Source organism: Amblyomma maculatum, chromosome 8 (genome assembly GCF_055883805.1).
Source record: "Amblyomma maculatum isolate TAMU_Amacu chromosome 8, ASM5588380v1, whole genome shotgun sequence".
NCBI lineage: Eukaryota > Metazoa > Arthropoda > Arachnida > Ixodida > Ixodidae > Amblyomma > Amblyomma maculatum.
This window is the reverse complement of record NC_139351.1, coordinates 66,142,502-66,214,590: the sequence shown is the minus strand read 5'-3', so window position 1 is coordinate 66,214,590 and position 72,089 is coordinate 66,142,502. Positions and strand designations below refer to the sequence as shown.

Here is a 72,089-nt window from a genome sequence, read left to right as displayed (position 1 = left end):
CGAATTTCGTAATAAACTGCGTGGATTACATTTTTTTTTTTTGCCGGAAAAGTGACCAGGACAGCAACCCAACAAGTGAAGTAAAATGAAATAAAATCTAATGAGACGGCTCCCCCAAAACCACCAAGCACTAACTAACCAAGTCGTCCCAACAATTGTAAGCCTCTTAAAGGTTTAGATGCTGTGTCGATTTTTCGGGATGTCTCAGCGAAGTCGTGACGGAATCTTGGGGTGTGCCAATGTTCGCTGCGGAGCTTATTCTTTTGTAATTACCTCAGCAACCACCGGAAAATGTCCTGAGAGCGAGCTGCGATCATGTTGACGTCGAAGTATATTCCATATATACGTTTGGGAGCGGCTAGTGTAGCGAATGATAGCGCAGTATAAGAGCTTCGCGAGAGCAAATATTACATGCCTGAGGAATGTCATGTCACTCACAGCCCACTTGGGACTCTTCTTTTCTTAAGCTTGAGGAAACATCGAGACCTTACACTCTGGGTCCCTCCTTCCTTCATAATCCTCTTAATCTTATCAAGCTAATGCAAAGACGTAAAACTAGTTACATAGTTTCACTTTATGAAATATCCAACAGCAGTCAACCATCCTCATGCTCGAAGTTGTGGTGTTTTCCGGCCTTTCAGGCTCGACGCCACGGCTGTTTCTATCCAGGTGACGCATTACAGATTGACTGCTGCTGCGACGTGCTGTGTCGTATCCTAAAGACATGGAGTGTAGTATATGATATGGACGTCGAGAGAGGGGGAAGGGAAGGTACTGATACTTGAATTGCATCTCTGTATTTTGCCTTCTCTTGTTTTTATCTTTGTATTATAGCACTTGTTAAAGCAATCGATTCTGGACACACTAAGTCAACGCACCTGCCTAGAAGTTTGGAACGGCACACTCTATTCTGCTTTGTGGACATAATTATCGCTGGCTGCCTGCCTCGATATAGTGTTTCCAGAGAGTAGAAGTAGAACATTACCTATTTGAATGAGTATTCATGATATCATTATATTTTCAGCCATAAGCCACTAGGAAATGACGCCACTGTATACCCAGCGCGCTGTTGTATACCTCTAGCCAAGTGCGCGCGGCTCTCCCTTCATGTTGTGGCATTTATTGAAGTTTTTGAGATGTCAGCCTGAGAGGCAGAGAAATCATTACCAAACAGTACACTTTTAAATAGTACTTGTAAATGTGATAGTTGGAACTTTGACAAAGATACATGCGCTGCTTGCGATTTACAAGCGCAAAGTTCGAAGACGGCACAACCGTTTAAGCGCCACTTAAGTGATTTAAGTAGCGTTTGAACACTTTAAATTGCGCCTAAATGTTTATGTCGCCATTTAACCTTGCCTTTGTAAATCCCAAGCAGCGCATGTATTTGTCCAAAATTCTAATCTTTAACATCCGCTCTTAAATTCTAATTGATATATTTGATCCCGATCACGCGTCCAACCCTGCTATCAAACTGGAAACCCCTTGCAGAATGTTCTGCAAACTCGCCTTTCTAGTCAGGTAGTCGGCTTGATCAGGAATGGCGTCGTCTTCAGTTCTTGGATCGGAAGTCAGTACGGCGGAGGTTGTCGTTCCGGTGCAAGTAACTGTGGGCTTCTTTGCTTTTGCGGCCGGGGTCGGAGCCACTTTCGTGGACGCGAGGTTCACATTGCGCTGGACCTGGGCAATTTATGCGCACCGTATTTACCAGAGGACCAACAGCCTTCACTTATTGGTACGTCAAAATAAAAAATTTTGATATCGCAATCCTCTAGCCATACATCCCTGTAGAGGACGTAATGAAAAAAATATATGGGTACCTCATATAAATTTACTGAAATAAGTGTGAAAATCTATATACAAAATTCTCGCTCTCAATTAGAACGAGTAATAAAAACACAAATTTGTCAAGCCGTAATTAAAAACCTTAAAAACAATTTTTCTTGTAAGCCTATCCATGACACTAAAATACCATATTTATCAATAAGCGCTGATAAAGTCGCAACGAATGAAACAATATAACGCATAATTTCCTCTTTCAAAGTCCTTAACTTCACCTGTAATTAAACATTCAGTAGGACAAAAGTTAAGGGCAGATAAGAACTCAATGCAGTTTATTAAATCTATATAGAAATCTCGGTCCCTATCAACCATTGCAAGATAAATTTATATCATGCCCCAAGATTCGACGAGAGAAAAGAGCGTATAATATTCTATAGCCCTGCAGTGAGGGACACTTAATGTGCGGTGACACAGCGTTAAGCTATATGCCGGTTGCCCTAAATGGCTCTCCTCTGCAACTCAAAAGTTCGTCAGCTAAGAAGCACGTTTCAGCAAAGGTATCGCAAAACGAATTTCTCATTGTCTCCGTACAAGATTTCGGGATAGCATTATGGGTGAACACTTAAGCTTCTTCTTTTCGGACTTAATGTGACAGCCCTAATTGCTCCCATCTACGGCTCCGCTTGCAGACACTCGTGCGTATAGATGAACGTTCCTACTGGTTTACCGCAGAAACCTTGATTGGTGCATCTAATAATACCGCACACGCCCTCATTAGAATGCACTCGTAAGGTACCAGAATGAATGCAATATCCCTTGACAAAGGTATAAAGCCCCGCGCTGACCAACGAACCTGCATGCATATGGCCTCGGGGTTGCCTGCCTAACAAAGAGCCCGAGTGCCACAATGGTTTTATTCCCTTTTGACCCTCCGATCGCACAAGACCTACCAGACACGACAGCTCCTGCAACCTTCATGTCACGTGGTCTCGAACGTCACACAAATCCGCCACCCAATCAGAGCTAGGCTTTATCACCTCCCACTGCCACCTGTACTATCCTATGGGGCTGAAACGTGGAGGCTAACCAAGAAGGTTCTACTTAAGGTGAGGACAACGCAGAGGGCTATGGAACGAAAAATGATAGGGGTAACAATAAGAGATAGGAAGCGTGCAGAGTGGGTCAGAGAAATAACTCAAGTTACTGACATTCTAGTGGAAATCAAGAAGAAGAAATGGGCATGGGCAGGACATATAGTGCGAAGAGAGGATAACCGATGGTCGCATAGGGTAACAAACGGGATTCCAAGGGAAGGAAAGCGTAGCAGGGGGCGGCAGAACATTAGGTGGGCGGATGACGTCAGAAGTTCGCTGGGGTCAAGTGGATGCAGCTGGCACAGAACCGGTTTAATTGGAGAAATGTGGGAGAGGCCTTCGCCGTGCAGTGGGCATAGTCAGGCTGATGATGATGATGATGATGACTACCACCTGCCAGAGACATGCAAGTGATTTTTCGCTCACTAAGCCGACAAGGTCCCCTTTTCTCCAAAACGATTAAAGAGATCCCGTTAATACCGGCCTTGAAATAAGGAAATGTTTAAAGCGACATTGTGCATGTGCTATGCCCAAAGGGTTCATAGACATGCCCGAAGTTTCAACGTGTGACGCCCAGACGAAACGAACCCTATTTACAAAACTTTGTTCACCCGATACAAGCTTTTCTGCTCCACGCTCGAATAAACACCAAAAAGATCGTAGAGAAAAGCTACGAAGTGCGCGATTTATGTAATAATAAAGCCAGTAAGATTGCATTTCGTGTAAAAGTCCACTAAAGCGAGCTGATCACTTAAGAGGCATTTAAAGGAATGACGGTTCCACACCACACGGCTGCTTACGGGGCTGGGTGCCCTTCCGAATTTCCCCATATTACATCGACTAGTTCAGCTGACATCATGCAGCAAGCTGGCCTGGGCCACATTAAAGAAGGCGCGCGCTCTGCTAAGAAACTGAAGCACAGCTCTATTTCTGAACAATCTTCTACTATATGGCTCGCGGCAACTTTCAAAGGTGGAGTGCGTTACCAGCCTCTAATCTGTTTATGTGTCGAGGTGGTGTACGAGTGCAGAGGGTAGATACAGATGCTGTATTTAATCGAGCGCGTCTCTTGCACTAGACAAGGTAGATCGAAAGTTCCACGGGCGGATAAGAGGCGATTCCATATCTGTCAGCACCATCATGTTTCTTGCCCCTGGTGGATATTTTAGTGGCCATGAATGTTACAGTTATATTTATCTCGTGCTGGCAAACTCACCTCGGTGGTTTCCATGGCGAGAGGCGTGGTAGCATTGCTAAGCTCCGCCGAAGGATCCGCTGCACCGAGTCCGTTGACTACGTCAGTCATACCTGAAAGCCCGGTGAAGAGGTTCCATTTGCGGTCCACGGCGACAACAAACGCGCAAACAGTCGCGAATATGCCCACTGCAGCCAGCAGTAGAACATTGCGGCGCCACACGCCACGCTTTTGGCCACCGCTGGCCGATGAGAAGGTGGCGCCTCGGTGGAGGAGGGACACAGAGTCGATGATCGCATTGGATCCTGAAAGGGACCCTGCCCGCAGGTAGGCGTCGAAGCAGCTGGACGAGACGCTGGAAAGGCTGGACGTCTCCTCTGCACAATAGTTAGCCTGGGCGGACTCGCTACTGCCGAGGGCAGGACCGGCCAATGACTGAGGCTTCTCGCTGTCCACGTTTGTGTCAGAGAAAGCCGATAGCGGATCAGGGTGTTCTGCTTCAGAACCCGCGAGAATCCTGGTCACCCTGCTATCCTGTGAGGTAGATAGGGAAGGGACGCCCTGGAAGCAGACATTCCGCTTGGCCGGCATGCCTCTGCAGAGGTGGTAGCGTCGTCTTCATCGAACCTTGCAGCGCGAGATACTCGCGTGAGGTGTACTACCTTTGGGCTTGACATTTCAGGCATGCATGCTTAAACGCAAGGTGAGCTGATGCGCTTCCATGCCAGCCGCCTTACATTACCTTTAACTTGACGGTCAGCGTGTGTAATTTTTCTTTCTCGAGTACAGACACTACGCGATATTATAGTGATGCTCAATGGTGTTGTAAAACGTGTAGGTAAAGCTGTCTTTTTCATTTTAGCAAACTTGCCTTAAGGCGTATTATATCAAGTCATCGAAATACTTTTACGGCAGCAATCGGAGTATGCCACTGCTCATATTGTTATCGGTCAAGCCCTTAGATAAGTCCTCTTCTCTTGTGGCAATTATTCCCATCTCCTATAGAATGTCTGTCCTTGATGCCCTTGTTCCTGAACAAGTCCACAGTAGGTGGCGAACATCCAAATCTGCAACCGATGTGGAAGACTTAGGTCAACTGATGCGTCCTTGCCTTCTTGGGAACCCCATCGGCACACGCCCACGACGGCGAAATGGCTACCCCAGCTACCTTTTAAAAGACATTTCCTCCAATCTGCTTAGGTTATGAGGGAGGAGGAAAGAACACGGGGACCATTCTGGTACATTCTTTGCTATTAGGCACAAATTTAATTTTATTCGCAAAGAATGCAGAACTGCTCTGTGGACCCGAGATGGCACTCTGTGAATGAACACAAGGCTCACAGTATGAGTGGTAGTGAAGACCTCCTTTATTAGACCCGAGCACGGATGATAACGTTTTATCAGAAGACACACCATAGCCTAATAAGAAGTACACATACACAAAAGAAATCAAGCACAAGACAATCCAAGAAACCAAAACAAAAATGCTCCTACGCTACCTCTCAGTGAAAAACAAAACCATGCAAAAAAAGTCTCGAATGAACAAATATCATAAATATACATAAGTGCCTCATATATGTATATATGCATTTATAACAATACCTGTCATCACAAAAAGGAAAATAGACGGTGCACTCGACATTGCAAATCGTGCAGAAATACGAACCTTATTTGCGCTAGACCAGCATATTCTTATCCCCGCTGACCAATATTCTTGTCCGGAATTCGAACCGCCAGATACTCGAATTCTGCAGCCGAGCATCTCAAACACTGAGCTACCGCGGCTAATTCTTTCATTTGTATATGCAGGTTTAGACAGGTTAAAAATCCACCATTTCACGCTGGGTTTCCTAATTGGCGCCACAACGCGCAGTCTCCGCGATCAGGCGCACCGTAGCACGGGCGCTGAAAACGGAGGTCGCCATGGTTAAACCTTCACCATCTCACCAACGGGTTTCCAGGTGATGCCACATGTGCAGCTGAAACTGCAGCTTCCCGTGCCTTCGCACTATGATCGGTTTAATACAGATATGACGCCTGCTCTATTTCTCCGCACAGCGCTTTTAAATCTGGTGAAGCTGGGCCCACGTTCTCTCTGCGACCTCTGCACCTCTGTGGTTGCTAGAGCCAGGAAGCAGCAAATAATCGCAGCAGCAAAATGTTGATCTTTGAATCATTACCAGATTGCTTAGTCCTTTAATTGGGCTGACGGGGAGGAGCAGCCAGTTAGACTGAGGAGGACCACTATCTTTGAGAACCCGCGAATAGTTTTTCACTAGACCTTCAATATTCGTACCTCTAACATTATTGGATGCATCCGAACGAAGTACCGCTGAACGCCTATGTTATGATACTTCATATGATATATATATATATATATATATATATATATATATATATGATAAGAGAAGACATCAATGACATGGACGTCAAGCTAATTTTGAGAGGCCATGGACATTGTGAGAGGCCTGCAATACATGATGCCATGATCATACCACGTAACCTGCATGGCATGAGTAAGTGCCGCTAGAACTTTAGGCACTTTGAAACTTGCTACTACATGCTCGCCAGCTTAACTACGCATGTTTACACAAACGTTATGATCTGGCATATCTCACTGACTAGCAGTGAAATTTGTAAAACTATGCAGGAATTCTGGTTACAGCTTCTCGGCGTTAACCACGACTCATGGCAATAATCCAACTCTGTGGGATGTATGCTCCTGTGAGCTATGTGCGAAGTTTCATAAATATGGGATATGTGCAGGTTTTCAAAATTAGCTCTACAGCAAAGGCCGCACTTCTCGTTTCGTGTTGCGCAGCCGCTAATTGTGTGGCCCTTCCCGCAGTTCGCCACCTACACAATGGCCGTAGCGCCGGCAGTTATGGCAACGCGATGGCTGAGTAGTCGGCGTTTGATCGTGGTATTGTAACGGACATGCCTCGTTTCTGAGTGTAGAAGTGACAGATACAGTTAAGGTACCTTGTGCATTTAGGCATGAATTCAAGCATCGGACAGGTCCCTTTACGCGGGCGATATCATCAGCAGGATCTTCTTGACTACTCCCATTCGGGGTAAAAGCACCTCTCATAGACTTCGAATTAGCCTTGTATGGCCGCTGCCCTGACCTCTCGGCGTTTCCTGTGATAAAATTGCTTGCTCTATTTTTCCGGTCTTGTGCTAGCTGTCACTATGTAATTCCCACAAATGATCCAACCGCATCAGTCCACCTAATTTTCTGCCATTTCCCGCTACGCTTACCGCGTACTAAAACCGTCTGTTATGCCTTACCCTGTCCAAAAAAAAAAAAAAAAAAAAAAAAAAACTTCTTACGTAGATTATCTAGACCTGAAAGCCGACCAGTGTAAGATTTTATGCTCGACAGACTTGGAATAAACACAGTAATTTTACTTCACACATTATTGTACTCTTGAGATGAGAGGAGCACAACTGCAGGTACAAAAATATGGCCGATTGACCATGGTTAGGCCAAAGTCAAATTAGGTCCGCCAGCACTTGCAGTTTGGTAGAGACCAAAAAAAAAAAAAGCTGGCAACAGGCGTTGCGCAATATATCCCGCTTCTCATCAGGTAAACAATGTTGCGTCCACGTCACTGGCAATTTGCACTTATAACACAAGTTATCACTTTGGTTTCGCGTCAGACCCACATATTAGCATAGGACTGTAATCTGCCTCATTATGTTAGAGATTACCTACCACAGGCATTATTGCCCGGCTAAACCAAGCCGTAGAACATGCTTACAGTATAGCATTTCTACACTGGCATCCAATCTTCCAATGTATCTGGTTGCTTTTAACTCCATCTCAAAGGCGCTGCCAATGTCCAATGTTGACAGCTTCTGTCAGTCGTCCAGGCCACGTGCTCTAGAAACATTGCCGGTCAGTCAGTGTCCTGTCACGTTACCTGGGGACTAACACCTGCCAGCGGAGCGACGGTGAGGAGCACAACTTTGGGTAACGACAACAGGGACCATACCCACCAATTCTTCACCTGAAAATATTGTTTGGCTGAGTTTCGAAAGGCCCCGATGGGATAGATTCCCATCTCACCCACCCTACTCTCCAAGTTTGGAACTCCTGCGAACGGCTTCAGACAAATACAGAGGAAATCCGGGTGCTCTTATACTACTTCAATATAAAAAAAGATAGAACCAAACAACAGATGCTTATTCGATCCTTCAGAGAGCCAAAACGAGCGTTTCCTATTTCGGCGCTTGTGGTCTGAAAGGGTTTCTTTTCTCATTTCACACAAAATATCAAGTGTCGGCTGGAGTATCGGCTCTTCTGAACTCCACCGAATATAATGAACATCATCATGAGACATTTATCCACGTCCACAATGTGCTCAACGAAAATAAGGTGGTGCATGGCATAAACCGAGAATAAGTAAGCCGGGGTGACCACCAGCCCCACCCATATCGAATATTCCTCTACCCAGTGTGCATGAACGTCGTTTGGAACATCAGAGTCTCAAATGGCGTAAATATACCTCGCCACACAAGGAGCTTACAATAGCTTATAAGCCACTGTCCGAAGCGTCACCCAAACTAAATACATCGTAACGCACATGTCAGTAGTAAAATATACCCCACTTGCTTACCCCTGCTGTAGCGGCTTTCCCACTCTTTTAAAGATATAACGGGGGAGGGGTACAAGGTCGCAGAACTTATCTCATACAGAGCACGCATAAGAGCAGTGGGAGGCAGCCCTGTTCATTGAGGCCTTGGACATACAGCTAAGGACCACCCATCTCGACGGTGAGACAGGAAAAGCCAACGCAGCCCAACACTAAGGGAGCCGACCAATTTGTTCACCACTTTTTTATTTCCGTAGCACCTTTCACTTCCGTAATTTTACCTCAGCCCACAGTTTCTAGAGCACGTGGCCTGGACGACTGACAGAAGCTGTCAACATTGGACATTGGCAGCGCCTTTGAGATGGAAGACCTAACGAAGTACATCAACGAAGAACTGTGGGAGAAGGGACAGGTCCCATCAGCTTGGAGACACGCGGATATCATCACTATACCAAAGGCTGGAAAGCCACCGGCTGTGGAGAGTCTCCGTCCTATCTCTCTCACTTCTTGCCTGGGAAAACTCTATGAAAAAGTAGTCCACCTAAGGCTCCAAAATTACATCGACGAAAACAACATCTTTCCTTCCTGCATGCTGGGCTTCCGCAAGGGACTCTGCACGCAAGATGCTTTCCTCCGGATTAGGGAAGAAGTCATCAACGCCATACCCCGAAAAGGCGAAAATTTCATTCTGGCACTAGATCTCAAAGGAGCATTCGACAACATTGGCCACCAAACCATATTGCAAGAATTAAACAATATCAACTGCGGGGAGAAAATTTTCAAATACGTGAAGGCCTTCCTCTCAGATCACACAGCCACCATAGGAATTGGAGAGATCCGATCACCAAAAGTACCCATTCCGAACAAAGGTACACCGCAGGGTTCTATAATCTCTCCAATGCTATTTAACATAGCAATGATAAATTTAGAAAAAAAACTGTTGACCCGCACTGATATGGGCTTCACTTTATACGCGGACGACATCACCATCTGGGCTACTCAGGGATCCTTGGCGCAAAAAGAAGAAGCTCTGCAAGCCGCTATAGACCTAGTCGAGGAATTTGCCGGGGAGAGTGGTCTTCAATGCTCCCCAGAAAAATCCGAACTTATCAGGCTACACAGAAGAAATTACAAGTCCCCAGGAGAAATTCAGCTCTCTCTAGGAGATCAGATAATTCAAGAGAAGGACAAGATCAGAGTTTTGGGGCTGTGGTTGCAAAGCAATTTGAGAGTGGATTATACAATCAAAAGACTCAAAACCACAGTCAACCAAATTTCCAGAATGATTAGAAGGGTGACCTGGCACCGGAAAGGGATGAGGGAGGAGGACACCCTACGCCTTGTACAGGCCCTAGTCGTTAGCAGGATTACCCTACGGGCTCCCATATCACGAAATTACATTCACTGATAAAAGGGCCATTGACACTATCATAAGAGGAGCCTATAAAACGGCCCTAAACCTCCCGCCAACAACATCAACGGAACGTCTTTGGGCACTCGGAGTGCACAACAACTTTGAGGAGCTCAAGGAGGCGGTTCTAGAGAGTCAGAAACAACGCCTAACAACAACGCAGGCGGGTAGGGAAATCCTGTCAAAACTAGGGCTATGGCAAGCACTAAGAAATTCTGAGAACAAATCACAAATTCCGACATCCACAAGAAACAACATCTATGTGAACCCTATACCCAAGCACATGCACCATGAGTTACAAAAGGGTCGAAGGAAAGCCAGAGTCAAATCATTGGAAAAACAATTGTCTAAAGACGCGGAAGTTGTCTACGTGGACATTGGGGCTTACGGCGAACCTGGCAAGTTCACAATAGCTGCAGTTGACCACAAGAAGAGGCCAATTATTCAGGCTTCGATCTATGCCAAGGATCCTGCGGAAGCGGAATCACTGGCAATAGCCATCACCATAAAAACACAAGACAACCAAAATAAGTCATCACACGTAGTGACGGACTCCCAACCAGCCTGCAGGGACTACCTGGCCGGAAAACCTCACAAAAGAGCGTGTGCAATATTACGTTCCATCTCCCAGACGCACACAATTACATGGACACCTGGACACGAAGGCCTAGAAGGAAATGAGGTAGCGAATGATCTAGCCCGAGCTCTCACAAACCGGGCGGATCCCCATCCCTACCTCACCCCTCTCCTAGGACCCTACGGCGACAGGCTGGAACACCTACGGTTAGAAAGAAGAACTTTCTCACCACCACACAAACACCTTCCTTCCTCGGACGCTATAGACTGGAGAAAAATACAAACCAACACATTCCCTAATCTTCAAATTTTAAATAAAATAATCCCAACAAAATACACGAGTTACTGTCCTTGGTGCGGTGCAAGCCCCACACTCTTTCACATCTCTTGGGAATGTCAGGACAAACCTGACCCAACGTTAATAGTGCCATGCCCGACACACGAGCAGTGGGAGGCGGCCCTGACCAGCGACAACCTGGACCAGCAAGCCTGGATTATCCAGCTAGTCCGCAAGTCAGCTGCTGCCAGCGGAGCCCTGGAATAGGGGCACCGACCACCCAGCTCCTGCGAATATTTACTGATTATATGCTCATTAAAAGTTTTTTCTTTCTCTCTCTCTCTCTCTTACCTCAGCTCACCTCAGCTCTTGCTCCTCTTCTTCGACTAGTATTGCCCACGGCACACTGGCTTGTACCAGCACTGCTGAAAATGACTTGTCCAGACTCCAGCGCATCCCAGCCGCTTAGGTTTCAGTTTTCGGATGCGCATTGAATGGTCAACAAAAGATGCTGCGAGCGTGGATCACAATCGAGTCAGGATGCGCCCCTTCGCAACTGCATATATACTCGTACGGAGTTTCGTTATACGATCCTTACTCGTGAAGTTTGCTTCTGGGAAAGATGGTGATGTCCATGCCTTCTGTTATGTTCCAGCTCGATGGCGCCTCCACTAGAGGATTGGGATATAGGGTGCAGCCAGTTCTCAAAGCAAGCAACAAAGAAAAATGTGTGTTGTATCGAGCGTCCGAGATATCACTGGTTTTCAAAGATTTTAGGTAATTTATTCGCGGGCGTATCATCCTGAAGGACACTTGTACATCTGAAGATATAGTAAAGACTTAAAAGTGCCGGAACTGCCCACCCTCAGGGAGACCTCAATCACCAAATGAGAGAAGGAAAAAGTGGGAGTGAAAAAGAAGTCACAAAGGTGACGTAGCGGAAGGCTTCACATGCGCTACATCCTACAACTACCTTTGCAGCAGTAAGGAAGCTAGGAACTCGTAAGTCGATTATGAGATTGCGTTAAACGTGTAGCTACGCGCCTTGCCTTCTGCGTGTCAATTTCGTGCGTGGCCTGCAGATATTGCTGCAAAAGAGTAATGGACGCGGTGTACGCGCCAAAAGTGGACAGAGCATTTCGGAAGTTTCGGAATAGCATTCTGCATGACGTTACGCTGGTTGTCACATATATCGGCAGTGTATGCAAACGATAGTGCGGCTATAATTGCCGCCTAGTGGCGCCATCTGGTTTTTCATATTTTTGTTAACGCGCACTAATACATCATACGGAAATAAAAAGGTCGATTCACAACTGGGCGATGCTTGACAGCATCGCGATCAAGATTGCAAACGCGATCCGGATGTTTAGGCGCATCATGAATAGGCACAGGGGACTGAGCGAGGACAACGCTATTCAAATGGTCCATGCTTTTGTACTCTGTCACATCACATACGTGGCTGCAATGCTCAACTGGAAAAAGGAACATCAGAGAAGGCTTGAGGTACACATACGCCGAGCTTTCAAGACAGCGTTGGGGCTCCCCGATAATGCCTCCACTGAACTACTCTTACAGCTGGGAGTGCACAATACCCTTGCCGAAATCATCGAGGCACAGCACACGGCACAGATTGCACGCCTATCGAGTATCAAAGCGGGCAGAGAGATTCTCGTTAAGCTCGGCCTGAACACCATAGTAGAAAAGGACAACGTCCTGCAGTTACCTAAAGTCGTGCGAGAAGCAATCAAAGTCTCCCCCTTCCCAAGAAACGTTCACCCGATCCACAATCAAGGAAGAAGGCTCGCCCGCGCCAAAGCCCTCGCTGCGGACGCGGCACAGTTCCCCGACCAGACAGCTTTCGTGGATGCAGCGTACATACCGGGAAAGCATGCCTACTCGGTAGCAGTAGTCGACGGACACGGGCGTACGCGTAACTCACTCACACGTTACACCAAGAAGCCTGAGGTAGCTGAGCAAGCAGCGATAGCACTAGCTCTAAAAGACTCGGACTTCACAACTGTATACAGCGATTCTAGAGCAGCCACTCGAGCTTTCGCCAAGGGCGGGATAGACAAGACGATGCTACGGATATTAGGCGGAAGTAACATCACCGATCACTCCATCGTGTGGTTCCCGGCACACATGGGCAGCTTAGGGGGCGGCCTGCGGAATCTCAATGAGATCGCACTCGAGGCGGCGCGAGGACTCAACGACCGCGTCCCTCCGGTTTCCCCTGCTACTCCCATATCGAGTACAGAGATCAATTATTCACGTACAACGAGCTCACTAAGCACTTTTATCTAGGCAGACGAGCATTTCCCCTCCCGGATAAGAAATTAACCCGCAGCCAATCAGTCACGTTACGCTTGCTCCAAACGAAATCATACCCCAACCCCTGGCGCATGAAGCACATCGACCCAGACTACGACGGACAACATGTGTGTGAACGGTGCAGTGACCGTGTAAACTTAAACCATATGCTGTGTGGTTGTGCATCGAGCGACGCCTACGCCAAGAACAAGGAACGTTGGGACAAAGCTTTAAAAAGTGCTTCCCTACATGATCAGCTTCGGGCTGTCCAGGAGGCCAGCGCGGCGGCGGAGAGCTTCGGGCTCTCTGTGCCGACGTGGGAGCTGCCCTCTACACCTGGCGCCTAGCCGAGTGACCTCCAGGACCCCTACTGTGGGAAATAAACTTTCATTCCCACCTTCCTCCCTTCCCTTCGGCGCGGTTCGGGTGTCCACAGAGCAAGTGTGACAGTTACTGCGCCTTTCCCTTCCTGTGAACCAATTCAATTCAAACCAAACCAAACCTCATGCATGCTGCTGTAGGGGAAAGGTGGCCAAAATAGAAGCCCGATGCGCTGTTTATGAATATCGAACGCAGTGAAAAGCTCAGTAGGAACAAATACTTCCCTCCAAAATGAGACGTCATGCTGAGAAGCGCACCACTTCGTCGTCTTCTGCTTCTCTTCCTTGTCTGCATCACACTGGCATCAATATGATTTCACCGTTCATAAGGCTCCCGAAAGCTAAACTCAGGAAGTGGCGTGTGCAACGAGGGCACACGTTAAGGCTCAATTTCAATTAACTTTTCACAACTGTGCACTTGAAAACACCCTTAACTATTGCCAACATGGCCGACTGGCACTAACTTCCGCAGCGCACGTCAGAAGTCGCTTCTACACTCCTCACAGCTTGGGGTAGTGCTGCAAGACTGCCAGGAACTACGGTGATGGAGTATAGGTCGCGCGCATATTCTTTTTTTTTTTTTTCAAATACATGACACATATACAGGGGACGCCCCAAAAAAGCGCTACGAAAATCAGCCCATATTATTTTGCACGTGGGTATCCTACACAAGAGAAATGGAAGGGGATACAAAGAAGAGAAACAGTGCAGATGTAAACCCCAGCAGCGTGATCCCACCGTTGAAAATCCAGCATTATTTTTATTCAAATCTTAAAGGCAGAGACAGTGCCAGTACATCAATCCTCAGATTAAAACGAGGTATCATTATAAGTATTTTACAGTGTCATTGATGATTAACCTTCAGTGCTGATATTTTCAGCAGTAGAAAGTGCTGCCCTTGTACCTTAAGCAGTGCGCACAGTAGCGCGAATGACGTTTGAGATATTTCGCTTATTCATCAGTAGCTTTCCAGCAAGGAGATGGCATTGAAGGAGTTATAGCGATAGTTGTCGAAATCTACACCCTATGCGTCACTTAACAAGCGTTTCCCACTGGATCTGGAAGGCTTCGGCGATGAATCCGACTTCTGACTTTCCGAACAGCGTCCATGGAGGAGTGCAGTCTTCACCATTTCCACGTGCATGAGGAAAACACGCTGACGAAGAACCGCTTCGCACGAGTCCAGCCGGTCCTTTCCGGAATTCTGAAGATTTCGGTGCTTCTCTTTCACCGCCTAATGTCGTGAATAAGTCGGAAATGAAGTGTACATGTTAGTCGAGCAGAAAATGCACTTTCGTCTGCTTCCCGCCCTGCCTCACAGGGAGACAATCAAACTTTAAATATTACTCACCCATACAGGGCTGCAGGTGCCTTCCTGAATCGCTTCAAAGGGAGGGGGGACGGGGGGGGGGGGGGACACACTCAGCTAACAATTATAGATAATTCTCACTTGCAGGGTCAGGCAGTAACAAAACGTCCTAAATCTAAAACTCTATGTAAAGCAAAGGTAAAAACAAAGAAATAGTGGCCAACATCAATGCCCCGCCGGGGTGGTGCAGTGGTAAGACGCCCGACTACTGTGCCGGAGTTGCCGGGTTCGAACCCGACCGCGGCGGCTGCATTTCGATGGAGGCGAAACGAAGTGGCGTCCGTGTGCTGTGCGATGTCAGCGCACGTTAAAGATCCCCAGGTGGTCGAAATTACTCCGTAGCCCTCCACTACGGCTCCCCTTTCTCTCTTTCCACTTTCACTCCCACCTTCCTCCCTTCCCTTACGGCGCGGTTCGGGTGTCCACAGAGCAAGTGTGACAGTTACTGCGTCTTTCCCTTCCTGGGAACCAATTTAACTTAACTTAACATCAAGTATCTAGTCAAATAATAATAACAATAATCGCTTATTTGCCACCAAGCATATGTGATGGCAGGGCGGCGGGAAAAAAGCTGCTCACAGGCAGCTTGGCCGGCCCACGGCCACTGTTTTTTTTTTCTTTTTTTTTTATTCGGCAGAAACAAGACAGCACCACATCAAAAAAAACATATCGATACACATCAGATCCGCAGGTGAAATGTAATACACGTCGTTTAGATCATGCCCTTATTACAATGAAAACAACAGCAAATGTACGACATTTAAGACCACAATAAAGCATAACATCAAAAAGAATCGCAATATTCCCCCATACTATCAAGGTCCCCCATACTAGCCGACAGTAGTTGAGATGAAATTTAAAAAGAGAGTTGTACAGAAGCAATTTATTTCGCGTTGACAGTTGATGTTTCAAATTCGACCTATCAAGCTAGTGTTATGAGATTGTCCCAAAACCTATGAGAGGAGAACATTACACCGAGACATTTGAAACTCTGTACTATTTCTATTTTGCTGATGTAGTGTTATTGCTTGATGTGGCGCGATGCTATTGTTCACTGGTTGGAAAATTACTAACTTAGTTGCCTGATTATTTACACGCATGCAGTTTGATATTGTCCATGCTTCCAGTGTCACGGTATTATTACATCTGGATATTATTTCTGATAAGTCTTTCCCAGTGACAAAGATGCTAGCATCGTCTGCGTAAATGATAAATCTTACATTGGGATTGATATTTACGATGTCATTAAAGTATACATTCAATAGGAGAGGTCCAAGTATCCTACCTTGTGGTACATCAGAAAAGATACATTTAACAGCAGAAAAGACATTAAATGAATCACTTGCTTTCTCTGGGATACGTAGGACTGTATTAGTTGTAAAGCCTGGCCGCGAATGCCATAACGGTTGAATGTTTGCAATAAGATACTGTGATCCATTGAATTTAAATATGCGGCGAAATATTTTTATTAGTAGTAGTATTATATTATCTGTGCTTAAATATGAACGCGTGACCTTCAAGCTAGGCTTTGCATTCGCAGCTTGTACTGCAAAACACAGATAATCGCCTGCTGGTGAAAAAAAAAAAACGATATCTCAAAGAATAAAACTGTCTCTGGATACATTGAGGTCTGTCGACTAGAAAAGGTCACAAGAAACTTTGCAACTGATATCCTGTTGTCGGCACTGAAATACTGAGGGGGTTATCCGAACAGTACCGCTAGCATATTTTCCAAACAACCGTGCCCAGACTTTAATTATACCTCCAAAGACTCACTGGGCACATTCCATCAACTACCTCTGGTAGCTGACTTGATAGCAGGAATGTTTAATCATTAGAAGCAAAATGCATTGGTCGACGTGTTGAAAAAAAAAGTTTTGTTTTTTATCAACATCCAATCATGTTCAGATGCCGCAGAGCTAATGGGCAAAAGGATCAACAGTCTCTGCTCTTAGGAAGAGATACCAAAACTAACGCCGGAATTAGTTCCGCGTTCTATATAACTACTAGGTCTTGAAAAAAGAACAACCTCTGCGTTTTAAACTCCCTGATCAGCACTTTTAGCACTTCTATTGTGCAGTTCGCAGAGAGGCATACACACCGAAACACGGCCGCCAATTTTTCTCACAGAGAATAACGATGAAGCACACAGCCTACTTATGATAAACGCAGTGCTGGGTCTGTTAATTATCACGGTCGTATATTGTCACTTTCTTGCAGGAAAAAATTCAATATGCAATATAAATTTGTATGTTACACGGCGAAGTACCGCACGAAAATGGCGGCCGATTAAGCCTGGTTAGCCCAAATACAAATTCGGCCCACTAGCTCTTAGTTATAAACCGCCTCGTTCGCGTATTGATTATCTGACACATAATCTGTAGTATAGCGTGGTAACCTACCGCATTGTGCTAATGACTGCCTGACATATGCTGCAAATGCTCCGGTTTGACTAAGTCGTACGAACGGCCAATGTCGCAAAGGTAAATGTGACTTGCTCGGTGTGCGTAAGTCGCGGCCGACTACGATTTTCATCTGAAAGGGTCTACCGGAATTGGCATGGTGCGCTAGAAAAATTATCGAGTGGTGTCGTCACGTCATACAGCCTGCTAACCAATCGGTGCTTTAATTCCCATATCCCCTGGAAATTGCCACCTGCCAGAAGAATGCTCATGCCTTCTCGCTCACTGCGATAAAAAAAGGACTGGACTGGACTTTCTGCACAACAGAGCTTTTAATGCTATATTACTAAATACTAATAATCTATTTATTTTCATTGAATAACATATTATTCCTAATTATAAAAAAAACGTGAAGTGACCGGGTAATGTTTACAAAAACTAGACGTAATTTATCTTCGGCAAGAAAGAGCGCTAATACGTCCACCGCAGTCTTGTGAAGATATGCAATTTAAAAAAATATATATATATGCAACGTAAAAATAAAACGACTGCCGCGCATGGCTCGCCAGATTATTCTAAGAACACACGAATTCTAAAAGCTAAGCAACAGTAATACACGTGTAATAAGCGGCCACTTGCGAGATGGCTCGAATCCACAGGTCTGAAATCATTGGGGATAAAAGGGTTGTATCGTCACTCGTAATCATCGCCTGGCTTAATATCGGTTTGTTACAAGCGATCCTGCCTTGAGTAGAGATATACCTAAGATTTGTCATTCCGATTGTCGCTATACAGTGGTAAAGCCGCGGACAGGTATACAGTGAAACGAAAGTTTGAGAATAGATCGTCAGCAACGTTCCACGTATATTCAGCATTTCTTTGGTGCCGTTTCCATCATGGATCCATTATCAATTTTACACATTTTACCCATTGGTTCTCTTGCACTAGTCTCTAACATGTTCTGATGCCTCTGCGACTTTAAAGCACCTCACCATTGGCTGCATAGCGCAGTCAATGACGACTATCATGGACATCTTTAGCCGCTACCTTGTGAATATCATGGCTGGCCACATGATTCTTTCGTACGGTGCTCTCCTCGCGCTGCCATCGCTCCAAATAAGGTGGAAAATAGATATCTACTTCGAACGAAATTATAGAGTGCGGCTCCTGGAAACCTGCGCTATGAAAAGCGAGCATATGTCGGCACCAGGCCTTGCAGGTCTTTTTGACATGTGCTTCCAAACTGTTGAATAGCTAGATGATTTTATAAAACGTGGATGCTTATCATTCATTTTTTATATCCTTAGAGAGATAAGTCTAAGCGAGAGTTCAACGCAGTACTACAGACTGAAAAGTGGCTGTCACACCTGAACCTCGCCCTATAACCACCAGGTTTCATCAGGCGCTAAAATTGTCATGGAATGCAAGTTAATGACGAAGAACCATCTTCCACCCACAATTCATGGTAACAGATTGAAATACCGCTTCGTTCAGCTCCTAGTCATCAGTTTGTGCATCATATGTCTGGCCTGAGATTGTGCGGCATAATGAACTTCACGCTGCACATGTTCCTGAGGGCCAATGTTGTGCGAACCCATAAAATGGCACTGAAATATTTCAGCAACAGTGTGTTTCTCTACATGGTTATCAAACACGTTACGTGACTGAAGACCCGCTATATGATTGTGTTCTTTACGGGATTCATATCCAGCTCATTCGCTCTGAAAGGCGTCACCGTCACCATTGCTGTTCCCGTAACCCAAAATTGAGAGAGCGAGTTCGAAAAATATGCGCGTGATTTCACATCAAAGTTGTGATGCATCCGTTCTTTGCGCAGTGTTCAGGCTGATGTAATGCCGTTCAGTTTCCCATTAAACTTCATCTGCTAGTCAAATAGGAAGCTAGATGGCAATTGCGGTTTTAAACAATGGTATAACCCATACATAATGTTATAACCCATATAAAGGGGTTCGAACGATGGTATAACCCTCTCCATATATGTCGCTCATTGTAAGAATAGCCGTCCACGAGCAAGGGAGGCCGACCCTGCGCCTCCTTTTTCCTCAAAGCCAAACCATATAAAAAAAAAAATTAACAATTTTGTTAGTTATTGCAAGGTGAGCCTAATCAAGATCTAGCATGTGGCTTTTTCTAACCGCGTCACATGTATAGATTACCTTGTACTTTGGGCTACATAGAACATCAACTTCAGGTTTGACCATCTCTGTGCGAGTCTCTCAATTAAATAATTTCACGGAACGGAAAGGCTGTGTTAAAGCGATATCACGCCTGCTCTTAAAAAAGCTTAGGGATCCTTGTCGTATATTGACACCGGTAACAAAAGACAGGCGGGTGCATACAATTCCAGCGCCTTGAGGTTTTCATTTGCCGATAGCGTTTACATTCTTGAAGTGTCCGACATATAATGTTGCGTAATACTCTGGAATTTCGGCATTGAAGATGGTTGCCTCACTAGAAAACTTTACAGCAGATCTTTTGCATTCCACTTCAATAGCATGCTCTTTTTCCTGACTCAGATGTTAAAGCTGGTGTTGCTTAACCGAACCTGCTGCGCAGTTTTAGATGAAACTCGTGAAGGATGAAGTCCATTCCTTAACAAAACCTTTTCATTAGTACGAAAACACTTTTCTACTATTGTTAGCATCACTGACAAAGCTTGGCGCAGATTCTTAACAAAGTTTCACGGTATCTTCACCAGGGTTGGACTCCTGTTTGCAGAAGAGGAGTTCACAGAAAGCCATAGTTTGAAAATCTATCAGTTCCAAGGAAAGCCTGTGACCTAGCTTGCCTTTCGAACATTCTCGACTCCAGTGCTCGGTGCAGCAAGACAAGATCTTTTAGCGCCTTGTCTGGGTCAATGTTCACTGACTGGGCGCGATAAATATTTGGGTGAGAAGCACAGGTCGTTAGTAAGTTCGGCAAATAGGTGTTTTTCCCAAAAATCGCTCCATTTTACCAGACGTACTTCGACAGTAGGAGCTCTAAAAATTTAACCGGCTCGAAATCTGGTGGCGAATTTCACAAGATGAAAACTCTGATTACATCAACGCGTTACATACTGATAATTAGCCCGCCACTCTGCTTCGACAGTTTACACCACGTGAACAAGATTTAAATAGATGGCCACTCGAGAGTCACTTCTTACAAGCAAAACAGGAGTGGGTAAAACGGAGAAAAATTAAAGATTCTGGCCATTTGTTAAAGTCTAAAGAAACGAGCAACAAGTCACCTTTAAATCCGGACTTCGGGGCATGGTCCTTATTTCTCCGAAGACTCCTATGTCAACGTTAGGAGACATACAAAATACACAACAACCGCATCGACACAAGACAAGAGGAGACACAACAATGTAGTGGCAACAGGTTATCTGATCTTGCTGTCTTGAGTTGATACAGTACTTCAGGTCTACTACTCCTTTATTAGCACCTCTGACGCCACACCATCAAATTTTACCAATGCTGTACATGTCTTATGTTTGATTTTTGTTTCTTATTAACCGATAACCAATGACCGGCGGCTGTTCAATGAGACGACGAAAAAGCATAGTTTTGACCAGCATGAATACTTAAACACTGAAACCTCTTTATGACCCGTTGAATGTTTCGAAACTCGCTTTGAAATAGATGATGTTCTTTCTTCTGGCTTTTGTTATCTGATACAAAGAAGCGCGACATTTGTTTGGAGATCTTGTTCATTCTAGTGCGCTAGCACAAAACATTTCAGTGCCGTCCGTCCATCCGTCTGTCCGCTACGTTCTCCTTATAAGCCTAATTCTGACAGGTGGTAGTTGTCAGGTGATATACGTCCAAGCACTGATTGACCGGTGGGTAGTGTGACGTCACGAGATCACATGTCACGCGCGAATTTGCAGGAGCTGCCAATTGGAGAAACTCTTCCGAGATGAGAACTCAACATATTGAGGTCCTTAAAAATTCGCGTCGTACACAGTTCTCCTGGGCGCTACAGACTCTTTGTGTAGCTTGGTTAAGGCGGGTCTTTCTACCTGCATCGCTCTTGCCCACTTGCGAAGCGCACATTATAAGTTAAGTGCACAGCAGTAAGCAAGTTCAGATTGCGCAAAAACATGGAAAGTCAAGATTAGCCATACAAAAATAAGAATAAATATGCTCACGCATTATAATTCATGTCTCGCCGCAAACTAAACCACCCGCCAATTTTATGACGCGAAATAACTCCTACGCGAAAAGAACAACCACTGTAAACGAACCTTTGTACAAGATGAAGCGGAGATTTTCAGCTTCATTGCAGGAAGTCTGCTATATCACGCCATGCAGAATAGCCAGGAAAGTCTACCCAACACCACATAAATTCCTTAATAAGCTAGAACAGAGCGCCCTCAGGCGACTACAACCAAAATCATAGCCAAAGTCAGCTAGGTTACACCATTGGTAGCCTACACTGTACTCTCCGCCCCACACTATGGAGAGGTAGCTAACGAGTGTCACATGGTGTGGGCATCCAATTTAATCCCATCGTTGACCCCATTCCACACCCATCATAAGAGCAGTGTGAGGCTAATCTGCTCAGCAATGATCCTCACCGTCAGCATTGGCTGGTGGGGGGGAGGGGGGGACCAGCGCGGCAGCAATATCCATTGGACTACCGGACTATGCAGACCACCCACGTTTTCTACAAGGCTGTGTAATTAAAGATGTTTTAGATAAACCAATCAATTGACCTTATTTCCGAATTAGTTACTTCGCATCAAAACAGTAGTGCCGAGAGTTTTGGCAAGCATACCCTAATTGCTGGCCAGTAGAGCTGGAACTTGACCACCGCCAGCACCCAATCCCATAGCTGGACCGAGGGCCACGCATTCGAATGGGGATGCATGTACGCGTATGCACACTGAAACGTCATGCACTCGGTGAACCGCTGCGCGCCCGTGCTCCGAAACCAGAGCTGCATCTCGGGAGCCTCGAACATATCCAGGTAGTCCTCGATGAGTTGTGCAGTGATGTCCCTGCGTAAGTCATGTACTGTAACGTCGGGACATATGATAGGCATGGCAAACAGCCCTGCATGTACAAACTGTGGGTGCGACGAGTCTATAGGCCACATTATTTGTGAGTGCCCCATATACAGTGAGGAAAGGCAGTGTCTGTGCGGTGCGCTGGAGCATCTAGATGGACGCCCATTGACTGAAATTGAGATTTTTAGGTCCCTGGCCACGGCGATCGTCTCCGGTGAAGGCCTCCCAGACACTGCTCCACTTTATGAAAAGCACAGGCCTAATCGATAGACTATGAGTTTGCTGCTATGTTAAGTGATATGACAGTGACGTGATGTGATGTGGCACGTCTGTGATGCGACTGTACTAACTTCAACCATCCCTCTCTCACAACTTTTATATCCACTCACCCCTTTCCCCCAGTGCAGGGTAGCAAACCGGTTCCTTTTACGGGTCAAACTCCCTGCCTTTTCTCCTCATCTTCCTCCTCCTCCTTCAGCTAAGCTTAAACAGGCGCACACTTAACAGCGGCATATATACTCTCTGCCCCGCAGAAAAGTTTTAATGAACCCGCACCCGCTTTAATTAACGTCTTACTTTTATATTTTCTTCTCCTGACTTTACTATTATCTTAATGTTTCACCGCAATAGCTTTAACGGCCTCATACTCTGGATATTCGGCACCTGCATTGTGAGACAAAAATTACGGGTGTTACTTCAAAACGTAACATCGCCGCGCATCGGCAGGTCACCGCGTTTAATGACGTCATAAAGTAACATGACATGGCTGCGCCAGTAGACGCTGCAATCACTCTCTTCGCCTTTGAGATAGGTTGGTTAGATTGTAATCGTGACCTGCAGGTCCTTTGCTCCCTACGTACACCAACTGTTACTAAGCCATGCAGGAACATTTGTATAGATTTGTTAAATGGGCTGTGGTCTTTCATATGATGTTGTAGTTAATGAATGTATACTAATGAGTATGTGTAGGATATTAAGGTAAAAATTAAATATTCGTTATTAAGCGACTAGCAAATTAGATGTACGGGTACTATGATCCGCAAGGAGATCCGGCAAAGAGTAACGTTGTCTTGTCATACCCATAACTTCGCAGCTTACATGTTCCCCCGTTTTGGTTTGTACGCCTTCCGGTATTTTCTCAACAGATGCTGTTTGCTCAATCCATTTAACCATGCCTCTCAGAAGATACGCCTTGCATTTTAACGAGTCATTCATAGAATTAATCCTTCATCATTTTCGCTTTCGTGGTGCCATTCTCATTTAATTTATTTTTTTTTTACCCATGGTCTTCATCAGTGACAATAAATTTCGCAGCCATTTGGACACTTCCTGTCGCAGCCTTCCGCTACCCTGCATGAGCAAATCCGGGTTTTCTTTACGTCTACTGCGCCGCTCGCCAAACCTGACACGTAGCATGTGGCATATCGCCGTTCCGTATACGCAACACTTAACCGCCAGGCGCAGCCTTTTCTTCCAGCTGGGGTTCTCATGCTAGCGCATTATCCACCGTAAAACCGGTGCAATGAATGTCGCACACCCTAAAAACTGCATAGACGGAGACAACTGATTTCGACTTCATTCTCTAAATTTCTAAGGTGGCAATACCATTGCATAGTGATATTCCCATAGTTGACAAATGGGGTCTAATAAAAGAATTCTATATATGCAACATATGCAACACCATGCCATGTTTCTGGATTGTACTTAGTGTGGTCTACACTTGACGTCCGACAGCAAAAACACGTGTGGGTATTCTCAGTAACCCGCGGCAAAATCTTTGACAGCATGATGTCACCGTTGACAAGTCAGCGTAAAACGACCTAGGAGAAGCACGGAGAAGATCGGGCAAAGGCGACTAGAATACAAGCTGATCATAGTGCTTGAGAAGGCATCGTCGCCTTAGCTCTCTGGTCGTGCAAAGCAACCTGGCGAAGCAAATTATGGGACCGAGCTCTGGCAGTGTTTTTTTTTCTGCTCCATCTGATGCGTGTTTTATTATTTCGATTGGCACAGATTTGCAGCTGTTCAAACACGATGACACGTCTATTTGCCCCAGTTTCTTTTGTTCAACTAATTTATTGCGACCAAATCGACGGTCGTCTCCAATTAGTTATTGTTAAGCAATGACGAGAGGCGGTTTCAAGAGCATACAAGGTCGTTAATTTCAAATGCGTGGTATTTATAGATGTCACCCATGCTACGCGCAGTGTACAAAAACAAGTAGCTACAGCTTCTTGCGATGCTGAGGCGTAAGAGCCAATTACGCACAGGGGTTGGTTCGCATTATTCGGAAGAGCCTGCCTAACAAACGCAGTTCTTTCACGTAGCAAGGTTGTTTTGTCCTTAGATAATGGCCCCACGATGGGGATTGGCCGCGCATGTATCCAGCCGAAATACAGTATTATGCTATCTGATATGACAATAAAATATATACATATACCTATACATCACGATAGATCAATAGCCTTGAGCGGACTATTCTTTCTCATCTTCGTCCTGCAGGGCAGCATCGCCGAGGCGCACTTCGTCTTCTTCTTCTCCTTCGTTATAATGGCACATACTCACAGAGGGGGATTGGCCATAATTCAGTGTAGGTGACATGACATAATATAATTGATAATGTCGATTTGACTGCATGATAGATAACATATTAATTAGGAGTTAGTGTTGCTGAAATAACTAGGAATTTTGAGGCGATAGTAATAGAAAACAAGAAAAAAGGAAATAAATTGTAAAATAATAATAAAAAGAAAAAAAAAGTACAATTCAGACTGATCAGCGCTAACACACAAATCTTCCAGTAGCAATATCATAATTGTGAAGTAACTCACGCACCGATTTTAGGGCATACCCTTTGACGGTTGCCCCAAAGGAGAGGAGGACAGGAACTGCAAATGGCAATCCTAAGCGAGCAAAAGGTATTTCAGTTTTCTCAAGGGTAGCATCCCCACCTTCTTTTTCGTCACTGGTTGTCTCTCAGCGAGTTAAACGGCGGTTGCCTCTGAGAGATGTCTTTGAACGCACTCACTGAAAGCAACAAATGATTACGGTGAAGGTAATAAGGTAATTGTATAGTGTAACCGTTGTCATGCCTATACCGTGTAACTTTGGCTCTCTTCATAGCTGGGTTTGTGCCTACTAAGCATCAAAATCATTGCATAATGCAACCTAAAGTAAAACACACTCCAGGAGATAGCTTAGTAACTCATTTTAACGTCACGAATTAAGAAAAATAGTTTAACAAATTGTCTCAGAGGATTCTAACAAACGTTTCATTGCTGAGATATGTAGTGTTAATCCATTGCTCCACAGAAGCGATGGGAACGGCGGTCGTTAAATGCGCGCTTGTTCATTTTCACAATATTTGCAGTGTTTGTCGCAAAAGACGGTGGTCACGGGACATTATACCGTTGGAACAATGGAATAACGCGTCGTCGAGCAGTGGAAGCTCACGTGATACATTTAAAGAAGTGATACATTTAAAAATTGTTTGTGCTGCAAACCGTTCTACGCCACGGTTCTCCTCAGGGTATGATTACGGACCGAGGTACTGCCTTTTCTGCTGCGCTTATGCAGCATATGTTCTTGACTTCAGTCACACGATTTGCCGCAGGAATACTTCCTACCTGTGGTAGACGTAGCCGGCATAACAATCAAAACTGTTTATTTATACATCAGGTAATGGCGCACGTGTTTGCTCTCCTTGACGCGGTCGCCCATGCCGGGGTCTCCCGGCGGTCCGCCTGGTTAGCTTGCCGCTTGGGGCGCTGTCGTCAGTGGCGCCCACAACTCCCCCCTTTCTTGAAAGGGTTGATCTCACAGGTCCAGGCGTTCTGGTCGCTTACAAACACGTCCACTTCTTGTGGTTCTCGTGTCCTGCAACGGTTGCAGGTGTCTTGCTGTACGTCTTGCTTGTCCTCTGTCGGTTTGTACAACTTAGGACCTTGGTTCTGATGTTGGCTGTGTTACCACGCCGTGTGATGCAGCTTCAGCGAGGATGCGCACCGCTGTGCCTGGTGGTAAGCGCTCTCGGCTCCGTACCTTGTGCCGGGTGTCGTATGATAGTCTTGCACGAGCTTTGTAGGCTTCATTATTTTGTCCGAATTCGCTGTCGTCCCACTTTGGGGCTAGCAGCTTCGAAGTGGTTGGTACTGTCGTGTTCAGACGACGACCCATTAAGAGTTATCCTGGTGAAAACCCTTCCCTGCTGGGTGTGGCCCTGTAGGCAAGCAGCGCTTCGTGTATGTTGGAAGATTTCTTCAAAAGCTGCTTTGCTGTCTGCACAGCCCTCTCAGCCATACTGTTGCTCTGCGGGTAGTAAGGGCTTGAGGTTGTGTGTGAGGCTCCCCAGTGATGCACTAGTTCTTTGAACTCTGTGGAAGTGAACTGCGGCCCGTTGTCTGTGCGTATTCTCCGTGGAACACCATACCGTGCAAACATTGGCTCCAAGACTAGGGCTATGTTTTTTGTAGCTGTCCTCGGCAGCTGTTCTAGCTCGAAAAATCGGGAGTAGTAGTCTACTGCTACAACATACTCTTTCCCCTCTAGCGTGAACAGATCCATGCTGACTGTGTCCCAAGGGTGTGCTGGCAATGGGGTTAGAAGCAGGGGTTCTGTTTCTGGCTTTCTGTGCTCTCTGCAAGTTGGACACTTTTCCACGTAGTCATCAATGTGCTTGCCTATGCCTGGCCACCATATGCATTCTCTTGCCCTCGCTCGGCACCTCGTTGTGCCCAAGTGGCCTGCATGGAGTTTTTCCAGAACCTCTACTCTGATGTCTGGCAGAATGATTATTCTGTCGCCTTTGAATAGCAGACCATAAACGAGCGAAATCACACTAGCCACGTCGACGTACCTTTTCAGGTCAGGTGACAGCCCATGCAGAGTTGGCCATGATGTAGTGCAGAAGGTAACCACCCTGGAAAGTGTTTCGTCTGACTGGATGCTTGCCCTGACTCTGTCCAGCATTTGGTTTCAAGCAAGGAGCTGTTCAAGTGCTAATTCTTCAAACTCGCGCACTGCACTCTCGAGAGTACTTTTTTTTGTCTGCTGGTTTCCCAGATGGCTTCCGGGACAGAAGGTCAGCTGTGTACAGCTTTTTGCCGGGAGTGTGGGACATGGTGTAGTCGTACTCCAAAAGGCGCGTCCTGAAACGTTGAAGGCGAGGACTCAGCTCGTCAAGTCGTTTAGTCGTCAGCAGCGGTATTAACGGCTTGTGGTCTGTTTCCACGTGAAAGGTTTATCCCAGCAGGTATTTGTGGAAATGTTCGCAAGCCCATGTGATTACCAGTGCCTCCTTTTCGATTTGGGCATATCTTTGTTCTGTATACGTAAGGGAGCGTGATGCATATGCCACAGGTAGGAGCTTTTCGTGCGACTGCTGTAGAAGTACAGCCCCAAGATCATATGAGGAAGAATCCACAGACACTGTGTGAGGAGACTGAGCATCGTAGTGAGTAAGAATCGGCGTCCTGCTTTAAGCTTGCTTGAGTTTGTCAAAACTCTGCTGCTGTGCTGGGCCCCAGTGCCAGTCGGCGTCTTGGTGGAGCAAGTCTGAGAGGATTCGTAAAGTCTGCTAGCTCTGGAAGACATTTCGCTAGGTGGTTTGCGGAGCCCAATAAAGACCGGACTTCTGACACATCACATGGTGGGTCGAGCTGGACTATGGCCCTGACCTTTTCGGGTAGTCGCTGACTCCTGTTGAGTTTACGACGTGTCCTAAGAATGTTACTTCTGTTTGTTGAAAGGAGCACTTGTCGATGTTGAGGGTAACACCTGCATCTTCCAGCTTCCTCAGTACCAGCAGTAGGTTGGTGTCGTGTTCCTCAGTTGTCTTTCCTGAGACAATGATGTCATCTTGTAGACAACTCACACCATCTAGTCCTTCGAGCACATGGAGCATTTCTCGTTGGTAGAACTCTGGCGCTGTGGCGATTTCGAAGGGAAGCCTCAGAAACTGGAACCTGCCAACTGGTGTGATGAAGGTTGTGTATTCGCGAGTCCTTGGACAGTGGCACCTGCCAGTACCCTGCTCGTGCATTTAGGCGGCTGAAAACTGTTGCACCTGCTAATTTTGCAAGACACTCGTCCACCGTAGGCATGAGCACACGTTCGCGTATTATTTGTTGGTTGAATTGACCATAGTCCACGCAGATGCGCAGCTCATTGTTCTTTTTTCGCGCGACAACCATTGGAAAACACCACTTGGTTGCTCGCTCGATCTTCTCGGTGATTCCCAAGTCTTCCATCCTTTCTAGTTCTTTCTTCACAAGTGGAAGCAGTGGAAGAGGCACGTGCCTAGGATAACTGACTGCGTATGGCTCAGCATCCTTTTTGACTTTGATGCGGTACTCAGTCTTCATGACTCCAAGCCCAGACGTTAGCTTTGGGCTTGGAGTCATGAAGTTGGGGACATCAGTTGATTGTGCGAGGGTTTCGTCTAGCTCAAGAGAGTGCTGTAGAATCCCTGGTGATTCTATAGCTGGTCGACTGAGCAGCGATTCTTTTAATCATTTGAAGATGAAGACTGCTTCTCGGACTTCAGTGTTGCGCCAGGTGACTGTTGCATCGATGTAGCCAACAGTGGCTATCGCTGTCTGCCCTGGGCCTATCAACAGCTGTTGCGCTGACTTGATGGGTCCCATGACGGTTCTGTCGTACTGGTCGTGTGCGATTGTAGTCACATCCGCGCCTGTGTCGACCTTGAAGGTAAAAGGCAAGTTGTTCACGGTAGTAGTAATCCTCCACGGCGTGTTCACTCCCACTTTGATTTCGCCCAGATATAGCTCTCCGAGATCTTTTGGTCGTTGTCGGATACTCGAGGTCTCGTCCTTTGGCTTAGACATGCAGACACGGGTGTAGTGGCCCTTTTTCCCACACTGGTTGCACGTCTTGTCTATCGCGGTACACTGTGTCTTCGTGTGGTCACGCACACCACCACACCACTTGCAGCGTTCGTCTCCCGTATTGTGTGTACGTTGAGGGCAGGACTTGAAAGGCACCTTTGCTTCGTTCCGGCGAGTTTTGACGTTTGTCTGGCCGCGAACGTTTCCCAAGTCGAGAGCTGGCTGTTCGATGGAGCGAATTTCCTTGTGTTGAAGTTTCACGCTCTCTGAATTGCGGGTAGCTGTGATTGCTTTTTTCGAGAGTAAGTTCTGTGTCAAGCTGCAGGCTCTCGCTGTCTTTTACGTCTCGCAAGCCGACCACGAGCCTCTCCCGAATCAGTTCGTCTTTGAGAGTTCCGTAATCGCATTTTTCGGCCATCTTGAACAGTTCAGTCGCAAATGCGTCGACGTTTTAATGCTGTTCTTGTTTTCGAGAGTTAAATCGCGGTCTCTCATAGATGACATTTTTTCGAGGTAGGAAATGCTTTTCAAAAGCACTCACCACGGCGGAGTATGATGCCAGATGTTCGTCTGTCAGTTTCAAAGCAGCGAGCACATCCTCCGCTTCTTCGCCCATGGCGTAGAGTAATGTGTTGATTTGCATCGTCTCGTCCTGTCCTGTCAGACCGGAGATGAGTCGGTAGCGTTCCCACCTGCGGTGCCATCGTGTCCAATCTTCGGGCTTGCGGAAATCGAGCTTTGTCGGCAGTTCCACGGCTAGCGGGTTGAACGTCATTCTCGGAGTGCCGTTCGCGCGCTCTTCGTTCGCGCCGCGAGTGTCTGGCATGACGCTGCGGCCGCTTACGTTGGGCTCGCTGTCCTTCTGGGTGTCATGCTGCGTTGGTTATCCCGCCGCTGCCACCATGTGGTAGACGTGGCCGGTATAACAAGCAAAACTGTTTATTTATACATCAGGTAATGGCGCCCGTTTTCGCTCTCCTTGGCGCGGTCGTGCATGCCGGGGTCTCCCGGTGGTCCGCCTGGTTAGCTTGCCGCTTGGGGCGCTGTCGTCAGTGGCTCCCACAACTCCCCCCTTTCTTGAAAGGGTTGATCTCACAGGTCCAGGCGTTCTGGTCGCTTACAAACACGTCCACTTCTTGTGGTTCTCGTGTCCTGCAACGGTTGCAGGTGTCTTGCTGTACGTCTTGCTTGTCCTCTGTCGGTTTGTACAACTTAGGACCTTGGTTCTGATGTTGGCTGTGTTACCACGCATGTGTTACCATACCCTTGCGTAACGTTGCGTATAATACCACCATCCAAGAAACGACTAGTATGACGCCGTTAAGACTTGTTTATGGTCGCCAAGTCACCATAAAACTCGACGCCATACTGCCCATGTCGACGACCACTTCAATGACAACGTTCTGTAGATTTTGCAACTTGCCGAAGAAGGTCACCAACTCACTGAGCTGCGCATCCGTGACCAGCAGGTGCAGTATGCGCGACACTACAACCTACAGCACCGCCAGTTTGAATATCAGACGGGTTGTCTCGTCTTGGTTTGGTCTCTACTCCGACGACGCGGACTTATCGAAAAGCTGTTAGGTCGCTATATCGGTCCTTACCGAGCTCTGCGCAGCGTTCGCGCTCTCAACTATGAAGTGGTTGAGAGTTGTTGAGCCCAGATATGATCCGCGTGCTTCGGCTGAAACCGTATCACGCGAGGACCCTCTTCCTGTGTGTTCGTGATTTTCCTTGAAAATTGGATCGATGCTTCCTAACCGTGGGAGCTAATGATGCCTGTCTGAAGAGGACAATAAAGAGGAGCAGAAGACCACAAAATCTCCGTCTCTCGCTAGGACCGAACGTCCATGGACTACGCCAACACCGGCTCTGCGGCCTTCACACGTATTTCTGCCAACGTGGCAACATAACACCGAAGTGCCATTCCTATCGTCCTGTCTTTAACTCTCCTCTCTCCGCACTATGAGAATAAGCTTCGGTCGCAGGAATTATATGTTCAAAGATTTCAATATTATGACTATATAGCTATATTTACACCATCACGATAGCATACTACACGCGACAGGCGGAAGTCATGGGTTTGGGTGAATTGGCAGCGTGTAGTGGCCTTTTCTCAAGCTTTCCATAATATTCACAGCTATAAGAAACAGTGACGAAGCTAATGCTACTGCTAACATCGACGAGAAAAACTGCATATTCCCTACCGCTTTTGTAAGTTTCGGTGGGTGTCAATTTCGTTCATGCCATTTTTGTCACACAAACCATATTTCCCCGCCGAATTACTATCCATCCATGCTCTCTCCAATTACGAAACGCCCCAATCTATCATATAGGCAGTATTTTGTCGATTCACCAGACTGCACATTTAGAGTTATTTGGTCTTGCGGGTGCCAGTCAGTCCCAGTTCACTCACTCAGAATTCAAGGCTCCCGTTTTGACAGCCTTTGCCAGATCATGCGCCATGTGCACCCTGTTGAGCGTGGTACTGTCGGCAACGAGCAGCCAGCCTTTCCTCACACTGCGAGTTGGAAGAAAAAAAAAAAGAAATTAGTACAACGCTAGGAAAGGCAGCTTACGGCAACCGCATGAAAAATACAGGTTTCTACTTCACATTCATAACTTTTGACTATTTCACACAGCTTGTTATTTCGAACAATCTGCCTGTCTTATAAAGCATTTGCCAAAATATATTGTACGCATTTGGATCGGTAAATGAACGCAGGCTGTTCTAAACATCTGTACAAAAAGTTTGTTCCCGCGTACATCATGGTAGTAAAATATTCACAGATCTTTTCAATTGTAAAAACGGGACAAAGCGTTGGCTCGTAGAATAGGTGTTTCATTTGGTAAGACTCACTGCCTCAACTGAATAAAACTCAAAACACACTTTGTGTCATGAATTCCCTACATGGTAACAATGTTAATAACTCTTTTTTAGCTCTGTCTCTTTATCACAGCTATCGCACTGAGTTCAGTGTTTTCACCAGAGTGAGCAAGTAATATCAATGCCTAATACGGTGAATCAAACAAAAACCCTCGGTCACCAGCGTGATTTCTGTTCTCTTCTTTCCGGCAAGCTGCGTGGAACATTCTTGTTTGCTCTTTGGCCCGTATATCTTCAGGTACAATATATTTCCTATCCAAAAGCATAGCGTAAAGTATTTATTCGATGCTGTGAAAGAATAATCAATTGTCATTCACCTTATTATGAGTAACTTACTTGCTAAACGAAAGGGGTGCGTTGATTACACGCCGGAAAAAAAATATTTTGCCGACGATTAAGTTATTTTCTAATGCGAAATTTGAGCGCAGCTCATCAGCTGTTTGCCTTTTTCGATAGGTTGAGGCAAATATTTCGAGCAAGACATGTATGTACAATTAATGACTTTTTATTTTTCACACATATTGCTTCAAGACACGCTAACAGTCCTTGACTCTCATGGAGGAAGCTTTGTGGTCGGAGAAATAAAGAAAGCAATTAAGTTATCGAGAGGTTGCAGGATGCAGCGCGTGGGCCCATAGGAACGTTGCGCGGCGAAGAGATAGCAGCAACTTAGTGATGCCGCTGACGCCACTAGCGAGTCAAGAAACCGTGGCTTTGCATTCCGGATTGGTATGCACGCACCGTGATCTGCTGATAGCGCGCCGGCGCTTCGGCAACCAAATAACGTCACCGCCACGCAAGAAGAGGGGGAGGGGGGGGGGGAACGGTGTGGCAGGATTGCGCGCAGCAATCGAACACGTGTGGGGTCGCCGACACGGATGAACAGGGAGGGGGAAGGAGCGCGTGCTGCCCCAGCTGTGGAGCTGGTTACGAGGGACAACGATGACGACGATGGCGACGACGCGAAACCCAGGAACGGGCGCCAAAGAGCTCAGCTCTAAAATGCATAATTCGGCAGCCTAAGACAGGAGGTACGTTTGTTATACGAGTGATTTCGTTACCCGATAAAAGGAGCGCACTCCACCGGGTTTCATTCATTATCCGTAGACCCCTATTTCCATCGATAGCTTCAAAAGCTCCACAAAAATGAAAGACAATTGTGTACTACCCCAACTTAGGCTTGCGGCTTGTACGGGGGCTGAAGAAGCCTTATTGTACAGCTTTGTAGCGAAGTACTTTCGTATCATCTTTTTTATAAAATGAGAAATGATGCCGTGGAATGCTGTGTCGCAATCTATAAGAAATATGCAGCTGAAGCACTTCAGTAGACAGATGTGTCATTACGAGCTCGGTCAAAAGACCTATCCTGCTGCGGACAAATGGCTCAGCAGAAAAGAGGAAATCATGGTGTGGAAATTGCAAACAAAGGTATTTCCAAGGCCCCAACTATACAATAAATGGCAATAAAGTTTTAATTCCAGATGTGCGCACTGGCATAAAATATCAGGTCTAGTCATTGTACTCTGGATCCCTAGTGAAAAACGCTATGAGGCACAATAACAATACAGGTTTCTCATACTAAACTCATACAAATCTCAAACCATCTCATACAAATATCATTCAACGTATGAGAAATAGGGAGATTGTATGAGATTTGTATGAGTTTCTTATGAGTTTAGAATGAGAATCTGTATGAGGTTATTATGACTCATACGGTTTTTTCGCAGGGATATAGCCTTTATATAGCGACCGAAATAGAAATGTACAATCCCAGGAGATCTTTTTACTGAACCACCTAGCAAAAGAGCAACGTAAAGTCATCGGGCATGCCCTGGCCGCTGCCGAGTCACAAAGGATTCCGGCCAATGGTTAGAAGAATGAACATGAGTTTACACTAAAGCCTTCTTCCCAGTCATTTTGATGCACGCTAATAAAGACTATTTCTTTGTCGCTCTTGTAACTGTATTGCCGGCCGCAAAAGATACGCAGTCTCAATAGCGTGCCGAACGAAATGAGCCTGCATTTGTTTTAATTATCTGTCGTCAGAGAGCACGTTATCAAGGCGCACTTGTGTGCCAGAGCCTTTTGCGAACGAAGCCGCCGCGGTGGTGCAGTGGTTATGGCGCCGGACGGCGTGCTCAAGGATGTGGTATCGCGTCCTGGCCGCGGCGGACACTTTTCGATCGAGGCGTAAAGCAAGGCGCCCGTGCACTGTTTCAACGCACGTCAAGGAAGCCAATGTGGCCTACACTATTCTCTTTCGCCTGGCTACACCGGTAAAGGCACCAACGGGGTCTACCGCCTAAAAGGAAGATAGGAGCTTCGCTCTATATCCGACGACCGCCTACGCCGTAGTTTATCGTATTTTCATGCTTCGCTGAAGAATGTATAGGCTCCCCTCCGCTCCCTGTATTGGGGCGCCATATACGAAATGGTGGATATTCCGCGTCCGTACCGATTCGGAAGAACAGAACTAAAATGCACCTCAAGGAATTCGGACCGACCATCTGCATTTTGCCTTTTCTGTCGAAATAAATGTTTTGTAATCCGATTCCGACACTAAAGATGAAGTTGTACAACAGAATTTGTAAATGTTAAAATGAACCACCTATTAGATGATGGGGAAATAGTCACGTATCATGTTCAACGAGCAACGCCTCTTAAAAAAATTACGAGGGACTTCAGCGACTTAAGTAGTGTAAGGCAAAAGCCTGAGTGGCGCATTCTGATACGCAACTGGTACTAATTAGTAATTAATTATTTGATGGAGTAGGCAATATTAGTTAGTCATTAAGTAGGTAGAAATTAATTATGATTTCATTAGGTATTACAATATACAATTAGTCAATAATAAGTAATTGATTTTAATCAGTCAATAATCAGTAATTGATAATTAATTTCTATATGGTCATACAAGGCACGCATTCGCGCATACTGTGGTGGTGCTCTGTGATTGGTCGACACCTCTGTGATGTCATTCCGCCTCGGCCAATCAGAGTCGCCGCAAATGCGGGACATATTTTTTCCACGACAGCATGAGCCGTTAAAGGCTTTCTCCTTAAAAATTAGCATTTTTTTTTTCGAACAACATTTTTGTGCCAAGCAAAAGACAGCCGGGAGGTCCGTTCTCCATCGCTGCAGACGAAGTAGGCGCGCTGCAATGACCACAAGGGCATCCAGCGGCTGCCGCGATTGCTAAAAGCACATCGCAGTGATGTGAGCGTATGCATATGCTTAACAGAGTAGAAAAGAAACGCGCCTGGCAACCAAGTGTGTAACAGCAGAGGAGGCAGCAGTGCAGGTTTGCGCCGCTTCGTCGCGATTACACATCTCGCAAAATTTTGCTGTTTGCAATATACTTGACAGTTTTCGCTACCTCAAAGTAGCTGCAAAACTTTAAGGACGACATTTCTGCAAAATGTTCTGTGTGTTTTCCATTGAAAAAAAAAAAAAAAGAGCTTAGGCTTCTTACCCGCTTCCGACGGAAGTAAGGACTTCCACCTGCGCCAGCTTGGCCTGCATTTCCTTTGGAAGCAGGTGTGCTTCTCCAACGACGTGAAGCTGCAAGCCTGTTCGCTGGAGCAGGTTCCTGAGATCGAGAGGAATAAGTAACAAATCTCCTCAACTAACAATCTGCTCTCACAAGAGCTCTTGAAGAGCAACTTAAAAAGTATCACACGTCTGCTTTTCAAGTGAGCATAGCGATTCTCCTTCAAGCTGTGCGAGACGGTGCTTACGTGCACTATACGCTGCTGCGTTTGAAAACACGTCACGCTCATTAAGAAACGCAGCAGCATATTCTACAAATCTTTCGTTCCTAATCACTTTCTCTTTGTTGATCATAAAAAGAGCGCCTTTCTTGACGATAGATAAGGAGATTTGGGTGGTGTTGAGCATCATTTTTGCGATTTGCAGTTTTTTGGGGCCAGGGCATAAAAGAGAAACGATTATGCAGATAAAAACCTGCGGCATTCTTAAGCTTCTGTTTTAAGGGAATGGCGAGACAAGGAGATCCGGTACTCTTTGAAGATCGTCTCTAGAGTCGATGCAATTTACTGCAGGCCATATTTAATTTTTGCCTCTTTTATTCAACACTTTCTCGGGATACATAAGTATGTCAGCAAGAAAAAGAAAGCGAAATAATATTGCTCCACCCGCATCGCCACAGTCGCAATATACCAGATTACTGTATACTTCAGGTGGTTTGGTTGGTTTAATTTACAGTGGTTAACATTTAAAAATCAGCTTAGGCTATTAGGAACGCCGTAATAGAGCGCTGCCGAAATTCGGGTCTTCTGAGTTTACCGGCACAGAAATGGAACAGTACACGGGCGCCTTGCCTTTCGCCTCCATCGAACAGCATCTGCTGCAGTCGGCATTTTAGTCCGCGTCCTTGGGACCAGCAGTCGAGTGCTGGTTCCATGAAATACCACGGGACCCACCGCTTTCCCACGTCGAATGAACGTGTCTGCGTGGCCTGTAGACAGTGCGTCTAACTCGGAATCCCGTTGCTCGGAACCCAGCGATCCCATCCCATCTCTACGGCGAAGGCTTAGTTTGCAGTGGCTGTGAATTTCGCCATGTCACGTGGTCCGTAACGTCACGCAACCCGACGACCAATCAGTGCACGGCAATGCCACTTTCCAGCCACAGCCGTTTCCGTGATTTTTCACTCACAGCACTGGCAACGCCGGCAACGCCGTTGCCGAATTTTTCGAGGGAACAGAACCTTAAACACTGTCGTGCTAAATCCAGTATGAATAAGTGAGCAAAACGGAATTAAATAATGAAACCTACAAGGTATTGATGGCGTATACCCTAAGCCCAATCATAGGATACACAACTGCCCTTCTAGATAACCGCCGTGTCCATGTGCCGGATTCTCGATGCTCAAAAGATCATATATGCAGCGTGGGGTATTAAGACAAACTGGAGCGGAACAAAAGACACAGGATGACATAAAATATAATAAATCACTTGCCCGAAAACTTCATTTCCTCTCTGCATATTCCCAAGGGGACTTTGGCTCTCTCTCAATGCACACCTTTAGCATACTACCATATCCTCCTTGGCGCCGCCTTAAAGCTATAGAGTTCTGAATAACGGCTTCTGAATAAATGCAACCACGTGCTCGCATGTTCGTCTTAGAGTGTAACACCTTGTACGTATTGCCTATTGTCCAACTGAAGCCTTTCTAGTGGCTTTGTTTCATTTCGATTAATCTACATGCTTGTTTTTTTTTTTGTCTGAAGGGAATTTATGAATTTTCGCCTCTCTTTTTGAAGTCATCTTATTATTTTACCCTAATCTTTCTGGGAATACGTTAGAGAGGGGAAGGGGTGCTTCAATGCCGAGAGTAAAATATATATGGAGCACTACCAAAAATGATGTCGCGCCATGTTCACCTATCTATTTCCAGCTGTTACAATGACCAGCATACCAGCAACGTGCTCTCTATTACCGCATTCAGAGTGAACTGACAACACTGCGTAGTAGACACAAATTACCTGTGAACGTAAAATAGTTACCCTCTAAGCGCTACAAGGAATCACTCACAGACTGTCCAGCGTCCTGGTGAAGAAGCGTACGATCGCGCTGAGGATGGCTTCAATATCAAAGTCGTTCCGACGAAAATTGCACATGCCGAAGACGGGGCAACTCACTCTGGTGACGCCCAAGAAAGTCATCCAGTTCCAGACCTGGCATTAGGGAGACCAGAGAAAATCATACCCCGTGAAACACTGTCCTCAACTACCGAAATAGAGAAAATGTTGTTTGTCGTAAGATCCTCTCTTTTTCTCTCTTATCCCATTAAAAGCATCCATGTCAGCAATGCCCTTGTTGTCACAGAAGCAATCCGCAAAGTCACTAGCCTCTATACAAAATATTGGCTAAACTTTTTTCTCGTTATTTGCTTGTCAACGCGTTAAGGCACCGTATTCTTTAGCGCGTTGTGTTTTACCTTGCTTGCAAGCAAACTGCAGGCATCAGTTGGGAACTGTGTGCAAAATCTGAGCTTGAGAAAGTCAGCGCGATCTTGCGGAAATATTGTTTTGTGTATGTTTATTCTGTAGCAATAAATTTCCCGCCAAAGGGACAGCTAAGTATCCATGAGAAAGAGTGTTCTTGAACATGGCAACGTGGCAACAAACACGGCGGTGGAGTATGACGCCCTTAATTGGTATCACACTTTCATTTGCGGAGGTACACGAAGAGCGAATTCTTCTGCAGTGTGCTGTATTAGAATGGCGCATTGGGCTAGGTAGGACACGTTCATACTGAATGGATCCTAGCGCACATGGCGACGAAGGTTTAGATGAAAGAAAGGGATTTGATGTAATACGATCTGTGTTATTAGAGCGGCTAGTTGGACTAATTCGAACACGTTTATTGTGAAGTGCTTGTATCGCATATTTTTGCGCCTTTCGTGTCCCCTGTGCGTCGTGACCTGTTCAGAATGAAACTACTATAAAATGGTGTATAATGTATAACCTCATTCGACATTTATTATAAAATGGTACTCACATCTCACAAGAATATTGTACAATGCGGTCCATTGTACATATTGTACCTCGTAACCAGCTCCGTCCCCCTGTCAGCCCAACAGCTCAGCCACCCCTTCCTCCATGGAGGCGACCGCGCGTGTTCTCCGTTTGCTGCGCGCGCTCCTGCCACCATCCTTCGCTGCGAGTAGGGCCCACCTCCCCCCTCTTTTTGCGTGGCAGCGACGGTGTTTTCCGTCTGCCAAACCGCCGGCTCGCTATCATCGGATCACGTGCGTGTATCGCAAGCCGAAATGCAGAGCCACGTTGACTTGACTGGCTAGCGGCATCAGCGGCATCAGTCAGTCGCTGCTCTCCGCCGCGCAATGTTACTATGGGCCCACGCGCTGCCTCCCGCAGCCTCCCGATAATTTAATTGCTCTCTTCATTTCTCCGACCACTAAGCTTCCTTCATGACAGTCAAGAACTGTTAGTGGAGTGTTTCTTGACGGAATATGTGTGAAAAATAAAATAGTTGTGTGTAATAGTACATACATGCCTTGCTCGAAATCTTTGCCTCAATCTATCGAAAAGGGGAAACAGCTGATGAGCTGCGCTCAAATTTTGCATTAGGAAGTAACATAAACATCGGCGAATTTTTTCCTATGACGTGTCTTTTCCTTCACTACGAAGCGGGGTGCAGGTGAAACGTCCAGTGCCCCTAGCTTGCTCTTTTTATCCTCTAATCGATGGTCGTCTTCCTCCACCGCAGTCTCGCATTCGCCGACGTAGAGCTTGCAACGTGGCAGTCTATCCCGCTCTCTGGGCGACATAAATATCGCAGAGCGGAAGCTTCACCCTCCCAACGGTCAACATTGAATAAGTGATGTGGTTTCTCAAGATCCGTTATAGCGTAGCTTCAGAGACGCGCAGCACTGACAGAAAGAAGGACACATGAGTGCCACTCCTGTGTCTACTCATGTGTCCAACTTCCTGTCAGTATTCGTCTTTGAAATCGCGCGATAATAAATCTTGAGAAATGTTACTATATAGCCGCCTTCAAGTTCCTTCAAACGTGATGTGGCTGCCCCGGAAGACGCCGAGTCTCGCTACGAGCATGGTCGCACACACGCTGACATCACTGCATTGGGTTTAGCGCCACTCACGGCGTATATTCGAAGTTACAACCATCTCAAACAATTCTCAGCTTTAGAGTTACTGCGGGGCGCCCAGCGACACTGGCCTTTCGCCTATATCCTGCAGGACACCAAAGAATGCAGTAGGATTTCAGGTCGCAAAGAAAGCACAGCCGACTAGTCAGCTGGTCATCTATAGTGGCATTTATTGGAATTTCACGAAGCGCTGTCAGCTTGCACCATTCTCACCAGTGGTAATTCACATGTGCGAATTCATGAGTGACAGTTACCCGTCACTCCGTCATCCCGTCTCTGTGAAGGAAAGTTGTAGCCAGATTCGGATCATATTCCCTTCACATTGCAAACAACCTGCAGGCAACGTATTTTGAATAGTTCGAATTTACATGCTCTTGCTTACGTTGGATTCACGCTGCTGTGTTTTGTGACGTCGCGCAATTAAGGCCATAAATTTCAAAATAAAGTGTTGAATCTGTGTTCTTTGAAGGTAGGAGCGAGAACGTTTCTTTTAAATGTATTAGTTTGTGGAAATACCCTACTATTATGAATGTGTAAAAAAAACGACACTCATAACTAATACATTTTCTTCCTGTTATCATCTAGAGCGATAAATATAGTATTCGTGATAAAATTATGTGACAAATGTTCACTCTTTTAGTTTTCAAAAATTTGCACACGAAAATAAAACTTATCGAACCCGACCGCGGCGGCTGCAGGCGAAACGAAGTGGCGTCCGCATGCTGTGCGATGTCAGCGCACGTTAAAGATCCCCAGGTGGTCGAAATTACTCCGTAGCCCTCCACTACGGCTCCTCTTTCTCTCTTTCCACTTTCACTCCCATCTTTCTCAGGTGTCCAGGCGGTTCAGGTGTCCACAGAAACAAGTGTGACAGATAATGCGCCTTTCCCTTCCTGTTAAGCAATTATTATTATTAAAACTTATTTTATGGTGGATGCTTTTCTGCACAGCTCGTATCAGGGTTTTTTTTTTTTGCTGCTATTTTGTACAGTTATTTTGGAGAAAAAAAATAGGTGCAACGCATTCGGCCCCCGATGAAATATTCACTATTCGCAAATGACCTCTTTTCTCCGGAGATATGTTCGGTCGGATGTAGGTATCTATTTTCATATTTCCATTTCCCTCTCGACTTATTTAGTTTAATTTTCTGCGGTCTGTTGGACCTGTTCATTCGTTGTATTCTTATGGCGAATTCCAATCGCAGAACTGGAGCAGCGCGCACGCTCCATCACAGAACGCCTCAATACGGCGGAGAGCACGCTCCCAGACTCTGCGTTTCGAATACTCTTGCTCCGGCCGGAGCAAGTAGGTGGTGCTCGCGAGCAAACGGAGACGGAGAAAGTACCCATCATTCCTTGCACTTGCCCGCGCTTTTCGTGCGCTCGCGTCGTCTGCTTAGCAAGCCTGCAGCCTTTCTTCCCTTTGATATGGAGGTTACACGAGCCGTTTACTCAATTGCATCCTCCTTGCTCGAAGAGCCGAGTGCGGACATACACGGTAACACTCCTTCAGCACTTTCTTTAATATGGAAGAAAACTTCGGTTCACGTACCGAATGTTTGCATTCTTCCAGAGCCGAGCTGTAACGCGCGCGGCTTTGAGTTTACGCGGACGATGGACATATTAATAGTTGATTCTTGATTCTTCGACAGATGAGTCGGAACTGCTGCTCTCCGACTCGCTGTCCTCAAGCAAAGCGAGCGCAAGAGCGCGACGCGAATCACCATCCATGACGGCGGCAAATACTGATCGTCTGCTATGGAGCGGCGCGTTGCAGAGACCAGAAGCCAACGCGGCGAGCCACCGGAAATGGATGAGCTAGCTAGCGCATGCGCAAGCGTCGCTCTGAAAGTCACGTCGCGCAAACTTCCGGTCTGTTCCCCCGATTTCGGCGGAGCAGTTTTGACTGCTCCGCGGAGCGACCCTTGCTCGGCAATTGCTCCCGTTCTGCGTTTGGAAGACGCGATCCGTGTTCCGGATCTGCGTTTGGAAGACAATTGCTCCGAAAGGAGCAGAAAACGTTGCTCTGGAAGTGCTCCTGCTCTGCGATTGGAATTCACCATTAGCTTCGCTCCGCGCAAGCGCGTTGACCTGGTCTCTCTTATGGCATTCATGGCTCTTCTTACATCATGCATAATTTTGCCTGCCAGTAATGTAATTGGTTTGGTTTGTTTGGTTTAACGTCCCAAAGCAACTCAGGCTATGACAGACGCCGTAGTGGAGGAAATTTCGACCACCTGGGTTTTTTTAACGTGCACTGACATCGCACAGCACACGGACGCCTTTGCTTTTCGCCTCCATTGAAAAGCGGCCGCTGAGGCCGGGATTCGATCCCGCGTCCTTGGAAGCAGTAGTCGAGCGCCGTAACCACTGCGCCACCCCGGCGGGTGGTAGTTTTACTTCACCGGATCGGAAACGTGTGATGAGTACATTTAGAAAATTGGTGTACAAATGCTGCACATATCGTAATCGCTTTTCACATTGCCTACGGCCATACAGAGGGCAAAGTGTTCAGCAGTAATAACAGCTGCGTGCTACGAAACCTTCACTATTTTCCTCCATAACATCGTGTCTGTCCATCTGCATAAAGCACATTAGAGTTTTCATATTTCCTTGTTTGAATAATTAGCGTTTCGAGAGAGGCAAAACGAAGTGTTTTACGTGTGCTGTGCGATGGTAGTGCATGTTGAAGACCCATAGGTTCGCTATGCTGATGTGGGGAGGAGTTATGAAATAATAGAAGTTAATCTCTTTTTCTTAGTACTACAGAGCCCTCCACTATAGTACCCCTTTCTCCCTTTCCGCTTTCACTCCCACCTTGCTTTACGGTGCGGTGCAGATGTTCACAGAACAAGTGCCCCGCCGGGGTGGTGCAGTGGTAAGACGCCCGACTACTGTGCCGCAGTTCCCGGGTTCGAACCCGACCTCGGCGGCTGCGTTTCGATGGAGGCGAAACGAAGTGGCGTCCGTGTGCTGTGCGATGTCAGCCTGTCAGCGCACGTTAAAGATCCCCAGGTGGTCGAAATTACTCCGTAGCCCTCCACTACGGCTCCTCTTTCTCTCTTTCCACTTTCACTCCCACCTTCCTCCCTCCCCTTACGGCGCGGTTCCGGTGTCCACAGAGCAAGTGTGACAGATACTGCGCCTTTCCCTTCCTGTGAACCAACCAACAAGTGTGACAGATAGTGCGCCTTTCCTTTCCTTTGAACCAATTATTATTATTATTATTATTATTATTATTATTATTATTATTATTATTATTATTATTATTATTATTATTATTATTATTATTATTGCACGATACGTTCTGTGGGCATTGTTTCTCCTAAAATGGCGTGACAGTTGGCAAAGTATCTAAATGGGCGGCAGGGGTTACTAGTTTGAGCATTATTGCTGAAAACATTTACCAATGACAGTCTGTCAAACTAGACTAAAATGTGGTTCGTACAGGACCTTACTTTTTAGATCATAGCAACCAGTAAACGCCGTTCCTTTTACTAATGTTGGCATCATATACACACTGCATCGACAGTGGGCACTCGGAAGCGCAAGGGATAGCATCTCACCTCTTCCGCATGCCAGACGCCGTACCTATGCACTGGTCCATCGCTCCGGTAAATTAGGGATGCTGCGATTTCCAGATGCTGTTATTTCTAGCACAACTTCTCGTTCGTACATGCGTGTCAATAATGTGAGTGTTTATCGATAGCGATGCCAAAAATTAGTCCTTTTTTCTTCGGGTGTTCTTTCACTAGGCTTAGGAGCAGTATGCGTTCGCAGGTCATGTCGATGGGAGATTCCAGCGACGTATTTACGTACGCTGTGATGATTTCTGGAATTTTATTACAGCAGGGGCAGTTTCTAGGAGGGCATTCACCATGGTCGCACGCGAAGCTCGCCATAAATTCTCAGCACCTCTCGTGATTCGCTTCGGCAAAAGTGTGGATTCGTGACTCGCAGTCAGTTTCGCTCGTGATGGACAAAGCCATGCCCGGGTAAGGTAATGCCTTTGGTAGCTTCTACGTAAGGGCGAATGTGGTCTTATGATGATACGGCAAGGTCGAATGTCCTCTTCTTGGCGCCGCATCAAGAAACTATACGTCACGGCGTAGTTACGAAAGGCTTCCAAATCCCTGACGCCATGCGAAGCGCTCGCACAGACTAATGGCGATTTCCACTGGTCGATCGGAGCTGGGCGCCCGAGCCGACCTAAAGCGCTACAGAGCGAATCAGCCTTGGTCGACCAGCGGAACGTGTAGAGCGCGCGGCGGAAGTAAAGCTGAGCCGGTTTCGAAAGTTGTAGCCGCATCCCAGCGCCAAAATGTTTGCGGTTGATAAATAGGCAGCAGTGCGGCCCTCAACTAGCTTTCTCATTTTCTTAACGCTGCAGACGTTTTTCGATAGACTCACTTCGACATATTCGAGCAAAAAACGATGACATCCAGCGTCCTCTGCCGATGTCGCTGAAACGGTCAAAAACAGCCAAACGAATCCAGCAGCATCCGGAAGTGACCGCGTCAGCGACTAGGACTTCCGGCGAGATCCGACTTCGGTCGGCGGATCGAGCTGGAGCGTCCCGAGTTGCCCCAAACGACCAGCGGAATATGCGCAACCTATCTTGGTCGACCAGTGGAAATCGAAATCGTCGTCCCGGAGAGAGAAAACGTGCTCCGTAGCGACCAGTGGAAATCGCCATAAGAGCCGTGGCTTGTTGCGCGGCAACATCATGGGAGGTAACAACGAGGCCACAATAACTAGGCTTGGCGGCAGGACGACGAATGAGTTCATCGTCAGTGATGGAGTGAGGAAAAGGTTTCTGCCGCACAGCTCCCATGAATTTGACGATTTACTCTGCGCAGCTGCTGCTTTCGCTGTGCTTTCGACGAGGGCATGCCCTCTCATGTATAGCTTCATTTTGCAGCTGCTCTCTAGTTCGAATTCAATTTGCCCGTTTCAAAGAAGGAATCTGTTGCGGAAATTTTGTTTTTTCATCTCCAGGCACTTAGACTTGATTATAAATTAGAGCTGCGGTTTCTAGAAAAAGGGCTTAGTCCTTTTAACGACATATGATATTAAAGGAATACCTACTACTACGAATTGCAATGTTGTCCTGCATCAAAATATGTTAGCATCCTAACGAAAAAGAAGCCGCCTGAAAACAAGGCTTTTATAAGTTCAGAAAATACAATAAATGCCGAGATAATTTTTCACAGAGCGTAGGGGTTGCTCTATACTACCGTTTCATTTCTATAAGGAATTCAAAGTGTCCGTTGCAATCGAGTGATAAAAGTATTAATGAATTTATTTTAGCACTATTCAATTAGCTGTTCGATCCTGGTCAAAAAAGATTATACACCTCACTACCCAGAATCAATTTTCAGTCACAATGAAAACTGTTCGCACTACTTCTGCTTCATTGTACGGAAAAGAAAATTTCACTGTCTTGCTTAAGCGGAACATTCAAACATACGGCTCAAACGAAAACATCAAGACACAGTAGAAGGTAAGAAGATAAAGAGCAGATTCGTAACAGAGAAATATGAGAGAAATCGGAACATATGGGGCGTTGGACTGTGCAACTGCACGCTCTAGACACGGGCATTTCTGTATGTCGTCTCCTTTCCAACTGCGACGCGGTGGTCGGTCATTGGCCCCTCTCATGTCAGCTGTTCCTTCAAACGCCGTGACGGTGACTCACTGCAAATGCATTCGGTGAGTCAACCCGAGCTCGGACGCTTCATACCTGGCGGGGCTGCCATGTTTTGACCAAGGTAAAAAAAAACTGAAATTTGCGTGTACATATGTACAGCTTGATGAGACACTACGTTTAATTATGCACGAAATATTAAATATTGTAAGACACCGTTAAAAACATACCCATGAAAATTGTTTAATACTTCTATGCGTAGCGAAATTTCCCTTCTGAGGCGAGCCCTGCGTAGGAGCAAGTAGACTTTAACTACCGTAGAAAAGTAGTGGGACTCGTCTTCGAGAGAAAATGGCGGAAAACTCCAAGTCTACCGAGGAATGATCTTCAGGTATATTCATGTTATTGTGCCGGCTTACAGAGTGTTTGAAAATTGCGTTCTGAAACGCTTTTCCGCAAGCCTTAAGCTTCAGAGCATAATTGTCGTTTTGGCGGACAATCAGCCACAGTGGTTGAAATTCTTCGTATTCCGTTCTTCGGTAACTAGGACGTAAATGGTAGGCATGGATAAACGCGCTGCAATAATTTGTGGTTGTAGTTTCTAAATAAAGTGTGCGAAGCCCTTCCCTCCGCGCAGTTTATTTTTACCAATATTCCGTTACTTATCGGCGGTCCTTAGAGGCTCGCAACGAATTCCATTCATAAATAATAATACGCTGAGCGCTCCACCCTGTCGTACCCAACCCCTGGTTTGTCTAAAAAATTGAGTTATTCAGAAAAAAATATTCGTGCGCAGTTAAGCTACTTCAACAAATACAGGACGCCATAGTTTCAATTGCCCCTGCCTCTGATTTCTCTTGCTGACATCTTTCGCCTACAATATACACTTTTTTTTCCGCTTAAACATAAATTTGTGCCCTTAAATGCCATAATTCGTGCCTCTGTTATATCACAGAGATTCGGTGCCACAATACTGTGAGCGACCATAACATGTGAAAGCGGTGACCTTGTGGAAAAGCTTCCGCTTCGCATTCGGGAGGTACCAGGTTCGATCCTCGGTGTCGCTGGGCACCCACTCGTTTTCAATGAGTACAGAATTTCCCCCGGCCTGTTGCTCGACTCTTCTAGGGTGAAATGCTTGGGAAAAGAGAGCATGGACCAAAAAGGTTTGTTCAAAATAAAGGGGGCCATATATGGGCGTCTGACGCTGGAGGCAGACTTATTGTTGTCCAATGGCGGAACGAATCATTGGCCCATCGGCGCAACACACCGATCGAAGGCCCGATTTAAAGAAGTTGTATGAACATACCAGAGTGGCCTAAGCATAGCGTATCTGACCAGGGATACGAGTGTGCAGGACAAATTAACTGACATCTCAGCCCCTCATCTCAGAGGCTGTTCTTGGTTGAGTAGCAGCATCTCATTTCCGATCCGAAGGTGCGGACTGTTTAACTGACATCTCACCCTCTTATTTCAACAAAGAATTCTGAGTTGGGAGCGTCTGCCAACTCGGCCATGTCACGTGGTCTCATGATGTCACACACACCGCCTACCAATTAGTGCCCCACCATGTCACCTGCCAAGTGTCGCCTACTGGAGGCATACCCGTGATTTTTAGTTTACAACGCCGACGAAAACGTAGAGCCCGAATATACTGGACAACGGGGCCTTTGCCGTCATCGCGATAAAATTGACGATGCTTGCCCAGTGTACGCTAAATCGAGCAAAAGAAATTATATAAAAGGTCAGTCTAATCACAAATCACGAACGATAGCACGCTTCCTTCATTCTCCAAACAGGTGTGCTTTTTTTAAGAGCGGATACCACGTGTCTTCTAACAAACACTGTATGAAGAATGCTACGGCAGCTTACTGGGCCCAGCCAGACGCCCGACACATCCGCCTAATAAGACTCGATCGAACACTAACATTTTACATTCCGCGTGAAATTCCGCGCCATTATGCATGCTTGTCACATAGACTTCGTTTAAACGTGGAATTTACGCGCAGAGTATTGCATGTAATTAGACAGGCACACTCCACGAATGTTCAACATGTGGCATCCCCGAGACGGTGGACCATGTAGTATTGTTGTTGTTCCCAGTGTATGCGCGAACTAAAGTGCTAGTCATTTAATAGAATCTTTTGGACAAGAGGCCTCTGTCCGAGGATTTGCTGCTGGGCTCCTGGCAGAACAAGAGGAAGGGTGTCCAGGCAGTGCACGCTCTTTGCCCTTTTTTGTGCCCCACCCGACTTGACTGCGCTTGTAAAGGAAGTTGCCGCACATATATACATTTTCATGTGCCTTCTCCCGTATCGTCACCCATCATGATCATCTTTGGTTGGTTGGTTGGTTTGTGGGGTTTAACGTCCCAAAGCAACTCAGGCTATGAGAGACGCCGTAGTGGAGGACTCCGGAAATTTCGACCACCTGGGGTTCTTTACCGTGCACTGACATCGCACAGCACACGGGCGCCTTGCTTTTCGCCTCCATCGAAAAGCGGCCGCCGAGGCCGGGATTCGATCCCGCGTCCTTGGGAACAGTAGTCGAGCGCCGTAACCACTGCCCCACCCCGGCGGGGCATCTTTCTTTGCCCTTTACTCAGTGCAGATTAGCAGGCCAGATTTTAATCATTCCGGCCAACCTCTCTACATTTCATTAAAAAAAAAACATTTATCTATTAATAATCGGGTGCCCGTAACAGTGCTTCACCAGCTTCTTGTAATCGACCTTCGAACGAACGACTGTCCGATCTATTCAAACCACTCATTGTACTTCCTGCATGCACAGTGGCCGCTTGTTGCTTATTTATCTCAGCATGTGGCTTCATCGCTTCATCGCTGCTCTCAAACAGCTAGAACGAAAGAGCAGTACCTGCTCGCACGTGCGTACACTTGCCCTCACGCTCCTTGTCAAAACATTTTCCGCATATCCTTCCACCTTGACCACACGTCCATGCAACGGGTTCGCAGCGCCATCCTGTGACAACGCGATCTAGCCACACTACACAAGCGGTGCGCAGTGCAAACTGTGAATGGACACGCGCTTGGTTTTGGAACGTAAACGCACCGACAACGTTCTACATATAACTTTCGCCCCACGTTCGCTGCCACTGCAGCATTGTAGTGAGAAAGATTTAACGTGAACATGCATAAATTGTAGGCAACTGCTTAGTGAAAGCACTTGAATGAGCGGGTTCGCTATCGTGCTGTAACTGTTTTGGCGCAACATGCATTGTGACCGACTGGGCTCAGCTGCACTGCATGTTCAAACAGGTGAAACTATAGACGCGTGCGATGAACACTAAGCGAGCTGCGAAATCGCAAGATCAAGTTGTTCCCAGTTAGCATGGTCCTCCCCGTAGGTGCTTGGTGCAAGCATGACATAGTCATTTTCGCTAGAAGCGAGTAAAACCTTGGAAAAACATCACCAAGTTCATTAGTGCTCACCAAGGTAAGATTTTCAAAGAGGATGTCGTATGCTGCAGTTGTTTCGATACCAGCGTTCTTAGCGAAGCGTCTGTTCCCGTCTGGTAAGATGATCACGTGACGTGGAAGAGCCCCCTGGCGTAGAATCCATAGCACTGCTCTCTGGTACCACGTCAGCTGCTGGTGCCAGAGAGGACTCTCGTAGCCTAATAGGGAGAGAAGCAAGGACAAAGAAATGGTCAAGAACATGGGAGCAAGGATTATGCATCGTCTGCACTGACCAGCTTACACAAGTTCGGGTGCATGTGCAAGCCTGAGATTTGCACTAGATGACAACGACCCCATAATAACTGGAACAGTTTCTAAGTGATCCCAAAGCTAGGCTAAAATTGGTATTTCCAAAATATTCTGGTGAGCCATCTGAAGAAAAAACTGCTTTTGTCAGCTATGGCGACAAAACTCTAGAAGCATGAATATAACACTACACACGAACAAAAATACATAAATTCGTAGCAGACATGACCACGTCTAATCATTCATTACAGCTACACATATGTAAAGATTTGGAGCAACGTCATTAATATTAGAGTTCACCAAATTGAACAAAAAATGAAATTAAGCATCGGTCTAATACCAGGTGGACAGTCTGTATTACAAACAACACAAGCATGTATGCAATGTTATTGCAATCGTGACTGTATACACCTTTCCAACAAGGCTCCCCTAGGCGCCCCCATTTTTAAAGCCCCCGCGCGAGCAGCAACGAGGAGGGCGACGCCTAGCGGCGACGCCATCTTGGACTGCTAGCCAGCTAGCTGACCGTGTTGTCCGTGTGTGTGCTTCTCGTGTGTTTACTTTTTGGAGTGGTGTTTTCGCCTCAGTTTCGCGACAGAATCTTATCTTGAGACTTGAGGCGACTTTGCGCTCATTTGGTTTCCATTTCACTGTGGGCGATCGCCCGATGGCATCGACGCACTCAGCCGTCGGCGCGGCGCCGTCGTGCTCGACGGGTTCCCAGCAAGCCAAACTTCTTGACATTGACACGGTTTACTTAATCATGAGCCCTTCAACTATTCACTCAGCATGACTTCTTACTCCTACCTACTTGATACAGGCCGGGCGCATCGGTTTTCACCTTGCTTTGTATCGCATACGGAGGCTGAAGAATCGTGGTGATCTCGACGTTAGATACATCAACTGGTTGTTGCCTGCGCGGTTCTCTTTCGAAGTTATGTAAGCGACTGCATTTGACTGAACGCGCTCCCAGCAACTTAAAATGTTCGGTGTGCCCGTCGCGGAGAGCCAGCTCGCTATGAGGCTTTCCCCGCTCTGGAGTGTAACCGAGAGCCGATGTCAGTATGTGCTATAATATGTATTGCAACTTTTAGTTATAATCTGAGAGGGCATGTTAGATCGCTGTTGCGGGCTTAAGCTGAGCCATAGTACGATGCGTTCCGCTAAGTAAGCTGTACTGTCGAACTTTTTTATACGACCGAGGCCAAGTGGTTTTAGCGAAGAAATGAAATGCGGAATAAGGAAACGTTTCTTTTTTACTTACCGTAAATCTATTGCTAGGGGGATCTTTATGTTGAATGATATTGAATTAACGATCAACATTAGTGTTCAAGTAAACGGGTTCACCACTGAAAGTGTCGTCGCGAGTTGTCCACGCTCCGGATTGCCTTTGCCGCGCTTTTCTAAGCACTTTGTACTCAATAAGCCAAGTGCAGATTTTTGTTTATATTTCTTTATCTTCCTTACAGACAGCGGCACATACCCCCACCCAGACAGCATCACAGCCTGGATAGAGGACACCCGAGAGTGGCCATCCATCAGTGGCCCAGACATTGTGTACTACCTGCTGAACTCTAAAGCTTGTGACCTGCAGGCAATGAAAAATTTTAGGTCCCTAGAGTCGTATAATTATGTTCAGAGCGGATGGGTGGGGAAAGTGTATGTGCACAAAATATCTGCGGATCTGTGCTACATTAAAGGGGCAGTGTGTCCATCGCAGTCCGTAAATGCTGCCCCAAGGAATGCTTGGGTATGTGTAAAAGCCACAGGGGAGGTAGTAACCGCAGGCTGCACGTGTATGGCGGGCAACGGCAAAGCATGCAGCCATGTAGGTGCTGTACTATGGAAAGTACAGATGGCCGTTTTGAAAGGACTGACAGGCGCCTCTTGCACTAATAAGGCTGCACAATGGAATAGCGGGACTAAAAGAAATGTGGAGCCAGCCGTACTTGAAGACATCAAATTCAAGCTGCAGAAGGGAATTGTGGATGGTTCCCCAAGGAAACGCCCTAGACCGCGGTTCATACCCAGGACGAAAGAAGAGATCATAAAGATACACGAAGAAGCACCGTATGCCGACCTCTTCACCCTTCCAGGTACTTCAGGAAATGTCTTATTTATGCTTTTGCAACATAAGATCAGCAAAATATGTTTCTACACTAACTCCAGTTTGCAAGCAATAGTACATTTAAACTGCAGAAACAGGATCGCACTGGGTGCTTGTACAAGCGTTACCTAAACAGTGTTAGATCTGGTGCATTATTGCAGATTGCCGCCTTTTTTTTTTTGTAGTGTTGACGTCCCAGGCACATTTCTGCATGAATCAGATGTGTATGAAGCGTTTCATTCCTAAAGCTCCATTTGTTTTATGCAGGCACCATTCTGTACGAGACACTGCATGCGCCGCTGAGGCAGCGGAAGTCGCCACCAAAGCTCGTGAAGCCGCCTACATACGGCGACTACACCAATGACAGCTTTATGGCTTTTTGGATTTATGGACTTTTTAAATGATTTTTTTATGGCTTGCCGTCAACAAAATGAAGCGAGCATATGCGCGACGACTTAGAGGGCACAAAATCCTTGCGATTCACTGCAGTTATCCAACGCTGTCTCAAGCCAGGGTCTGCCGGAAATCTGTGCAATAAAAACATGTTGCACCCGCAGACTTCTTGCGCAACGCCGTGAGTTGCGCAGTTCACTTTTCTTGCCACATTTCTTTTTTTCTGGTTCCTCGTACACGCGTAAACAGCACAGTGTTGTCCAGATGACGACCGGTAACAGCCGGCCATCGAAATTAGCGGGAATCACCGCAAAAAAACAATCGCACACAATTATCGCGTATACAACGCAGCCGTCCAAGCAGTCAACAAGCAGTCCAGAGGGAATGGGCAACACTGGAATGCTCGGTACTCTCGCTACCAGCAAGCTAGCTTTGGCTTCTGCCCCCTGGTTTGAGGCTTCTGTCGGAAGATAGCGCCTACCTTGTTGGAAAGGAGTATAATGAAGTTATTTTATAACATGACAACTTATAAAAATGACGAGAAACAAAAAGAAAAGAAACTACTGGTAAACGTTGGGCGGGTAAATAGCTAACGTTGATAGGTAATAACGAAATACTGTCTGTTACAGACTGCACTTTCTGAATTAACGCTGAACCACAGAATTATCCTTAAACTAATGGTGCTTGAGGACGCATTACTCCCGTCTTGCGCCGGGGATGCGATTGACAAAATACATACCTTTAATGGGCTTGTGCCGAATAAAATGAGCGTATCAGACAATATGTTTGCATTTTTTCTCGATCGGAACAGCGTTGTAATGGTTAATGAATTGATCTTCATGAAGAAGAGAAGTCCATATTAGTTATATATTCGTTTATGTAACACGTGCACCTCTTTAATTTTGCCTTTTGTATTCTCTAACCAAGACATAGTTGCGGCTAACTGTGTTGTTTGTATACTGTGTGTTGTTTTCAAAGGAACTTGTACTGAGACCGGCCGCCCAAAGCTGTTTCCATGCATTTCATATCGTGAGGCTATCGCTGTCCCATCTATCAGTTATTAATCCGGCGAACGTAGACCCCATAGAGGATATTCCGTAGAAGAAGTAGCAGTGACACAAGTATTATACCACGACGAATCAGCAGTGTACGGTCGTCCCTCTCGCGCTGGCTCAGCCTGGCATGGACTACACATTCTCCGCTGCGCAATGATTTCTTCTGCGCATGCGCAAAAAGGCGAGGACATTTGTGCGATTGACTAAGAGCGCAATTTAGGTGCGCAGTTTCTGCTGCTCCTTCGATGCAAAGCGCATACTTGAAATATTCATTTATGGCAATATTAAAATGCAAAGAAAAGAAATTTGCAATTCATTCGGGCTATGTTTTTAAACCGCCACGACATTTCCTAGAATCCCTTTTGCCGATACATTTGATTTACGTTTATTCTCCACTTGTAATTTTGTAGACAAGCCTGGGAAAATAACTAAGTTTAAGCCTTATATTTCACCATATGCGCTGAAGACAAGGCCGCGCGTCTGTAAATGCAAGCTCTTGCTCTAGTTGTTCGAGAGAATTCTGTGCAACATCCGTTATAATATGAGGAGAAATATGATGGTTGGTTTGGTTGGTTAATTGGTTTTAACGTGGGAAAACGAAGCAGGCTTTGACCCGCCATAGTAGAGTGCTTCGGAAATTTCGACCGCCTGGGGTTTTAAAAAGCACGGACAACCCACAGCCCACGGGCGCCTTGCTTTTCGCCTCCATCGGAAAACGACCGCCGCGGCGACGATAGAGGAGAATTATGAGTGGTTATGTGTGGTTTAGTGTCCGTGTGATTGGAAAAAATCGCATGGTAGTGAGCGGTAAAGGCCTCCGCTGTTTTGTAAAGCATTGGACATACGTGTCAGTGCGAGAATCCCGTGTTAATATTTTGTACAATGTCAGTCTTAGACGCTCATGCATCTTTACGGCTGAAATATCTTCCCATTCGTAATAAATTGCATCTTGTAGCCTTGCTATGTGGTTTTTCTTCTCAAAAAAGCTGGTTACTGTTAATAGTTACGCGGCGACAAGAAAAGCAATTGTTCGAGCAGGTTATCAAACGATGCTGCAAATTGTTTTCGTGGCGGCCGTGTAAGAGAAAGCTACTGCCATCAGCATAAAGAAAAAAATGTAGCCTTAGAGTAAATCATTACAAAGTCAGTAATATATAAGGCATCCTAAAAAGGAAGTGCCTTCAAATGCTGTCCTGTGGCACTCCAGGTTTGAAACAAAAGGAAGCTGTGTTCAAAACTCTGGTGTAGAGCACGCGGCAACGTTGTTCCGGCACTGCCAAGGTCCCTACAACGTTATTGGCACAAAGAGAAATCTGTGGGTAAGAAAAGCGGTTAGCAAGTAAGTTCTGGCTGTTGCTGTGCCCGGCAGCTTCGGCAGCTGAGGAAAGGTTGCAAAAGATATATTCAACCAGTACGTTTTAACGCCTGTTGTTTCTTTGCTGTAAGGTTTGTTCGCTCCCCTCTAGTTGTTAGCAGTGATATGCATGGCGCCTTTCTTTAATTGGTTCAGCTGCTAACCAAAGTGTAAAAATTGATTTCTGTCGCTAAGGTAGAATCAAACGAAGAGACATTCTTCGAAATATATTAAGTGATAGTGTACGTAAAAGAAGTATCAGTAGTTAGTGTACAATGTCCTTGTAATGTCAACAAATAAAGCGAATGAACAGCCTAATTTCTACGTTTCCAAATAAGTTTTCTTTAAGTCTTGGCAAACTATTCTTCGTAGACTTGCTCTCTTTAAATGCAAATTATCCAAAAAAAATCTTCATTTTGTAGATAAAGGTTTCCAACTACTAAAACACAAGTTCGAGGCAATTCGCGAAAATAAACACTGCGTATACTAATCTGTGTTGTTTGCATCATTTCTTTGACAAACTCTCTAAATTAAGGTCATTGTTTGTTTATTCATTTCGTCTGAAATTACGCATCTTCGATTACTAAATTGCGAAAATATTTGCGTGAAAACAGGACGGCCGGCTACAATGCACACTTCATGACCTTATATGCAAATAAAAATGTCTATAGTTTAGCTATAACTATATTACACGAATTGACTTTGGTTTGACCAATGGCCATCCCGAGTAGAAATGCGGAAGCAACGTCTGCGGCGAACAGGGTGGCGGCGGCACCTCTCAGACACCGCGCCGCGGCGACGTCGGCGGTGACTCCGGCGCACCATCTTTGCACCGTGTGACGTCACTCCCTCCTGATGCATGCGCCGCTGGCGTGGCGGCGGCAGCTCTGTGTCACCCGCGCAGCGGAGGAGTCGGCGGCGACTCCGACGCCGCCCTCCAGCTGTGCTCTGCGTGACGTCACTAGCTCCTCGCGTATGTGCAACTTGGCTCATCGGCGGCTCAGCGAAATGGCTCAATGACTAGCGTAATGTTGCGTCCGCAACAAAATTGCAAACCTCTTTAAAAGGCTAATAGGAGCAGGTGCTGAACATGGGAGGCAATGAAATAACATCATGCTATCAATAAATACTTTTGTAAAGTTATCAGTTTGCCCTTGTCTCAAAGTGGCGAATATTCAATACTGCCTTATAATCCAGCTCATCATTGCCACTTTTCAAGTGGCTTCCGGATTATTATTTTTTACATAAGCCAATGGATAGTTCAATTATGCAATTAACGCAGGGCAAGGTCCCATATCTAGACTCCGAGCATTACCCCAACTTAATGCCTTAGACCTGCCCTTCTAAAATGAATTTTCGCATTAAAGGGACAAATTTCTCGAAGTCTTTCTTTTATTTGTCAATGTCTTACATCCAGATGAAAATCATTGATGGATACATGTCTTTCATTGAGTGCCTATTGTACATATTTTAGCTGCACAGACATTTGAAGACGACATCGCTTAGCTACATGCACTCGAAACAGTGTGGCATAGAGTGCGCCGCTTCCTTAGCCCTTTGATCCAAATGTGAAGGCCCTACACATGCACAGAACCACCAACGCACGATTCCACCCCATAGACTTGTACATGATTAGGATGAGCTCTGATATTATCAAAACGGTAGCTGCCACTTCGTCTTAATGTTTGCTTACGGGAACTTATTCCTTGTTGATGATCGCACATGAAGGCTCAGGGTTTAAGCCTCTTGGCTGTTCGACACCAGGACGCGTCTTCAACTCAGGCCAAGTCTAGAATCTTGATGGAGGCAGAATACAAAATCCCTTCAATGTCAATGTTAGCACATCGTAAAGATTTTCAGGTGCTCGAGGTTATTCCGAAGCCTTAAAACACAATGCTTTTTTCTCACTTCCTTCGTGCACTATCTTTTCTTCATGACACAGTCGAGTGCCGATGAAGAAGGGTGGATAGTTACTGCACATTTTCCTGCGTACAAAATTCGTTTTGATTCATTTTTCTGTTCGGGGGCAGAACACTGTAACTGGTAACATAAGACAACGACCAACTCTACCATTCTGATAGAGTAGCCTAGAAGCCCGATAATGACAAAGGGATCAACGCAGACAGGGGCGATCCTTGGCAGAGTGTGCGAAGTCATCTGATACCTTTCTAACACAAAACGCATAAACAATGGCGACTTACAGTTTAGAGACGGATTTTCAGCCCTGCACAATTCGGCGATGCTTTGTTCCCAGCCCTTCCTGGAAATAAGTCCGGCTTTTCCTTGTCTGCGGTCATCAGCCTCCTGAGTGCTTCGTTCAGTTGGCGCCATATTTGGCTTCGTTGACAGACGGTCAGTACACTGCGCAATTTAACCACCGTTTTACTTCTTTTGTAGACATTTAAATGTTTATTACACTTCCGCATGAAGGTTTGGTTTGGTTGGTAGGGTTTAACGTCCCAAACCGAGTCAGGCTATGAGGTAGTGGAGGTGTCCGGAAATTTCGACCACCTGCGGTTCTTTAACGTGAACTGATATTACACACAACACGGGCGCCTTGCTTTTCGCCTGCAACGAAAAGCGGCCGCCGAGGCCGCGATTCAATCCTGCATCATTGGGAACAGTTCTCGAGCACCGTAACTACTGCGCCATCGTGACGGGTATTCCGCATGAAGGTATTGCAGGGCTGAGCACGTCACCAAAATGGCTGCACCGTTTCCATTAGTGCACGCAGGTTGAATTTAAATAGTATAGCATTCGTAGTTGGGCTGATGACGATGACGCATTTGTGCTGCCACAGTGGCTCAGTGGTTGCGGTATTCGACTGCTGAACCCGAAGATGCGCTATCAAATTTGTTTTGCACTTCCTTGTGGTAGCTGCGATTTTCTTCTCCACTCAATTCCTGGCCGCGCGCTTACAAGCGTTCTAACGGAAATTTCAGATCAGGGAGCTTGCAAGAAAGCCTGGTTACTTCGCAGTCCCAGCATGCAACCTAGTACTGAACTGGAATCCTTGCACTTTCCAGCGTCACCTTAAGAACGTTTTCTTCAGTTCCTGACTGCAAACTTAGGTAAGATAGAATTTTCACTTGTAGAGCGCAGCTCTTTGGTGCCCGTTGAAGCATTTCGCGTCGTCGCCGTCGGCATCGCCGTTGTCCCTCGTAACCACGATTTCTCCCCCACGCCCAAGCGAAAGGTATAGCCGCCGCCGTTCGCCACTGGGTTTCAATACAAACAAAAATGTCACAAATGCACCAGAACATGCCGAATGTTAGTTCAAATTAGTGTCATAGCCTTCTCTTGATACACCCTTTTACATTGCGCCCGAAACGCAGCCGCCGCCTTTCGCCACTGCGTGTGAAAACAAACAAAAATTTCGCAAATGCGACAAAACATAGCGATTTTTTTGTTCTAGTTAGTGCTTTGCTTTCTATTGATATTCCATTTTACCTTGCGATACCACATTGGCCATCTTCTTGGTTTCTTTACAATGTTGCCTATGCTAATTTTCTATTCTCTCTCGCCCTGTCCTTCCTAAACTAAGCCGGCTATCATCCACCCTTGAAGAATCTTTCAAGCTTTTCCAGTCGGTAGCGCATTTTGCTTGTTGCCTTTCCTAAGGTAACCATATCATGTCTCCTGCATAATCTACTAGAACCCGTCGCGACTGAGCTATTCTGTCTTTTTACACGTAATAACGTTTTCGACTACAGCTTCATTCCATGTACAACGCCGTGTTAGAGCTCATTACACGTCAACATCCACTCACCGCCACTAACTAATATCGTGTCGCTGTTTAGCCATCATACTTAGCTAAAATATCTACGATTATTTTGTGTTTATATTTAACTTTGTTTTGTACTCCTGAGTGTTTTATTTCACATTTCATGCTAGTTTATGTAAATCACACTTTCTGTAACAGCTGGATTAGGCTGCAGTATCTTTAAAACAAATAAATAAATGAATTTGCCGTTCTTGATACCAGTTCGGTCGCTTTTATACTTTGCAAGAAATACAGCTGCTAGTGTGAATAAATGGTGCTACTAAGCAATGGTCTAACATGTTCCACAGTAACATAATTCGTGTGATCGAATTAGGCCTACAAAACATTTCACTTGCAACGAGTGCATGCTCTAAAACCAAATCATACCTTGCCTTGGCGTGAACCATGAAAACTTACTGCAATGTATAGGAGCGCGTAAAAGTTGACCACGTTCTCAATCCCAAGTCCAGCTTTCCTCTTGACTTTTAGCTTGACTGGTGAAAGCTTCGTTCTAACTGCGGTTCTGATCAACTATAGCCAATGTTCTTCCCACAGAGTCCAGGAAAAAACAATGCGTGCTTATGCGCTGGGTAGCAGGTGCTGGTTAGATTGAAGGAGAGGAATGAAAAAGAAAAGACTGCTCCCCGCTTGATCCACTACTAGCTAGGACAAACTTTCAAATAAAGCTACTAAATGGGTTCATGGCTGCGTGCGTATTCGCTGAGTAGCAGGTGCTGGTTAGATTGAAAATTAGGAATGAAAACAAAAGCAGTGCTCTCGCCTGCTCCGCCAGCACGCTGAAAAACGTTTAAAGTAAAACTAGCCAATGTGTTCGTTGCAGCCTATCTCATTCCATTTGAAGTGACAGCATTGTAGTTTTTTATATGCTACACAAACAATTTTGTGCACAGTTGACTCGCAGCTCTTCCTTAGAATGCACTGCAGCTGGTAGTCATTTTTTTTACAGGAAAATTCAGTGGTACTCTTTTGTCTGCCATTGGGTTTCTCTATTATGTTAGCAATTCAACGAACGTGGTTTTGTCTTTCAATACCGACTAATTGGGCGCATGCTCTACAGCATAGTCATGTAGGATGATTGTGTATCCGCCCAAACATTTGTGTGAACTTCGAGCGCCATGCCATCTTGGGGTCCTTCACCGTGGTCTTTCTCAATTTCAATTTTTCACCGTTGTGGTGCTTGCGATTTTTCGCCGCTCTGCATCTAATGTATGCGGAACACGTCTCCGGCCAAGAAATGTAAAACATTTGCTCATACTTGGTAACGCACTGTGCAGTTACAGTTAGCACTGCGTACAGATATTTCAATCAATCAACAAATACAGCAATTGTTTTTCGTATTGCTCCATTGCATGCAATTTTTAGTGAGCGGTGAAGGCTTCCGTGGTCTTAACACAGCTATTGCTGTCACTATTAGAAGGGAATCTGTAGTTAAATGTTTTCAAACACATGGATGATGGTACGCTCAACTAAAAGGCCTATACTGTGGACTGAGTCTTTTAGGTCTGTAATAAAGGCAAGGCAGGTGTACAAGACCTGAACGTCACTGGTATGATTACATTTCATGCTGGTTGTAATGATAATAAATTTTATAACTGAATAAAATTGTTGCGTGAAGGGGCTAACAACCTCTCAGAAGGGATTAAGACTCAAAGCACAGTGTCAAGCGAAGTCACCTTGATACCTTATAAGTGAAAGAAACGCGAGGACTCCGGTTGCTGAGACGATTAGCTACCCCCTAGCAGTGAAAAACCAGGTGTTGTCAGTATCAATAAAAATTCTCACGTAAAACTCTTACCCCTGCTAAAAAGGAAAACACTGTGCGCGCAAAAATTGTCTTCACTTAAAAATGAAGAAAGGCATGATTCATCATCATCATCATCATCATCATCATCATCATCAGCCTGACTATACCCACTGCAGGGGGAAGGCCTCTCCCATATTTCTCCACTTAACCCGGTTATGTGCTAGCTGCATCCACTTGACCCCTGCGAACGTCTTTATCTCATCCGCCCACCTAACTTTCTGCCGCCCCCTGCTACGCTTTCCTTCCCTTGGAATCCAGTTTGTTACCCTAAGCGACCATCGGTTATTCTCTCTTCGCACTACATGTCCTGCCCATGTCCATTTCTTCTTCTTAATTTCCACTAGAATGTCGGTAACTTGAGTTATTTCTCTGACCCACTCTGCACGCTTCCTATCTCTTAATGTTACCCCTATTATTTTTCGTTCCATAGCCCTCTGGGTTGTCCTCAACTTAAGTAGAACTCTCTTGGTTAGCCTCCACGTTTCAGCCCCATAGGTGAGTGCAGGTAAGATGCAACTGTTGTATACTTTCCTCTTGAGCGATACCGGTAAGCTGCTAGTCGTAATCGGCGAGTGCTTGTCAAATGCGCTCCATCCCAATTTTATTCTTCTTTTAATTTCCTTTTCATGGTCCGGATCTGCGGTTACTACCTGTCCTAAGTAGACAGATTCGCCTACTACTTCCAGTACTTTGCTACCTAATGTAAACTGCTGTTCCTTCCCGAGGCTGTTGAACATTACCTTAGTCTTCTGCATATTGATTTTCAAGCTTACCTTTCTACTTTTCCTGTCTAGGTCATCATTCATTATTTGCAGTTCATCCCCCGAGTTGCTTAGCAAGGCGATGTCATTAGCAAATCGCAGATTACTCAGGTATTCTCCATCTACCCTTATCCCTAACTGCTCCCATTCCAAGTCTCTGAATACTTCCTGATTATGATTATGTTGCCTTTTTCTAGAATTTGAACTGTAAAGTGCACTCTACTTTCTGACTGGGATTTTGGGCATGCAGTAAAGAACAGAGGCCACGTTCCGGCTCGCATCTTTACCAACTCGGTGTCAATGTGCTTTAAAAAATGCGGGTCGGTCATATATGTGTGCCTTGTCTTGAGCCTGAAATGTCTTGCTTCTTTGAATCTGTCTTGTCTCTCAAGTTCATGCACTTCTAGTTTCAGTTCCGCTACGTGAAACTTTTCTGTCTATACGTTTCATTGTTCGTGCACTGTTTACCGGCTGTGCTCCCAATGAGGAGGCGACAGTGTATCTGAATCAGCGTTTTTGTCACTATGTATTCCTCATTCATGTCTATGCAATATATTGCAATTTTCCCCTTGTTCTTGAGTTTGGACAAGGAGTAGTTCAGGAGAGAGTCTAACGAAAGGGCTGCTTTTGAAGTATTCCAGAAGGCAGAGTTGTTACCATGCTTGTGAACTCTGCGAAATACAGAGATAGATAAAGCTTTTCCAAGGTGTATCTTATGACATGAATACGCCATAGCCTTTTGGTGTAAATATATTTATCCAAGTGAGCGATGGTTGTTGTAATCATTCCTTGTTGTAATCATTCTTTGCCCGCAAATAAAACGCCTTGGCTTAGCGCAATCGGGGAGTCAATAAGGATTCCATACTGAGTGGGGCGAGTTTCACAGTCACCAATTATCTGCTGAAAAGATTGTCTAAACGTTGTAAAAGGGAATTAAAAATTTAGACAAGTATATTGATTCGAATTGGGGGCTGGGGGCTAATCTGGTATGTCCCGAAGTGACTAGAGGTACGATTGATGCCTTATTTTAGTGTTCCTTTTAGTTTATACAGCCCCGGGTTTTTTAACATGAACCGACATCGCAGAGCACGCGGTCACCTTGAGGCTCTGATCGAACACACTTTCTTGGGAGTAGCAGTCGAGCGTCCTTCACGAACGAGCCACCGTGACATGGGAAATGGGGGGTAGTGACATTTTCAGCGGTTAGCTTGAAATCAGTTCGAAGATAATTCGGCTGCGTAAAAGCTCGCTGTATGGGTATTCGGCATGAACAGAGTCTAAATAGAATAGTAATGAATGTAAGCTGCCGCTGTCCCTCAAGAGACTGTTGATCTAAATTCGGGCACAGTCCATATTGTCCAGAGACCATAGGCCATGTTGCAGGCATATTATTTAATAACCTGGGATGTAAAACAGTGCAAAACACAGAGTAAGAACAAAGAGAACACGGAAAAGAAGGAAAGCGCCGGTGGCTGAATGTGGCTAGAGGTAATAGACCGGATTAAATATGTTTGATCCCTTCTGAAGCTGCAGCTTTACCGCATACATCCTACAGCTGGTTCATTGGGCTTTAGCCTGTTTACAAGGTTGGGCACATCCATGAACAAAGAACAAGGCAGCCAGACTAGTTTGACGCTACTCTTCTAGCCGAATCGCCGGCAGCACACTCAGGTTATTTGCCCTTGCCTTGAAAACTCAATTTTTTACGATTTGAGTCTAAAAACAAAACTTTGCTTGCTTGCTCGAGCGACAAAGTGTGATAATTGGAATGTCATGCGCAAGCATTGTAGATGCAAGCAATAGCATTCATTTTGACATGATGGGGTCATCGTGCTAATCGCTTCAGTCTGCGGCTTTCCAAAACAAGGGGGCAAGCTGAGTATATGTAGAAATGAATCACGAATTTTCCATGAGAGGGATCATTGTACTGAAAGTTTTGGTTGTGCACTTTAACACCGTAAACAGCATCACAGTCAGCTAGTAGACAGCTAGCTTCGGTGCAGGTTTTAGACTCATTGTTACCTTTGAATAACTGCCAGAACATCTGCTGGAATGCGTCACAGCAAGCGCCAAAAACTTGAAGGCAGGCCTTACAATCTAATTCGTCTCCCAGGCTCCAAATATAAGTTGATACTTTTTTATGGTAATTTCATAAAAAGTATCGTTCTTGTGCTAGCAATCACACCACTGCAACTCTGCCACTGTCATCGGGATTTTGCCGTCCCATGCTTTAGTATGCTCGCTTTTCTATAAGGCTTTATTTTTAAAGTATCCGCCGGTAATACACACTCACTGTTTCTCAGATGCCGCCGCCGTCCATTACAAACAAAAGAAAAGATATTGCACCCCTTCGTCACCCCAAGACTCGCCGCGGCGGCCCGGCGGCTTTGACTTTCGGCGCCTGAAGCCAAGGTCGCAGATTTTCATCCAGCCAGCCGCTGTTGCATTCTGACGGAACCAAAATGCGAAACCTGTCGTGTGCTGTCCAATGTCAGCACTCGTTAAAGAATCCCTGCTGGACTAAATATACATCCGCAGCGCTCCAACGCGGTCTCCCTTTCGAACGCGAGCGGTTTATCAAATAATGCAAACATTCGTGCAACAATTCAATTAACTTCTTGTCCGTCGTAATGTGATCAGTTACGAATTTTGAGGTTTGGGGTCGCGAAGCCACAATATGTGGCTTTGGAACACAGATTTGCAATTCTTCTCACATCTATAGTTTCTATGGTTTACGCTATCCATTCATCTTGATTAAGCAAAAATAAAAACACTTATATACTTGCAATACCTCCGGGATTAATTGAAATAACTTTATTTTCCAACAAATTAGGATAGGGATACCCATCCGCTTAAACGGCGGCTCGGAATCCGGGCGTCGTCTTCAGCCAGTATCCGAAGTGAGCATCAGAGCTTCCCAGGATGCCTCTGTTCTTTCTCCCTATGTGTTTGCGTTATGTTTGGGCATGACGGATCATGTGAACCATGTCTGTTTTGTTTTTACAATTTTTGCATGTTTCTCTGTATTGTGTTGGGTACCACAAGATCATGAGCAGTGGGCTGGGATATGATCCTGCCTGAAGGAGTCTTGGAATATTTTCTTGCTCTTTGTTACCTCTTGGAAAAATACGTGTACTTCATCTTCGGTCGACTTACTGAAGGATGAAAACGTAGTTAATAAGTCACAAAGTTCGTGAAGAAAGAATTCTCAGGCAAGTTATCAATACATATGGCGAACACATATTTTTCAAAAAAAAATGAAAACAAGTGTGCGTCTAAAAAAACACCTGCTTATATAGCGGAGGATGCCTGCCGTGCTGCACATTTCGACCACTGCATCCTGTGCGCTGTTGTGTCTAGGCAACTGTTTTGGGAGTAAACCGTACTCTGCTTCTTGAGTCTTTTCCTTATTGCTTTTACGCGCCCGACCGTAAGTAAAGAACATGCAAGAGCCAGACACTGAATGGTTTGTTCTTTCGTTTTTTGACATTAATCGGTTTATATGTCTCAGGCATGCTAACTAGCAATTTGCTTTGCTTTGGTACAGTGCCGGCATGCTTCAATCATCTCGGGTATATGCAAGGCTCTCTGTGCATCTAGTTGCTGTCAGACACTAGCGGCCCTTGAACTTTTGACATCGTATTAGCTTGACAGCTCTGTAGATCATTACTTTTGACATTATTATTTTTGTTACAATTATTTGAGCACAGAACCATGTCTTTTTGTTATTCCTATTAGTCTAGTAGCAACTCTTCTAATAAATGCACCTTTCTTTTAGAAAAGGTTGAATAATTTATACTCTACTTGTTTACAATCTTGCCGCAGTGCCTCAGTGCTGCGGACAGTCGAATGCTGCGCTGGGAAGACAAGGTTCGATCCCGGCATGGTGACCGCGTTTAGATCCAGGTGAAAGACAAGGTTTGTGTGTTCAGTTCAGTTCAGTTCAGTTCAGTTCAGTTCAGTCGTTCAGTCGTGTCTGACTCCTCGTGACCCTATGGACCATATCACGCCACGCTTTCCGGTCTCTATCTTCCTAACATCGCATAACTTCATCTGCAGCGCCTCGAGAATGCCATCTAACCATCGCGTTCGCTACCTACCCCTTCTCCAACAACCCTCAACCATTCCCAACATCAAATCTTTCTCCAGCGACTCCTCTCTTCTCATCAGATGACCAAAGGTTTACGTGTACTTTGCGGCAAACATCAGTGGATGTCACTTTAGCGCGTTACAATCCTCGTAGTGCACCAAACCACATCTCTTTGTTTACATTTTTTATAAACATTTTTTGTCTTTATAACGCCTGGAAAAAAGCGAGGAGCCCACAATGGTTGTGACAACAGCGAGACCGCTGCAGACCGCCCCACATTGCCTACGCCGAAGTTACTCCGAGTGATATTTTTCTTCCTCTTCCGTTCGTGACAACTATCATTTAGGATGTTAAGAGGGCACCAGAAAACAGTAAAAGCTTTTCGAAAAACTTCTGCAAAGAATGGACGGAATGTTTTATTGCTTACGCCAGGTTTCAGCCCGTCGCGTAAACCCGGCCGGTAGCCACGTTTGACCTTTAGAGCGACCGCAGATGGGGCCCCTCTTGAAGCCGTCGGGTAAACACGGTCCGTAGCCACGCCGCGCCGCAGAAGGAGAATAAATAACAGAAAGAGAAGCTACGTCGGCTTTACTTACGCAACCTACCGGGTTTACCTAAAGCTAAACCCCTGCTAACGTTTTCTGTTCGGTATAAACATTAAGCCGAATTAAGACTTCGGTCACCTTTACATCGACCTGCATAAAAGACGCTTGAAATCTTCATACGCCTGCTTCGGACAAACATTGGGGCATAGGTCAGCACACACTGCCTGCTTCTAAATGTCCACCCTTCAAGCTCTGCCAATTCTATTTATAATATACAGCGTATCGGTCTACTCACAATTTTGACCTTCGCGATGGCTTTATTTTTATTTGTGTGTGCGTTTCCAAAGTGCACAGGTATATACAGTGGGTGCGAAAATCTCATGCTGTACTTATACCTCTAATGGCCACTTGAAATACGCCGGAGTAGTGATAGGGAACTGGATAACGCGATGACGAAGCACAACAACCAGGAAGAAAAAAAAAAGAACGCAGGTGTGAACACATGCGCTTCTCTAACAGCTGCTCTAGAAATCCCCGCTGTAGCCAGAAATCCCTCAAGAATAGCAGTTCATCAGGGTAAATGTAGCACTCCTTGTATCGCAACGAAAGTAATTGGCTTGGTTTCACCAGAGACGAATCAACTGAGGCTATCGCCGGGCAACAAAGTGGTTTGAAGGCACATCCCCTTTTATGAAGTATTTCATCCCATTTAAAATCTGTTAGTTAATTTTAATAGTTTACATGCCTTAAGGAGCTAGAGATGAACAGGGCTTACGAATTCTCCGCGAAGTTGGCAGAAATGACGTTTTCTTTCGGTTTTCTTAATAGACCTTGGATTTAGTTTTTTGTATGAAATCTTGTTAACTAGCGGGATCAGGTCAACGGCAGTTTTCACATAGGCGCTCATTTTGTATGAAGAGGATAAAAGCTGAGCGGACACTTGAGCTTCGCGTATAGTGGGAATAAAGGACAGCGTATATGGTTTCAGTCCCCGGCTCCCCTTTTAGATCCTTGTTTATAAATGTCATCAGATGAAATTTCTTACGCGAGCTAGCTAGCCAACAATGACTTGAACATATATGCTATATGCAACGAAAAAGCGCTTGACACTACCCGAAACACTGTAGACGATAGTCTCCGTGACTATTCTAATGCCAATAACTGGGGAACTGACGCCCCATGTAGATCCGCTAGATATTCCGTACGAGCAAATATGACCAGCAGGCTACGCGCGGTAGTTCAGTGGCTCTTGCTGGCCCTTTAAGGCTGGAACAGAGTGGTCATCGCCGGTTGTAGTGGAGGCTCCTGCCACAGCGGTATCTGTTGTGTTTTCATTATCAAATTCGCCGCTTTGTTAGCTGGACATCGTGCTGTTTGTTTGCCAGATTCACAGCGCAATTCTCATTTCGGCCCCAACCATTGCCCTTCCGAGGCTAAAAATGAGCATTTGAACGCGGGACAGTTCATCATGTCTGCTTTCTCTGTTATCGCAAGGTGTGGCACGCGATTAGCCCATTCGCGCATTATTCTTGAGCGGAATCTCAAAGCGCTTGGCGCCGTCTTATCGCGAACACTGTCCCCGTCTCATAACAAAAAGCGTGAAGTGCGCGACATCAAAATTGTACATGTAAACGTCACATGGTTGGGAACGCATCTGGCCGAGGAACCTAGTGGCGCGCAACACTGATAACAGTTGACATATTGCACCTTTAACGCACACGGAAGTACACCATCGTATTGGAGGTGTCATTTTGAATGTCAAACTTCCAGCGTGTAGGCAATACTTGACTGTATTTAGTGACCAAATAGCGGACCATGTTACTGCAGATCTTGCGTTGTAGTGTTTTACATGTAGTGCTGACTACTGGTGTCCGATAGATGGCGCTACTTCACGATACCCGCGAATGCTAGACTTGATTTGTTTATCGTCTGGCGAGTCTCCAGGGGACTAGACCTTCACCAATAACTGATACGCCGTAGTCAAGATACTGTCACTGAACTATTTTTCAGCTTTTATCCTTCATATTTGTAGCCGGTGTGAAGCTTGATATCTAACGTTGTGACGTGGCCACTGTTGACGTGAAAATCCACGGCAGCCGGCAGGTACCCGTCGGCGCTCACCTGTCGGCGAAAGAGAGCGGTGGTCGATTTCATCATACAGATAGTCTATGGCACGAAGTATAGATACTGGCGCTGACTTGAGCACCGCAATGGATTCGATTTCATAATTCTGAAGCGCTAAGTTTAAAACGGGGCTGGCCGAGTAGAGAGGAAATAAACATTGTACGAGTGGAAGGAAAGCAACATGTCCATACCTCACATATTATTTTCACGCACAATTTGTCACTAAAAATTTCGTGGCGTGCTTATTACTTTTTTTTTTCGGGAATCGATACGCAACTGCAATGCCACGTTGACCCTTGCGCTTGCCGGATCGCAGTATTTAAGGTAAAAAGAATAGATAGTGGCCCTTCAGTATCATTCCCTACTCTCCTTATATCGCTGATAGCCGTCTGTGCTTGTTTTATTACTTCAACTGCCACCTTTTGGCATTAGCGCAAAGTTATGAACAGGCAACCGGCCGTTAGGAAGTAGCAGCACTTCTGCATGGTCCCTATTACCTCTGATTCGAGTGGTTGAATGTGTTGAATAACTTTATTTGAACCCATCAAGAAATCAGATGGAAGTGAGAACATGAGTTCTGACCGCCGTCAACTTTCTGCCCTTTCAGCTGGCTGGAATCTCTTGGGATTCGGCGGTTTTCATGGGCATGTGGATTACTTTCGTTTAACATTCATCGTTCTGGCTGATGATTATTGCCTTCCACGACAGTCCACACCATGTGTGTCATGTCTGTCATTTCGTTACAAGGATTACACCGCGGGTCCTGGATCGTCGGATGCCATCTGCGTAGTGCGAATGGGTTGAGAAAAAATACCCTCCCTCACCTTTCTCCGTATGACCTCTTTCTTTCTGCTCAGATCTTTGCCTGCTCGGAGCAGTGTCTGTCTTTTTAATCTGTCCAGGCAAATTTTTTGTACTTTATCGCCCTCTCTTCAACAGGAAGTGGGATATGACAGGAGATATCACTCCGGCTGTACACCAAGGTTCCTAGTAACACGATCATCTTTGTGATGCGCCACGCGTAACTGCCGTGCCATTATCGTCAGTAAAACCAGCATCACAGACGATAGCATAGTTCCCAGAGCATATTTCCCGCGTCATTAAATATAGTCCTAAGAAGTAAATATTACACAGGTTTTACCACCACCCTGTGCATTTATACCTGCTCAAAAACTAACACTCATATACTTCGAGAGGATGCGTTTTACAGGAAACGATCAGCCAAACCGTGTCCTCATTACGCATCCCGGTCGTTTGTCGGTAAGGACTGCTCTTCAAGTCAGCTAACTTTTGTAAAGCTTGAGCAGTTTTCTTTCGTTAATAATGTCATCACATTCACCATCCTTATACAGAGTACGTGAACGTGTGGTCATTGCGCACAATCACCAATTTTATTGCATCCGAAAAGTGAACTGTCGATTTACTTTGGTGAACCAAATGCGACATCAGTGCATAGCACAGTCACTACACTCTACATATATGTTTTACGCCGGGCCTCCTTGCTGACGGGGTTCAATAAGGTTCTAAATTTAAGGCGATCAGTTTTATTTCGTAAAAGGAAATGCGATAGCACACAGCTTTTCCCCTTTGCTTAAATAGTAATGTTGAGCCTAGGAAAAGAATTGACGCTGGCACCGAACTGGATAAGCCGAAATGCATTCTTTCATTGTAATCGGGACTTCCGTTATATCCGCGTCTTTTGCTTTCCTACCTCTAAAATGAAATGCGAAATTGGTGATTTTCCTCTTCTTTGCACTTGTCAACAGTAGAATGCGGCTCTCCGTTTAAATAACCACGTCGGGGCAACATCGTTTTCTGCAAGGCTTCATTTCCAGAGAGGACGCGTCTTTTGCGCTATTGAGGCACCTGGTCTAAACGCGAATCGGATGCTCAAACACCGCGTTTTTCAATTACAGTTCGGTCTTCGGGTCCATTTTTGAAACATTGGCGTTATCGCTGTCAGTGAGTGCGTCTAGTTTGCCAATATTTCATTCCTTTATGGGATTTCGCGCCCTGCTTTTTGAACGTTGAAAAAAAAAAGAAACTCAAGGCATAGGGCTGCCGTAAAGGGGCTTAGATTGCGTGACGAGGCTCTACAAAAGTATTTTGCACAATGGCCAATTCAGATTTTTTTAGGCTCTGCATCACCATTTCGTGCGACCAAACCTTAGATGCAATCAATTAGTTCGGATAAACCACCGAGTTACTATTCTAAAAGCGGACTGATCTAGTCGGGCAACCTTTACTGCACTAAACTGAATTAGTTTGGAATTGATGAAAATTTTAAGTTGAAAGATATTCGACTACACTCGCTTAAAAAATTGCCTTTCCACGCATTTTGAATCTGCTGTATCCTCGAGTTTACGAAAGACACGCCAAGGGCAGATACTTTACAATTGTTTCGTCTAAACACCTTTCCCTTTATCCTCAATGGAAAAGTGCACCCACCAATCGTGCTCTGTACGCAGGATGACTGTATTCCTGCACTTCAGCTTCCGCAGCAGGCATTCTGGAGGCAATATAAGCGAGGTCTTACTCAGCTGTGTGACACACTCACAGACTGCAATCTCGCCCAGAGTTCATATTTACATCGAAAAAGAATTTCCTATTGTGGCAATGAATAGATGTTACGACGAAAGGCTATGCGGTGGTAAGTGCATGAGAATTACAATGTTTTGTAACCAGGATTACCAGGAGCATGTAGAATCCCGGCATCAGGACCCGCCAGAACTCTCCGAACTGGTTCAACCGGAAGCCAACCGTCCTGTTCTGGATGGCGAGCAGTGCGCCCGCCACGGGCTCCCCACGGCGGTTGGACAAGGTGCCCCGAACACCTGTAACAATCGAGGATTCGTAACACTTGTCAGAAAGAATATAAACTCATTTTAAATAGAAAAGGGTATGAAGCATAGTTGGCATCCTTGGTATTTTTTTTCCCATGTTTTGAACTTCGCCCGCTGCAAGCACTTTTCTCTTGTCTCTCTCTCTCTCTCTTTTTTTTTTTTTTTTGCTGTACCGCAGTTTTAGACTATCACGGGCATTTATCTTGGCTGCTTCTTGCAGCCGTGAAGGCAGATGTTTGGCGGCCTGATCACGCGCGGAACAATTCTGCGGCAAAAAAAAAAAAAAATCCGTCCAGGCGGACTGGGCTTTCGTCCACAAAGAATGAAAACTCAGGACAATATGATACATCTACACATATTTATTCTTTACACAGTTTTGTTGCTTCGATTACTGAGTGATTATGTTTGTGTGGGCATTGCAGCAAAAAGAATTGAATTTAAAGACAACATATTTTGGCTGCTACTAGATTCAAACACACAAGATCAATATTGAAAGACAGTACGCGACCACATCTTGGTGGTGCAGCCTTGCTTGAAAGACTTCACTTATGAATGTCAGTCTAGGTATATGGTCAGTAGACACTAGCGGTCATGCCGGCGTATAATTTTTCTCTCACATCTAATAAAAATGGCTTCTTTTCAGAGAAAAAACGTTTATTTCCCATTATAGTGCGGCAATATATAGTTAAGGTGAGGCCAACATGAATGGGTCCGAAGTCTACTTTTAATATGCTTAACAAAGTTAGCACAAGCACTTGCCAAATCTATACGTAAGCGACACAGTAATTGCATTTTTCCCGAGCACAGTTTCTCGTTTCATTCTCCGCCTAGCATGGCATTATGACTTGCTACCTCCTTTGGTATCCCTGTCCGCCAGAGAAAAGTTAAAGCTCAATCTGGCTCTATCACAACCACCCCCTCCTCGACACCTTGAATTGGACTGCGCATGCCTATTTTGGCCCGACTATGCACAGTAGCCAAACGCTAGGGCCTCTTGTAGCACTGGATATGTAGTATGGGTATGTAGATGCAATAACAGAACGTGGTTGGGTATTTCCTACTGAATGCAGTGTCTTTTTTGGAGAGTGATTGTGCGCAAAGAGCTAGATGAAATAGCAAAGAGAAAACAGCCAAAGATCAAAATTCACAAATTACATTCTGTTTTTTACGCATACGAATGAAATTTGATGTAGACCACAGCAGTGTACATTGGTGTTTCGGACCTAATACCACACCTGCTTACATCAGACTGGTCGCTTCGATGAACATCTTTTCATTTTCAAAAAGTTTCTATCTTGCCATTATGACTCCACATATATGTGCAATAAATCCTGCGCATGGAAAATCTCTGCCTAAATATAGGGGCCCCTCTGTTTGGTGGTACACGTGATTCGATCAGGGCGAAACAGCGCAAGTGCTTTGAGAGGACAGGACAATTGGAGGGGTTTGACAGGCAAAATTCGGTCACTTGTTTTCACTGATCTATGCTGTCATCCATGTCACGATTTATCAAGTGAAGAAGGAAGCCACAATATGAGTCATCTCATCCCCGCCCGATTGCTGCTACTTTCCGGATCCTCAGTATGCTGACAGACCACATCGGAACAGAATTTAGAAGTAGAGCATACATTTCCAGCTTACTTTCTGTGCACTGCATGTCCCTCTATTCGATAGAAATGATTGCATGGTTCATAAACACCTCCGCATTGCAGAGAAGCTAGCGTACTTCTGCACCATTCGACACCATACTGCTGGCAAGGGTCAACTGGTTCACGAGCACTTCTCCGACATTGAGATATTTCAGTGTGTGCAAGGGCATGTATTCGTTCCGAAAGTTGTTTTCGTGTAAAACACGCGATGCTGTGAAACATTTTTTGTTGCTGTTGGTAGCAACAAATCATTTTAGAATCATGACGTTTACGCCACGTGGAAGCACCGGTGCAAATCAAATAAACTTCTTTCACGGCCAATAAAGGTATATTTTGGTGCACACTACACCTTACTATCGAGTATTTCTTCAATCACTGCAGAATATTTTTGTTTTGCGTGGAATAGACAAGCTTCACC

The 72,089-nt window shown here is 45.7% G+C and overlaps 3 protein-coding genes across 3 annotated transcripts in view; 1 reads left to right on the top strand and 2 right to left on the bottom strand.

Moving 5' to 3' along the window:
- Nucleotides 1-14,363: 14,363 nt before the first annotated feature.
- Nucleotides 14,364-49,173, bottom strand: LOC146181341 (dehydrodolichyl diphosphate synthase complex subunit DHDDS-like). Its single transcript, XM_084575769.1, has 7 exons — nucleotides 49,158-49,173; nucleotides 48,890-49,074; nucleotides 37,697-37,839; nucleotides 35,613-35,729; nucleotides 31,670-31,774; nucleotides 22,177-22,399; nucleotides 14,364-14,857 (listed from the first exon to the last, which is right to left on the bottom strand). The coding sequence occupies exons 1-7, from the start codon at nucleotides 49,171-49,173 to the stop codon at nucleotides 14,648-14,650; spliced, it is 999 nt and encodes a 332-aa protein (XP_084431895.1). The 3' UTR covers nucleotides 14,364-14,647.
- Nucleotides 49,174-50,180: 1,007 nt separating this feature from the next.
- LOC146181340 (uncharacterized) lies at nucleotides 50,181-51,673 on the top strand. Its single transcript, XM_084575768.1, has 3 exons — nucleotides 50,181-50,220; nucleotides 50,632-51,258; nucleotides 51,537-51,673. The coding sequence occupies exons 1-3, from the start codon at nucleotides 50,181-50,183 to the stop codon at nucleotides 51,671-51,673; spliced, it is 804 nt and encodes a 267-aa protein (XP_084431894.1).
- A 15,395-nt stretch (nucleotides 51,674-67,068) lies between these two features.
- LOC146181339 (carboxypeptidase E-like) overlaps nucleotides 67,069-72,089 on the bottom strand; it is a 9,275-nt gene continuing 4,254 nt past the window's right edge. The window contains exons 3-4 of the mRNA XM_084575767.1: nucleotides 69,871-70,013; nucleotides 67,069-67,176 (exon numbers count right to left, since the gene is read on the bottom strand). Of these exons, the coding sequence (XP_084431893.1) occupies nucleotides 67,069-67,176; nucleotides 69,871-70,013 (251 nt within the window). The remainder of the gene's footprint in view (nucleotides 67,177-69,870; nucleotides 70,014-72,089) is intronic.

Bases quoted from the DNA above. Each gene is read 5' to 3' on its own strand.
- LOC146181341 (XM_084575769.1), bottom strand. The intron at 35,730-37,696 runs GTGAGTGATTCC...TCTCGATCTCAG, and splicing joins ACCAGGACGCTGGACAGTCT to GAACCTGCTCCAGCGAACAG. The intron at 31,775-35,612 runs GTAAGAAGCCTA...TCCAACTCGCAG, and splicing joins CTTACTTCCGTCGGAAGCGG to TGTGAGGAAAGGCTGGCTGC.
- LOC146181340 (XM_084575768.1), top strand. From the start codon at position 50,181: ATGAGGCTTTCCCCGCTCTGGAGTGTAACCGAGAGCCGAT. The intron at 50,221-50,631 runs GTCAGTATGTGC...TCTTCCTTACAG, and splicing joins GAGTGTAACCGAGAGCCGAT to ACAGCGGCACATACCCCCAC. The intron at 51,259-51,536 runs GTACTTCAGGAA...TGTTTTATGCAG, and splicing joins CGACCTCTTCACCCTTCCAG to GCACCATTCTGTACGAGACA.